We start from the raw sequence: 71943 nt of genomic DNA, 5'->3' as shown, positions 1-71943 counted from the left end.
ATGCCTGACTCCTCGTGAAACTTGATAGGAGTCCCAGGATTCCTGTGGCACGTGGAAAGGGACCCTTGGTCTCCCGCCTCAGCTGGAGAGGCGTCCCAATTGCCTTGCCAAGCCTCGAGGAGAATCCCGAGTTGTGTCTCGCAACTAGGCAGGAGTCCTGACGTGGCTGAACAAACACGTGTGTGGAAGGGCCATCCCCGTCGTAACTCGAGAATATACCCCAGGTTCCCGCCGCAACTCGAGAAAAACCATGAGACTTCCCCCTCGCCGCGAGATGAGGCCCGATTCCCCTGCACTGCGTGCAGAGCAATTCTGTGTTGCACATCACACATGAAAGGAGCCTTGATTTCCTTCATGGCACTCCAGAGAAACCCCAAGAACACTGTTTCAAGGCTAGAGGGATCCTGAGGTTACTGTAGCAACACGAAAGAACTCTGTGTACCAAAAATCAACTCGAGATGAGAGGTAAGTCCCTGGCTTCGACTCCAGAGGAATACCACCTTACCACAAGCACCTCAAGAGGAGGCTTCTCTCAGCTCTAGGTATGTGAGAGGGACCCTGAGTTTGCGGCCTCAAGTGGAATGGACACCGCGATGCTCTGACTCGAAATAAGGCCGGATATCCCTGCAGTGACTGGAATGCAGGCTCGTCTTGCATCTCCCAAGACGAAAGGGTGTCTGAATCCCCTGTGGAGACCACAGAGAAAGACCTAGTTCCCCACCTCATCGCGACAGGAGGCCTCAAATCCTTTGAAAACTCCAGAGGTATGCGGAGATCAGTGCCTCCAAAGGAGACGATGCCTGACTCCTCGTGAAACTTGATAGGAGACCCAGGATTCCTGTGGCACGTGGAAAGGGACCCTTGGTCTCCCGCCTCAGCTGGAGAGGCGTCCCAATTGCCCTGCAAAGCCTCGAGGAGAATCCCGAGTTGTCCCTCGCAACTAGGCAGGAGTCCTGATATGCCTGAACAAACACGTGTGTGGAAGGGCCATCCCCGTCGTAACTCGAGAATATACCCCAGGTTCCCGCCGCAACTCGAGAAAAACCATGAGACTTCCCCCTCGCCGCGAGATGTGGCCCGTTTCCCCTGCACTGCATGCAGAGCAATTCCGTGTTGCACATCACACATGAAAGGAGCCTTGATTTCCTTGATGGCACTCCAGAGAAACCCCAAGAACACTGTTTCAAGGCTAGAGGGATCCTGAGGTCACTGTAGAAACACGAAAGAGCTCCGTGGACCAAGAATCAACACGGGATGAGAGGTTAGTCCCTGGCTTCGACTCCTGAGGAATACCACCTTACCACAAGCACCTCAAGAGGAGGCTTCTCTCAGCTCTAGGTATGTGAGAGGGATCCTGAGTTTGCGGCCTCACGTGGAATGGACACCGCGATGCCCTGACTCGAAATAAGGCCGGATATCCCTGCAGTGACTTGAATGCAGGCTCGTCTTGCATCTCCCAAGAAGAAAGGATGTCTGAATCCCCTGTGGAGACCACAGAGAAACACCTAATTCCCCACCTCATCGCGACCGGAGGCCTCACATCCTTTGAAAACTCCACAGGTATGCGGAGATCAGTGCCTCCAAAGGAGACGATGCCTGACTCCTCGTGAAACTTGATAGGAGTCCCAGGATTCTTGTGGCACGTGGAAAGGGACCCTTGGTCTCCCGCCTCAGCTGGAGAGGCGTTCCAATTGCCCTGCCAAGCCTCGAGGAGAATCCCGAGTTGTCCCTCGCAACTAGGCAGGAGTCCTGACGTGGCTGAACAAACACGTGTGTGGAAGGGCCATCCCCATCGTAACTCGAGAATATACCCCAGGTTCCCGCTGCAACTCGAGAAAAACCATGAGACTTCCCCCTCGCCGCGAGATGAGGCCCGATTCCCCTGCACTGCGTGCAGAGCAATTCCGTGTTGCACATCACACATGAAAGGAGCCTTGATTTCCTTGATGGCACTCCAGAGAAACCCCAAGAACACTCTTTCAAGGCTAGAGGGATCCTGAGGTCACTGTAGCAACACGAAAGAGCTCCGTGGGCCAAAAATCAACTCGAGATGAGAGGTTAGACCCTGGCTTCGACTCCAGAGGAATACCACCTTACCACAAGCACCTCAAGAGGAGGCTTCCCTCAGCTCTAGGTATGTGAGAGGGACCCTGAGTTTGCGGCCTCAAGTGGAATGGACACCGCGATGCCCTGACGCGAAATAAGGCTGGATATCCCTGCAGTGACTTGAATGCAGGCTCGTCTTGCATCTCCCAAGATGAAAGGATGTCTGAATCCCCTGTGGAGACCACAGAGAAAGACCTAGTTCCCAACCTCATCGCGACCGGAGGCCTCACATCCTTTGAAAACTCCAGAGGTACGCGGAGATCAGTGCCTCCAAAGGAGACGATGCCTGACTCCTGGTGAAACTTGATAGGAGTCCCAGGATTCCTGTGGCACGTGGAAAGGGACACTTGGTCTCCCGCCTCAGCTGGAGAGGCGTCCGAATTGCCTTGCAAAGCCTCGAGGAGAATCCCGAGTTGTGTCTCGCAACTAGGCAGGAGTCCTGACGTGGCTGAACAAACACGTGTGTGGAAGGGAGATCCCCGTCGTAACTCGAGAATATACCCCAGGTTCCCGCCGCAACTCGAGAAAAACCATGAGACTTGCCCCTCGCCGCGAGATGAGGCCCGATTCAACTGCACTGCGTGCAGAGCAATTCTGTGTTGCACATCACACATGAAAGGAGCCTTGATTTCCTTCATGGCACTCCAGAGAAACCCCAAGAACACTGTTTCAAGGCTAGAGGGATCCTGAGGTCACTGTAGCAACACGAAAGAGCTCCGTGGACCAAAAATCAACTCGAGATGAGAGGTTAGTCCCTGGATTCGACTCCAGAGGAATACCACCTTACCACAAGCACCTCAAGAGGAGGCTTCTCTCAGCTCTAGGTATGTGAGAGGGACCCTGAGTTTGGGGCCTCAAGTGGAATGGACACCGCGATGCCCTGACTCGAAATAAGGCCGGATATCCCTGCAGTGACTGGAAGGCAGGCTCGTCTTGCATCTCCCAAGACAAAAGGGTGTCTGAATCCCCTGTGGAGACCACAGAGAAAGACCTAGTTCCCCACCTCATCGCGACAGGAGGCCTCAAATCCTTTGAAAACTCCAGAGGTATGCGGAAATCAGTGCCTCCAAAGGAGACGATGCCTGACTCCTCGTGAAACTTGATAGGAGACCCAGGATTCCTGTGGCACGTGGAAAGGGACCCTTGGTCTCCCGCCTCAGCTGGAGAGGCGTTCCAATTGCCCTGCTAAGCCTCGAGGAGAATCCCGAGTTGTCCCTCGCAACTAGGCAGAGGTCCTGACGTGGCTGAACAAACACGTGGGTGGAAGGGCCATCCCCGTCGTAACTCGAGAATATACCCCAGGTTCCCGCCACAACTCGAGAAAAACCATGAGACTTCCCCCTCGCCGCGAGATGAGGCCCGATTCCCCTGCACTGCGTGCAGAGCAATTCCGTGTTGCACATCACACATGAAAGGAGCCTTGATTTCCTTGATGGCACTCCAGAGAAACCCCAAGAACACTGTTTCAAGGCTAGAGGGATCCTGAGGTCACTGTAGCAACACGAAAGAACTCTGTGGACCAAAAATCAACTCGAGATGAGAGGTAAGTCCCTGGCTTCGACTCCAGAGGAATACCAACTTACCAGAAGCACCTCAAGAGGAGGCTTCTCTCAGCTCTAGGTATGTGGGAGGGGCCCTGAGTTTGCGGCCTCAAGTGGAATGGACACCGCGATGCTCTGACTCGAAATAAGGCCGGATATCCCTGCAGTGACTGGAATGCAGGCTCGTCTTGCATCTCCCAAGACGAAAGGGTGTCTGAGTCCCCTGTGGAGACCACAGAGAAAGACCTAGTTCCCCACCTCATCGCGACAGGAGGCCTCAAATCCTTTGAAAACTCCAGAGGTATGCGGAGATCAGTGCCTCCAAAGGAGACGATGCCTGACTCCTCGTGAAACTTGATAGGAGACCCAGGATTCCTGTGGCACGTTGAAAGGGACCCTTGGTCTCCCGCCTCAGCTGGAGAGGCGTCCCAATTGCCCTGCAAAGCCTCGAGGAGAATCCCGAGTTGTCCCTCGCAACTAGGCAGGAGTCCTGACATGCCTGAACAAACACGTGTGTGTAAGGGCCATCCCCGTCGTAACTCGAGAATATACCCCAGGTTCCCGCCGCAACTCGAGAAAAACCATGAGACTTCCCCCTCGCCGAGAGATGAGGCCCGATTCCCCTGCACTGCGTGCAGAGCAATTCCGTGTTGCACATCACACATGAAAGGAGCCTTGATTTCCTTGATGGCACTCCAGAGAAACCCCAAGAACACTGTTTCAAGGCTAGAGGGATGCTGAGGTCACTGTAGCAACACGAAAGAGCTCCGTGGACCAAGAATCAACTCGAGATGAGAGGTTAGTCGCTGGCTTTGACTCCTGAGGAATACCACCTTACCACAAGCACCTCAAGAGGAGGCTTCTCTCAGCTCTAGGTATGTGAGAGGGATCCTGAATTTGCGGCCTCAAGTGGAATGGACACCGCGATGCCCTGACTCGAAATAAGGCCGGATATCCCTGCAGTGACTTGAATGCAGGCTCGTCTTGCATCTCCCAAGACGAAAGGGTGTCTGAATCCCCTTTGGAGACCACAGAGAAAGACCTAGTTCCCCACCTCATTGCGACAGGAGGCCTCAAATCCTTTGAAAACTCCAGAGGTATGCGGAGATCAGTGCCTCCAAAGGAGACGATGCCTGACTCCTCGTGAAACTTGATAGGAGACCCAGGATTCCTGTGGCACGTGGAAAGGGACCCTTGGTCTCCCGCCTCAGCTGGAGAGGCGTCCCAATTGCCCTGCAAATCCTCGAGGAGAATCCCGAGTTGTCCCTCGCAACTAGGCAGGAGTCCTGACATGCCTGAACAAACACGTGTGTGGAAGGGCCATCCCCGTCGTAACTCGAGAATATACCCCAGGTTCCCGCCGCAACTCGAGAAAAACCATGAGACTTCCCCCTCGCCGCGAGATGTGGCCCGTTTCCCCTGCACTGCGTGCAGAGCAATTCCGTGTTGCACATCACACATGAAAGGAGCCTTGATTTCCTTGATGGCACTCCAGAGAAACCCCAAGAACACTGTTTCAAGGCTAGAGGGATCCTGAGGTCACTGTAGAAACACGAAAGAGCTCCGTGGACCAAGAATCCACACGAGATGAGAGGTTAGTCCCTGGCTTCGACTCCTGAGGAATACCACCTTACCACAAGCACCTCAAGAGGAGGCTTCTCTCAGCTCTAGGTATGTGAGAGGGATCCTGAGTAGGCGGCCTCAAGTGGAATGGACACCGCGATGCCCTGACTCGAAATAAGGCCGGATATCCCTGCAGTGACTTGAATGCAGGCTCGTCTTGCATCTCCCAAGAAGAAAGGATGTCTGAATCCCCTGTGGAGACCACAGAGAAACACTTAATTCCCCACCTCATCGCGACCGGAGGCCTCACATCCTTTGAAAACTCCAGAGGTACGCGGAGATCAGTGCCTCCAAAGGAGACGATGCCTGACTCCTCGTGAAACTTGATAGGAGTCCCAGGATTCTTGTGGCACGTGGAAAGGGACCCTTGGTCTCCCGCCTCAGCTGGAGAGGCGTTCCAATTGCCCTGCCAAGCCTCGAGGAGAATCCCGAGTTCTCCCTCGCAACTAGGCAGGAGTCCTGACGTGGCTGAACAAACACGTGGGTGGAAGGGCCATCCCCGTCGTAACTCGAGAATATACCCCAGGTTCCCGCTGCAACTCGAGAAAAACCATGAGACTTCCACCTCGCCGAGAGATGAGGCCCGATTCCCCTGCACTGCGTGCAGAGCAATTCCGTGTTGCACATCACACATGAAAGGAGCCTTGATTTCCTTGATGGCACTCCAGAGAAACCCCAAGAACACTCTTTCAAGGCTAGAGGGATCCTGAGGTCACTGTACCAAAACGAAAGAGCTCCGTGGGCCAAAAATCAACTCGAGATGAGAGGTTAGTCCCTGGCTTCGACTCCAGAGGAATACCACCTTACCACAAGCACCTCAAGAGGAGGCTTCTCTCAGCTCTAGGTATGTGAGAGGGACCCTGAGTTTGCGGCCTCAAGTGGAATGGACACCGCGATGCCCTGACGCGAAATAAGGCTGGATATCCCTGCAGTGACTTGAATGCAGGCTCGTCTTGCATCTCCCAAGATGAAAGGATGTCTGAATCCCCTGTGGAGACCACAGAGAAAGACCTAGTTCCACACCTCATCGCGACCGGAGGCCTCACATCCTTTGAAAACTCCAGAGGTACGCGGAGATCAGTGCCTCCAAAGGAGACGATGCCTGACTCCTCGTGAAACTTGATAGGAGTCCCAGGATTCCTGTGCCACGTGGAAAGGGACACTTGGTCTCCCGTCTCAGCTGGAGAGGCGTCCCAATTGCCCTGCAAAGCCTCGAGGAGAATCCAGAGTTGTCCCTCGCAACTAGGCAGGAGTCCTGGCGTCGCTGAAGAAACACGTGGGTGGAAGGGCCATCCCCGTCGTAACTCGAGAATATACCCCAGGTTCCCGCCGCAACTCGAGAAAAACCATGAGACTTCCCCCTCGCCGCGAGATGAGGCCCGATTCCCCTGCACTGCGTGCAGAGCAATTCCGTGTTGCACATCACACATGAAAGGAGCCTTGATTTCCTTGATGGCACTCCAGAGAAACCCCAAGAACACTGTTTCAAGGCTAGAGGGATCCTGAGGTCACTGTAGCAACACGAAAGAGTTCCGTGGACCAAGAATCAACTTGAGATGAGAGGTTAGTCGCTGGCTTTGACTCCTGAGGAATACCACCTTACCACAAGCACCTCAAGAGGAGGCTTCTCTCAGCTCTAGGTATGTGAGAGGGATCCTGAATTTGCGGCCTCAAGTGGAATGGACACCGCGATGCCCTGACTCGAAATAAGGCCGGATATCCCTGCAGTGACTTGAATGCAGGCTCGTCTTGCATCTCCCAAGATGAAAGGATGTCTGAATCCCCTGTGGAGACCACAGAGAAAGACCTAGTTCCCCACCTCATCGCGACCGGAGGCCTCACAACCTTTGAAAACTCCAGAGGTACGCGGAGATCAGTGCCTCCAAAGGAGGCGATGCCTGACTCCTCGTGAAACTTGATAGGAGTCCCAGGATTCCTGTGGCACGTGGAAAGGGACCCTTGGTCTCCCGCCTCAGCTGGAGAGGCGTCCCAATTGCCCTGCCAAGCCTCGAGGAGAATCCCGAGTTGTGTCTCGCAACTAGGCAAGAGTCCTGACGAGGCTGAACAAACACGTGTGTGGAAGGGCCATCCCCGTCGTAACTCGAGAATATACCCCAGGTTCCCGCCGCAACTCGAGAAAAACCATGAGACTTCCCCCTCGCCGCGAGATTAGGTCCGATTCCCCTGCACTGCATGCAGAGCAATTCTGTGTTGCACATCACACATGAAAGGAGCCTTGATTTCCTTCATGGCACTCCAGAGAAACCCCAAGAACACTGTTTCAAGGCTAGAGGGATCCTGAGGTCACTGTAGCAACACGAAAGAGCTCCGTGGTCCCAAAATCAACTCGAGATGAGAGGTTAGTCCCTGGCTTCGACTCCAGAGGAATACCACCTTACCACAAGCACCTCAAGAGGAGGCTTCTCTCAGCTCTAGGTATGTGAGAGGGACCCTGAGTTTGGGGCCTCAAGTGGAATGGACACCGCGATGCCCTGACTCGAAATAAGGCCGGATATCCCTGCAGTGACTGGAATGCAGGCTCGTCTTGCATCTCCCAAGACGAAAGGGTGTCTGAATCCCCTGTGGAGACCACAGAGAAAGACCTAGTTCCCCACCTCATCGCGACCGGGGGCCTCAAATCCTTTGAAAACTCCAGAGGTATGCGGAGATCAGTGCCTCCAAAGGAGACGATGCCTGACTCCTCGTGAAACTTGATAGGAGACCCAGGATTCCTGTGGCACGTGGAAAGGGACCCTTGGTCTCCCGTCTCAGCTGGAGAGGCGTCCCAATTGCCCTGCAAAGCCTCGAGGAGAATCCAGAGTTGTCCCTCGCAACTAGGCAGGAGTCCTGGCGTCGCTGAAGAAACACGTGGGTGGAAGGGCCATCCCCGTCGTAACTCGAGAATATACCCCAGGTTCCCGCCGCAACTCCAGAAAAACCATGAGACTTCCCCCTCGCCGCGAGATGAGGCCCGATTCCCCTGCACTGCGTGCAGAGCAATTCCGTGTTGCACATCACACATGAAAGGAGCCTTGATTTCCTTGATGGCACTCCAGAGAAAACCCAAGAACACTGTTTCAAGGCTAGAGGGATGCTGAGGTCACTGTAGCAACACGAAAGAGCTCCGTGGACCAAGAATCAACACGAGATGAGAGGTTAGTCGCTGGCTTCGACTCCTGAGGAATACCACCTTACCACAAGCACCTCAAGAGGAGGCTTCTCTCAGCTCTAGGTATGTGAGAGGGATCCTGAGTTTGCGGCCTCAAGTGGAATGGACACCGCGATGCCCTGACTCGAAATAAGGCCGGATATCCCTGCAGTGACTTGAATGCAGGCTCGTCTTGCATCTCCCAAGAAGAAAGGATGTCTGAATCCCCTGTGGAGACCACAGAGAAACACCTAGTTCCCCACCTCATCGCGACCGGAGGCCTCACATCCTTTGAAAACTCCAGAGGTATGCGGAGATCAGTGCCTCCAAAGGAGACGATGCCTGACTCCTCTTGAAACTTGACAGGAGTCCCAGGATTCCTGTGGCACTTGGAAAGGGACACTTGGTCTCCCGCCTCAGCTGGAGAGGCGTCCCAATTGCCCTGCCAAGCCTCGAGGAGAATCCAGAGTTGTCCCTCGCAACTAGGCAGGAGTCCTGACGTCGCTGAAGAAACACGTGGGTGGAAGGGCCATCCCCGTCGTAACTCGAGAATATACCCCAGGTTCCCGCCGCAACTCGAAAAAAACCATGAGACTTCCCCCTCGCCGCGAGATGAGGCCCGATTCCCCTGCACTGCGTGCAGAGCAGTTCCGTGTTGCACATCACACATGAAAGGAGCCTTGATTTCCTTGATGGCACTCCAGAGAAACCCCAAGAACACTGTTTCAAGGCTAGAGGGATCCTGAGGTCACTGTAGCAACACGAAAGAGCTCCGTGGGCCAAAAATCAACTCGAGATGAGAGGTTAGTCCCTGGCTTCGACTCCAGAGGAATACCACCTTACCACAAGCACCTCAAGAGGAGGCTTCTCTCAGCTCTAGGTATGTGAGAGGGACCCTGAGTTTGCGGCCTCAAGTGGAATGGACACCGCGATGCCCTGACGCGAAATAAGGCTGGATATCCCTGCAGTGACTTGAATGCAGGCTCGTCTTGCATCTCCCAAGATGAAAGGATGTCTGAATACCCTGTGGAGACCACAGAGAAAGACCTAGTTCCCCACCTCATCGCGACCGGAGGCCTCACATCCTTTGAAAACTCCAGAGGTACACGGAGATCAGGGCCTCCAAAGGAGACGATGCCTGACTCCTCGAGAAACTTGATAGGAGTCCCAGGATTCCTGTGGCACGTGGAATGGGACCCTTGGTCTCCCGCCTCAGCTGGAGAGCCGTCCCAATTGCCTTGCCAAGCCTCGAGGAGAATCCCGAGTTGTGTCTCGCAACTAGGCAAGAGTCCTGACGTGGCTGAACAAACACGTGTGTGGAAGGGCCATCCCCGTCGAAACTCGAGAATATACCCCAGGTTCCCGCCGCAACTCGAGAAAAACCATGAGACTTCCCCCTCGCCGCGAGATGAGGCCCGATTCCCCTGCACTGCGTGTAGAGCAATTCTGTGTTGCACATCACACATGAAAGGAGCCTTGATTTCCTTCATGGCACTCCAGAGAAACCCCAAGAACACTGTTTCAAGGCTAGAGGGATCCTGAGGTCACTGTAGCAACACGAAAGAGCTCCGTGGACCAAAAATCAAAACGAGATGAGAGGTTAGTCCCTGGCTTCGACTCCAGAGGAATACCACCTTACCACAAGCACCTCAAGAGGAGGCTTCTCTCAGCTCTAGGTATGTGAGAGGGACCCTGAGTTTGCGGCCTCAAGTGGAATGGACACCGCGATGCCCTGACTCGAAATAAGGCCGGATATCCCTGCAGTGACTGGAATGCAGGCTCGTCTTGCATCTCCCAAGACGAAAGGGTGTCTGAAGCCCCTGTGGAGACCGCAGAGAAAGACCTAGTTCCCCACCTCATCGCGACAGGAGGCCTCAAATCCTTTGAAAACTCCAGAGGTATGCGGAGATCAGTGCCTCCAAAGGAGACGATGCCTGACTCCTCGTGAAACTTGATAGGAGACCCAGGATTCCTGTGGCACGTGGAAAGGGACCCTTGGTCTCCCGTCTCAGCTGGAGAGGCGTCCCAATTGCCCTGCAAAGCCTCAAGGAGAATCCAGAGTTGTCCCTCGCAACTATTCAGGAGTCCTGACGTCGCTGAAGAAACACGTGGGTGGAAGGGCCATCCCCGTCGTAACTCGAGAATATACCCCAGGTTCCCGCCGCAACTCGAGAAAAACCATGAGACTTCCCCCTCGCCGCGAGATGAGGCCCGATTCCCCTGCACTGTGTGCAGAGCAATTCTGTGTTGCACATCACACATGAAAGGAGCCTTGATTTCCTTCATGGCACTCCAGAGAAACCCCAAGAACACTGTTTCAAGGCTAGAGGGATCCTGAGGTCACTGTAGCAACACGAAAGAGCTCCGTGGGCCAAAAATCAACTCGAGATGAGAGGTTAGTCCCTGGCTTCGACTCCTGAGGAATACCACCTTACCACAAGCAACTCAAGAGGAGGCTTCTCTCAGCTCTAGGTATGTGAGAGGGACCCTGAGTTTGCGGCCTCAAGTGGAATGGACACCGCGATGCCCTGACGCGAAATAAGGCTGGATATCCCTGCAGTGACTTGAATGCAGGCTCGTCTTGCATCTCCCAAGATGAAAGGATGTCTGAATCCCCTGTGGAGACCACAGAGAAAGACCTAGTTCCCCACCTCATCGCGACCGGAGGCCTCACATCCTTTGAAAACTCCAGAGGTACGCGGAGATCAGTGCCTCCAAAGGAGACGATGCCTGACTCCTCGTGAAACTTGATAGGAGTCCCAGGATTCCTGTGGCACGTGGAAAGGGACCCTTGGTCTCCCGCCTCAGCTGGAGAGGCGTCCCAATTGCCTTGCCAAGCCTCGAGGAGAATCCCGAGTTGTGTCTCGCAACTAGGCAAGAGTCCTGACGTGGCTGAACAAACACGTGTGTGGAAGGGCCATCCCCGTCGTAACTCGAGAATATACCCCAGGTTCCCGCCGCAACTCGAGAAAAACCATGAGACTTCCCCCTCGCCGCGAGATGAGGCCCGATTCCCCTGTACTGCGTGCAGAGCAATTCCGTCTTGCACATCACACATGAAAGGAGCCTTGATTTCCTTGATGCCACTCCAGAGAAACCCCAAGAACACTGTTTCAAGGATAGAGGGATCCTGAGGTCACTGTAGCAACACAAAAGAACTCTGTGGACCAAAAATCAACTCGAAAAGAGAGGTTAGTCCCTGGATTCGTCTCGAGAGGAATACCACCTTACCACAAGCACCTCAAGAGGAGGCTTCTCTCAGCTCTAGGTATGTGAGAGGGACCCTGAGTTTGCGGTCTCAAGTGGAATGGACACCGTGATGCCCTGACTCGAAATAAGGCCGGATATCCCTGCAGTGACTTCAATGCAGGCTCGTCTTGCATCTCCCAAGACGAAAGGATGTCTGAATCCCCTGTGGAAAGCACAGAGAAAGACTTAGTTCCCCACCTCATCGCGACCGGAGGCCTCACATCCTTTGAAAACTCCAGAGGTACGCGGAGATCAGTGCCTTCAAAGGAGACGATGCCTGACTTCTCGTGAAACTTGATAGGAGTCCCAGGATTCCTGTGGCACTTGGAAAGGGACACTTGGTCTCCCGCCTCAGCTGGAGAGGCGTCCCAATTTCCCTGCCAAGCCTCGAGGAGAATCCCTAGTTGTCCCTCGCAACTAGGCAGGAGTCCTGACTTCGCTGAAGGAACACGTGGGTGGAAGGGCCATCCCCGTCGTAACTCGAGAATATACCCCAGGTTCCCGCCACAACTCGAGAAAAACCATGAGACTTCCCCCTCGCCGCGAGATGAGGCCCGATTCCCCTGCACTGCGTGCAGAGCAATTCCGTGTTGCACATCACACATGAAAGGAGCCTTGATTTCCTTGATGGCACTCCAGAGAAACCCCAAGAACACTGTTTCAAGGCTAGAGGGAACCTGAGGTCACTGTAGCAACACGAAAGAGCTCCGTGGACCAAGAATCAACACGAGATGAGAGGTTAGTCCCTGGCTTCGACTCCTGAGGTATACCACCTTACCACAAGCACCTCAAGAGGAGGCTTCTCTCAGCTCTAGGTATGTGAGAGGGATCCTGAGTTTGCGGCCTCAAGTGGAATGGACACCGCGATGCCCTGACTCGAAATAAGGCCGGATATCCCTGCAGTGACTTCAATGCAGGCTCATCTTTCATCTCCCAAGAAGAAAGGATGTCTGAATCCCCTGTGGAGACCACAGAGAAAAACCTAGTTCCCCACCTCATCGCGACCGGAGGCCTCACATCCTTTGAAAACTCCAGAGGTACGCGGAGATCAGTGCCTCCAAAGGAGACGGTGCCTGACTCCTCGTGAAACTTGATAGGAGTCCCAGGATTCTTGTGGCACGTGGAAAGGGACACTTGGTCTCCCGCCTGAGCTGGAGAGGCGTTCCAATTGCCCTGCCAAGCCTCGAGGAGAATCCCGAGTTGTCCCTCGCAACTAGGCAGGAGTCCTGACGTGGCTGAACAAACACGTGGGTGGAAGGGCCATCCCCGTCGTAACTCGAGAATATACCCCAGGTTCCCGCCGCAACTCGAGAAAAACCATGAGACTTCCCTCTCGCCGCGAGATGAGGCCCGATTCCCCTGCACTGCGTGCAGAGCAATTCCGTGTTGCACATCACACATGAAAGGAGCCTTGATTTCCTTGATGGCACTCCAGAGAAACCCCAAGAACACTGTTTCAAGGCTAGAGGGATCCTGAGGTCACTGTAGCAACACGAAAGAGCTCCGTGGGCCAAAAATCAACTCGAGATGAGAGGTTAGTCCCTGGCTTCGACTCCAGAGGAATACCACCTTACCACAAGCACCTCAAGAGGAGGCTTCTCTCAGCTCTATGTATGTGAGAGGGACCCTGAGTTTGCGGCCTCAAGTGGAATGGACACCGCGATGCCCTGACGCGAAATAAGGCTGGATATCCCTGCAGTGACTTGAATGCAGGCTCGTCTTGCATCTCCCAAGATGAAAGGATGTCTGAATCCCCTGTGGAGACCACAGAGAAACACCTAGTTCCCCACCTCATCGCGACCGGAGGCCTCACATCCTTTGAAAACTCCAGAGGTACGCGGAGATCAGTGCTTACAAAGGAGACGATGCCTGACTCCTCGTGAAACTTGATAGGAGTCCCAGGATTCCTGTGGCACGTGGAAAGGGACCCTTGGTCTCCCGCCTCAGCTGGAGAGGCGTCCCAATTGCCTTGCCAAGCCTCGAGGAGAATCCCGAGTTGTGTCTCGCAACTAGCAAAAGTCCTGACGTGGCTGAACAAACACATGTGTGGAAGGACCATCCCCGTCGTAACTCGAGAATATACCCCAGGTTCCCGCCGCAACTCGACAAAAACCATGAGACTTCCCCGTCGCCGCGAGATGAGGCCCGATTCCCCTGCACTGCATGCAGAGCAATTCTGTGTTGCACATCACACATGAAAGGAGCCTTGATTTCCTTGATGGCACTCCAGAGAAACCCCAAGAACACTGTTTCAAGGCTAGAGGGATCCTGAGGTCACTGTAGCAACACGAAAGAGCTCCGTGGACCAAAAATCAACTCGAGATGAGAGGTTAGTCCCTGGCTTCGACTCCAGAGGAATACCACCTTACCTCAAGCACCTCAAGAGGAGGCTTCTCTCAGCTCTAGGTATGTGGGAGGGACCCTGAGTTTGCGGCCTCAAGTGGAATGGACACCGCGATGCCCTGACTCGAAATAAGGCCGGATATCCCTGCAGCGACTGGAATGCAGGCTCGTCGTGCATCTCCCAAGACGAAAGGGTGTCTGAATCCCCTGTGGAGACCACAGAGAAAGACCTAGTTCCCCACCTCATCGCGACAGGAGGCCTCAAATCCTTTGAAAACTCCAGAGGTCTGCGGAGATCAGTGCCTCCAAAGGAGACGATGCCTGACTCCTCGTGAAACTTGATAGGAGACCCAGGATTCCTGTGGCACGTGGAAAGGGACCCTTGGTCTCCCGTCTCAGCTGGAGAGGCGTCCCAATTGCCCTGCAAAGCCTCGAGGAGAATCCCGAGTTGTCCCTCGCAACTAGGCAGGAGTCCTGACATGGCTGAACACACACGTGTGTGGAAGGGCCATCCCCGTCGTAACTCGAGAATATACCCCAGGTTCCCGCCGCAACTCGAGAAAAACCATGAGACTTCCCCCTCGCCGCGAGATGAGGCCCGATTCCCCTGCACTGCGTGCAGAGCAATTCCGTGTTGCACATCACACATGAAAGGAGCCTTGATTTCCTTGATGGCACTCCAGAGAAACCCCAAGAACACTGTTTCAAGGCTAGAGGGATCCTGAGGTCACTGTAGCAACACGAAAGAGCTCCGTGGACCAAGAATCAACACGAGATGAGAGGTTAGTCCCTGGCTTCGACTCCTGAGGAATACCACCTTACCACAAGCACCTCAAGAGGAGGCTTCTCTCAGCTCTATGTATGTGAGAGGGATCCTGAGTTTGCGCCCTCAAGTGGAATTAACACCGCGATGCCCTGACTGGAAATAAGGCCGGATATTCCTGCAGTGATTGAATGCAGGCTCGTCTTGCATCTCCCAAGAAGAAAGGATGTCTGAATCCCCTGTGGAGACCACAGAGAAACACCTAGTTCCCCACCTCATCGCGACCGGAGTCCTCACATCCTTTGAAAACTCCAGAGGTACGCGGAGATCAGTGCCTCCAAAGGAGACGATGCCTGACTCCTCGGGAAACTTGATAGGAGTCCCAGGATTCTTGTGGCACGTGGAAAGGGACCCTTGGTCTCCCGCCTCAGCTGGAGAGGCGTTCCAATTGCCCTGCCAAGCCTCGAGGAGAATCCCGAGTTGTCCCTCGCAACTAGGCAGGAGTCCTGACGTGGCTGAACAAACACGTGGGTGGAAGGGCCATCCCCGTCGTAACTCGAGAATATACCCCAGGTTCCCGCCGCAACTCGAGAAAAACCATGAGACTTCCCCCTCGCCGCGAGATGAGGCCCGATTCCCCTGCACTGCGTGCAGAGCAATTCTGTGTTGCACATCACACATGAAAGGAGCCTTGATTTCCTTCATGGCACTCCAGAGAAAACCCAAGAACACTGTTTCAAGGCTAGAGGGATCCTGAGGTCACTGTAGCAACACGAAAGAGCTCCGTGGACCAAAAATCAACTCGAGATGAGAGGTTAGTCCCTGGCTTCGACTCCAGAGGAATACCACCTTACCACAAGCACCTCAAGAGGAGGCTTCTCTCAGCTCTAGGTATGTGAGAGGGACCCTGAGTTTGTGGCCTCAAGTGGAATGGACACCGCGATGCCCTGACTCGAAATAAGGCCGGATATCCCTGCAGTGACTGGAATGCAGGCTCGTCTTGCATCTCCCAAGACGAAAGGGTGTCTGAATCCCCTGTGGAGACCACAGAGAAAGACCTAGTTCCCCACCTCATCGCGACAGGAGGCCTCACATCCTTTGAAAACTCCAGAGGTATGCGGAGATCAGTGCCTCCAAAGGAGACGATGCCTGACTCCTCGTGAAACTTGATAGGAGACCCAGGATTCCTGTGGCACGTGGAAAGGGACTCTTGGTCTCCCGTCTCAGCTGGAGAGGCGTCCCAATTGCCCTGCAAAGCCTCGAGGAGAATCCCGAGTGTCCCTCGCAACTAGGCAGGAGTCCTGACATGGCTGAACACACACGTGTGTGGAAGGGCCATCCCCGTCGTAACTCGAGAATATACCCCAGGTTCCCGCCGCAACTCGACAAAAACCATGAGACTTCCCCCTCGCCGCGAGATGAGGCCCGATTCCCCTGCACTGCATGCAGAGCAATTCCGTGTTGCACATCACACATGAAAGGAGCCTTGATTTCCATGATGGCACTCCAGAGAAACCCCAAGAACACTGTTTCAAGGCTAGAGGGATCCTGAGGTCACTGTAGCAACACGAAAGAGCTCCGTTGACCAAGAATCAACACGAGATGAGAGGTTAGTCCCTGGCTTCGACTCCTGAAGAATACCACCTTACCACAAGCACCTCAAGAGGAGGGTTCTCTCATCTCTAGGTATGTGAGAGGGATCCTGAGTTTGCAGCCTCAAGTGGAATGGACACCGCGATGCCCTGACTCGAAATAAGGCCGGATATCCCTGCAGTGACTTCAATGCAGGCTCGTCTTGCATCTCCCAAGAAGAAAGGATGTCTGAATCCCCTGTGGAGACCACAGAGAAACACCTAGTTCCCCACCTCATCGCGACCGGAGGCCTCACATCCTTTAAAAACTCCAGAGGTACGCGGAGATCAGTGCCTCCAAAGGAGACGATGCCTGACTCCTCGTGAAACTTGATAGGAGTCCCAGGATTCTTGTGGCACGTGGAAAGGGACCCTTGGTCTCCCGCCTCAGCTGGAGAGGCGTTCCTATTGCCCTGCCAAGCCTGGAGGAGAATCCCGAGTTGTCCCTCGCAACTAGGCAGGAATCCTGACGTGGCTGAACAAACACGTGGGTGGAAGGGCCATCCCCGTCGTAACTCGAGAATATACCCCAGGTTCCCGCCGCAACTCGAGAAAAACCATGAGAATTCCCCCTCGATGCGAGATGAGGCCCGATTCCCCTGTACTGCGTGCAGAGCAATTCCGTCTTGCACATCACACATGAAAGGAGCCTTCATTTCCTTGATGGCACTCCAGAGAAACCCCAAGAACACTGTTTCAAGGATAGAGGGATCCTGAGGTCACTGTAGCAACACGAAAGAACTCTGTGGACCAAAAATCAACTCGAAAAGAGAAGTTAGTCCCTGGATTCGTCTCCAGAGGAATACCACCTTACCACAAGCACCTCAAGAGGAGGCTTCTCTCAGCTCTAGGTTTGTGAGAGGGACCCTGAGTTTGCGGCCTCAAGTGGAATGGACACCGCGATGCCCTGACTCGAAATAAGGCCGGATATCCCTGCAGTGACTTCAATGCAGGCTCGTCTTGCATCTCCCAGGACGAAAGAATGTCTGAATCCCCTGGGGAAAGCACAGAGAAAGACTTAGTTCCCCACCTCATCGCGACCGATAGCCTCACATCCTTTGAAAACTCCAGAGGTACGCGGAGATCAGTGCCTCCAAAGGAGACGATGCCTGACTCCTCGTGAAACTTGATAGGAGTCCCAGGATTCCTGTGGCACTTGGAAAGGGACACTTGGTCTCCCGCCTCAGCTGGAGAGGCGTCCCAATTGCCCTGCCAAGCCTCGAGGAGAATCCAGAGTTGTCCCTCGCAACTAGGCAGGAGTCCTGACGTCGCTGAAGAAACACGTGGGTGGAAGGGCCATCCCCGTCGTAACTCGAGAATATACCCCAGGTTCCCGCCACAACTCGAGAAAAACCATGAGACTTCCCCCTCGCCGCGAGATGAGGCCCGATTCCCCTGCACTGCGTGCAGAGCAATTCCGTGTTGCACATCACACATGAAAGGAGCCTTGATTTCCTTGATGGCACTCCAGAGAAACCCCAAGAACACTGTTTCAAGGATAGAGGGATCCTGAGGTCACTGTAGCAACACGAAAGAGGTCCGTGGGCCAAAAATCAACTCGAGATGAGAGGTTAGTCCCTGGCTTCGACTCCAGAGGAATACCACCTTACCACAAGCACCTCAAGAGGAGGCTTCTCTCAGCTCTAGGTATGTGAGAGGGACCCTGAGCTTGTGGCCTCAAGTGGAATGGACACCGCGATGCCCTGACGCGAAATAAGGCTGGATATCCCTGCAGTGACTTGAATGCAGGCTCGTCTTGCATCTCCCAAGATGAAAGGATGTCTGAATCCCCTGTGGAGACCACAGAGAAAGACCTAGTTCCCCACCTCATCGCGACCGGAGGCCTCACATCCTTTGAAAACTCCAGAGGTACGCGGAGATCAGTGCCTCCAAAGGAGACGATGCCTGACTCCTCGTGAAACTTGATAGGAGTCCCAGGATTCCTGTGGCACGTGGAAAGGGACCCTTGGTCTCCCGCCTCAGCAGGAGAGGCGTCCCAATTGCCTTGCCAAGCCTCGAGGAGAATCCCGAGTTGTGTCTCGCAACTAGCAAGAGTCCTGTCGTGGCTGAACAAACACATGTGTGGAAGGGCCATCCCCGTCGTAACTCGAGAATATACCCCAGGTTCCCGCCGCAACTCGAGAAAAACCATGAGACTTCCCCGTCGCCGCGAGATGAGGCCCGATTCCCCTGCACTGCGTGCAGAGCAATTCTGTGTTGCACATCACACATGAAAGGAGCCTTGATTTCCTTGATGGCACTCCAGAGAAACCCCAAGAACACTGTTTCAAGGCTAGAGGGATCCTGAGGTCACTGTAGCAACACGAAAGAGCTCCGTGGGCCAAAAATCAACTCGAGATGAGAGGTTAGTCCCTGGCTTCGACTCCAGAGGAATACCACCTTACCACAAGCACCTCAAGAGGAGGCTTCTCTCAGCTCTAGGTATGTGAGAGGGACCCTGAGTTTGCGGCCTCAAGTGGAATGGACACCGCGATGCCCTGACTCGAAATAAGGCCGGATATCCCTGCAGTGACTGGAATGCAGGCTCGTTTTGCATCTCCCAAGATGAAAGGGTGTCTGAATCCCCTGTGGAGACCACAGAGAAAGACCTAGTTCCCCACCTCATCGCGACAGGAGGCCTCAAATCCTTTGAAAACTCCAGAGGTATGCGGAGATCAGTGCCTCCAAAGGAGACGATGCCTGACTCCTCGTGAAACTTGATAGGAGACCCAGGATTCCTGTGGCACGTGGAAAGGGACCCTTGGTCTCCCGCCTCAGCTGGAGAGGCGTCCCAATTGCCCTGCAAAGCCTCGAGGAGAATCCCGAGGTGTCCCTCGCAACTAGGCAGGAGTCCTGACATGGCTGAACACACACGTGTGTGGAAGGGCCATCCCCGTCGTAACTCGAGAATATACCCCAGGTTTCCGCCGCAACTCGAGAAAAACCATGAGACTTCCCCCTCGCCGCGAGATGAGGCCCGATTCCCCTGCACTGCGTGCAGAGCAATTCCGTGTTGCACATCACACATGAAAGGAGCCTTGATTTCCTTGATGGCACTCCAGAGAAACCCCAAGAACACTGTTTCAAGGCTAGAGGGATCCTGAGGTCACTGTAGCAACACGAAAGAGCTCCGTGGACCAAGAATCAACACGAGATGAGAGGTTAGTCCCTGGCTTCGACTCCAGAGGAATACCACCTTACCACAAGCACCTCAAGAGGAGGCTTCTCTCAGCTCTAGGTATGTGAGAGGGACCCTCAGTTTGCGGCCTCAAGTGGAATGGACACCGCGATGCCCTGACGCGAAATAAGGCTGGATATCCCTGCAGTGACTTGAATGCAGGCTCGTCTTGCATCTCCCAAGACGAAAGGGTGTCTGAATCCCCTGTGGAGACCACAGAGAAAGACCTAGTTCCCCACCTCATCGCGACAGGAGGCCTCAAATCCTTTGAAAACTCCAGAGGTATGCGGAGATCAGTGCCTCCAAAGGAGGCGATGCCTGACTCCTCGTGAAACTTGATAGGAGACCCAGGATTCCTGTGGCACGTGGAAAGGGACCCTTGGTCTCCCGTCTCAGCTGGAGAGGCGTCCCAATTGCCCTGCAAAGCCTCGAGGAGAATCCCGAGTTGTCCCTCGCAACTAGGCAGGAGTCCTGACATGGCTGAACACACACGTGTGTGGAAGGGCCATCCCCGTCGTAACTCGAGAATATACCCCAGGTTCCCGCCGCAACTCGAGAAAAACCATGAGACTTCCCCCTCGATGCGAGATGAGGCCCGATTCCCCTGTACTGCGTGCAGAGCAATTCCGTCTTGCACATCACACATGAAAGGAGCCTTGATTTCCTTGATGGCACTCCAGAGAAACCCCAAGAACACTGTTTCAAGGATAGAGGGATCCTGAGGTCACTGTAGCAACACGAAAGAACTCTGTGGACCAAAAATCAACTCGAAAAGAGAGGTTAGTCCCTGGATTCGTCTCCAGAGGAATACCACCTTACCACAAGCACCTCAAGAGGAGGCTTCTCTCAGCTCTAGGTATGTGAGAGGGACCCTGAGTTTGCGGCCTCAAGTGGAATGAACACCACGATGCCCTGACTCGAAATAAGGCCGGATATCCCTACAGTGACTTCAATGCAGGCTCGTCTTGCATCTCCCAGGACGAAAGGATGTCTGAATCCCCTGTGGAAAGCACAGAGAAAGACTTAGTTCCCACCTCATCGCGACCGGAGGCCTCACATCCTTTGAAAACTCCAGAGGTACGCGGAGATCAGTGCCTCCAAAGGAGACGACGCCTGACTCCTCGTGAAACTTGATAGGAGTCCCAGGATTCCTGTGGCACTTGGAAAGGGACACTTGGTCTCCCGCCTCAGCTGGAGAGGCGTCCCAATTGCCCTGCCAAGCCTCGAGGAGAATCCAGAGTTGTCCCTCGCAACTAGGCAGGAGTCCTGACGTCGCTGAAGAAACACGTGGGTGGAAGGGCCATCCCCGTCGTAACTCGAGAATATACCCCAGGTTCCCGCCGCAACTCGAGAAAAACCATGAGACTTCCCCCTCGCCGCGAGATGAGGCCCGATTCCCCTGCACTGCGTGCAGAGCAATTCCGTGTTGCACATCACACATGAAAGGAGCCTTGAATTCCTTGATGGCACTCCAGAGAAACCCCAAGAACACTGTTTCAAGGCTAGAGGGATCCTGAGGTCACTGTAGCAACACGAAAGAGCTCCGTGGGCCAAAAATCAACTCGAGATGAGAGGTTAGTCCCTGGCTTCGACTCCAGAGGAATACCACCTTACCACAAGCACCTCAAGAGGAGGCTTCTCTCAGCTCTAGGTATGTGAGAGGGACCCTGAGTTTGCGGCCTCAAGTGTAATGGACACCGCGATGCCCTGACGCGAAATAAGGCTGGATATCCCTGCAGTGACTTGAATGCAGGCTCGTCTTGCATCTCCCAAGATGAAAGGATGTCTGAATCCCCTGTGGAGACCACAGAGAAAGACCTAGTTCCCCACCTCATCGCGACCGGAGGCCTCACATCCTTTGAAAACTCCAGAGGTACGCGGAGATCAGTGCCTCCAAAGGAGACGATGCCTGACACCTCATGAAACTTGATAGGAGTACCAGGATTCCTGTGGCACGTGGAAAGGGACCCTTGGTCTCCCGCCTCAGCTGGAGAGGCGTCCCAATTGCCTTGCCAAGCGTCGAGGAGAATCCCGAGTTGTGTCTCACAACTAGGCAAGAGTCCTGACGTGGCTGAACAAACACGTGTGTGGAAGGGCCATCCCCGTCGTAACTCGAGAATATACCCCAGGTTCCCGCCGCAACTCGAGAAAAACCATGAGACTTCCCCCTCGCCGCGAGATGAGGCCCGATTCCCCTGCACTGCGTGCAGAGCACTTCCGTGTTGTACATCACACATGAAAGGAGCCTTGATTTCCTTGATGGCACTCCAGAGAAACCCCAAGAACACTGTTTCAAGGCTAGAGGGATCCTGAGGTCACTGTAGCAACACGAAAGAGCTCCGTGGACCAAAAATCAACTCGAGATGAGAGGTTAGTCCCTGGCTTCGACTCCAGAGGAATACCACCTTACCACAAGCACCTCAAGAGGAGGCTTCTCTCAGCTCTAGGTATGTGAGAGGGATGCTGAGTTTGCGGCCTCAAGTGGAATGGACACCGCGATGCCCTGACTCGAAATAAGGCCGGATATCCCTGCAGTGACTGGAATACAGGCTCGTCTTGCATCTCCCAAGACGAAAGGGTGTCTGAATCCCCTGTGGAGACCACAGAGAAAGACCTAGTTCCCCACCTCATCGCGACCGGTGCCTCACATCCTTTGAAAACTCCAGAGGTATGCGGAGATCAGTGCCTCCAAAGGAGACGATGCCTGACTCCTCGTGAAACTTGATAGGAGACCCAGGATTCCTGTGGCACGTGGAAAGGGACCCTTGGTCTCCCGTCTCAGCTGGAGAGGCGTCCCAATTGCCCTGCAAAGCCTCGAGGAGAATCCCGAGTTGTCCCTCGCAACTAGGCAGGAGTCCTGACATGGCTGAACACACACGTGTGTGGAAGGGCCATCCCCGTTGTAACTCGAGAATAAACCCCAAGTTCCCGCCGCAACTCGAGAAAAACCATGAGACTTCCCCCTCGCCGCGAGATGAGGCCCGATTCCCCTGCACTGCGTGCAGAGCAATTCCGTCTTGCACATCACACATGATAGGAGCCTTGATTTCCTTGATGGCACTCCAGAGAAACCCCAAGAACACTGTTTCAAGGCTAGAGGGATCCTGAAGTCACTGTAGCAACACGAAAGAGCTCCGTGGACCAAGAATCAACATGAGATGAGAGGTTAGTCCCTGGCTTCGACTCCTGAGGAATACCACCTTACCACAAGCACCTCAAGAGGAGGCTTCTCTCAGCTCTAGGTATGTGAGAGGGTCCCTGAGATTGCGGCCTCAAGTGGAATGGACACCGCGATGCCCTGACTCGAAATAAGGCTGGATATCCCTGCAGTGACTTGAATGCAGGCTCGTCTTGCATCTCCCAAGAAGAAAGAATGTCTGAATCCCCTGTGGAGACCACAGAGAAACACCTAGTTCCCCACCTCATCGCGACCGGAGGCCTCACATCCTTTGAAAACTCCAGAGTTACGCGGAGATCAGTGCCTCCAAAGGAGGCGATGCCTGACTCCTCGTGAAACTTGATAGGAGACCCAGGATTCCTGTGGCACGTGGAAAGGGACCCTTGGTCTCCCGTCTCAGCTGAAGAGGCGTACCAATTGCCCTGCAAAACCTCGAGAACAATCCCGAGTTGTCCCTCGCAACTAGGCAGGAGTCCTGACATGGCTGAACACACAGGTGTGTGGAAGGGCCATCCCCGTCGTAACTCGAGAATATACCCCAGGTTCCCGCCGCAACTCGAGAAAAACCATGAGACTTCCCCCTCGATGCGAGATGAGGCCCGATTCCCCTGTACTGCGTGCAGAGCAATTCCGTGTTGCACACCACACATGAAAGGAGCCTTGACTTCCTTGATGGCACTCCAGAGAAACCCCAAGAACACTGTTTCAAGGATAGAGGGATCCTGAGGTCACTGTAGCAACACGAAAGAACTCTGTGGACCAAAAATCAACTCGAAAAGAGAGGTTAGTCCCTGGATTCGTCTACAGAGGAATACCACCTTACCACAAGCACCTCAAGAGGAGGCTTCTCTCAGGTCTAGGTATGTGAGAGGGACCCTGAGTTTGCGGCCTCAAGTGGAATGGACACCGCAATGCCCTGACTCGAAATAAGGCCGGATATCCCTGCAGTGACTTCAATGCAGGCTCGTCTTGCATCTCCCAGGACGAAAGGATGTCTGAATCCCCTGTGGAAAGCACAGAGAAAGACTTAGTTCCCACCTCATCGCGACCGATAGCCTCACATCCTTTGAAAACTCCAGAGGTACGCGGAGATCAGTGCCTCCAAAGGAGACGACGCCTGACTCCTCGTGAAACTTGATAGGAGTCCCAGGATTCCTGTGGCACCTGGAAAGGGACACTTGGTCTCCCGCCTCAGCTGGAGAGGCGTCCCAATTGCCCTGCCAAACCTCGAGGAGAATCCAGAGTTGTCCCTCGCAACTAGGCAGGAGTCCTGACGTCGCTGAAGAAACACGTGGGTGGAAGGGCCATCCCCGTCGTAACTCGAGAATATACCCCAGGTTCCCGCCGCAACTCGAGAAAAACCATGAGACTTCCCCCTCGCCGCGAGATGAGGCCCGATTCCCCTGCACTGCGTGCAGAGCAATTCCGTGTTGCACATCACACATGAAAGGAGCCTTGATTTCCTTGATGGCACTCCAGAGAAACCCCAAGAACACTGTTTCAAGGCTAGAGGGATCCTGAGGTCACTGTAGCAACACGAAAGAGCTCCGTGGACCAAAAATCAACTCGAGATGAGAGGTTAGTCCCTGGCTTCGACTCCAGAGGAATACCACCTTACCACAAGCACCTCAAGAGGAGGCTTCTCTCAGCTCTAGGTATGTGAGAGGGACCCTCAGTTTGCGGCCTCAAGTGTAATGGACACCGCGATGCCCTAACGCGAAATAAGGCTGGATATCCCTGCAGTGACTTGAATGCAGGCTCGTCTTGCATCTCCCAAGATGAAAGGATGTCTGAATCCCCTGTGGAGACCACAGAGAAAGACGTAGTTCCCCACCTCATCGCGACAGGAGGCCTCACATCCTTTGAAAACTCCAGAGGTACGCGGAGATCAGTGCCTCCAAAGGAGACGATGCCTGACTCCTCGTGAAACTTGATAGGAGTCCCAGGATTCTTGTGGCACGTGGAAAGGGACCCTTGGTCTCCCGCCTCAGCTGGAGAGGCGTTCCAATTGCCCTGCCAAGCCTCGAGGAGAATCCCGAGTTGTCCCTCGCAACTAGGCAGCAGTCCTGACGTGGCTGAACAACCACGTGGGTGGAAGGGCCATCCCCGTCGAAACTCGAGAATATACCCCAGGTTCCCACCACAACTCGAGAAAAACCATGAGACTTCCCCCTCGCCGCGAGATGAGGCCCGATTCCCCTGCACTGTGTGCAGAGCAATTCCGTGTTGCACATCACACATGAAAGGAGCCTTGATTTCCTTGATGGCACTCCAGAGAAACCCCAAGAACACTGTTTCAAGGCTAGAGGGATCCTGAGGTCACTGTAGCAACACGAAAGAGCTCCGTGGACCAAGAATCAACACGAGATGAGAGGTTAGTCCCTGGCTTCAACTCCTGAGGAATACCACCTTACCACAAGCACCTCAAGAGGAGGCTTCTCTCAGCTCTAGGTATGTGAGAGGGACCCTGAGTTTGCGGCCTCAAGTGGAATGGACACCGCGATGCCCTGACGCGAAATAAGGCTGGATATCCCTGCAGTGACTTGAATGCAGGCTCGTCTTGCATCTCCCAAGATGAAAGGATGTCTGAATCCCCTGTGGAGACCACAGAGAAAGACCTAGTTCCCCACCTCATCGCGACCGGAGGCCTCACATCCTTTGAAAACTCCAGAGGTACGCGGAGATCAGTGCCTCCAAAGGAGACGATGCCTGACTCCTCGTGAAACTTGATAGGAGTCCCAGGATTCCTGTGGCACGTGGAAAGGGACCCTTGGTCTCCCGCCTCAGCTGGAGAGGCGTCCCAATTGCCTTGCCAAGCCTCGAGGAGAATCCCGAGTTGTGTCTCGCAACTAGGCAAGAGTCCTGACGTGGCTGAACAAACACGTGTGTGGAAGGGCCATCCCCGTCGTAACTCGAGAATATACCCCAGGTTCCCGCCGCAACTCGAGAAAAACCATGAGACTTCCCCCTCGCCACGAGATGAGGCCCGATTCCCCTGCACTGCGTGCACAGCAATTCTGTGTTGCACATCACACATGAAAGGAGCCTTGATTTCCTTCATGGCACTCCAGAGAAACCCCAAGAACACTGTTTCAAGGCTAGAGGGATCCTGAGGTCACTGTAGCAACACGATAGAACTCTGTGGACCAAAAATCAACTCGAGATGAGAGGTAAGTCCCTGGCTTCGACTCCAGAGGAATACCACCTTACCAGAAGCACCTCAAGAGGAGGCTTCTCTCAGCTCTAGGTATGTGAGAGGGACCCTGAGTTTGCGGCCTCAAGTGGAATGGACACCGCGATGCTCTGACTCGAAATAAGGCCGGATATCCCTGCAGTGACTTGAATGCAGGTTCGTCTTGCATCTCCCAAGAAGAAAGGATGTCTGAATCCCCTGTGGAGACCACAGAGAAACACCTAGTTCCCCACCTCATCGCGACCGGAGGCCTCACATCCTTTGAAAACTCCAGAGGTACGCGGAGATCAGTGCCTCCAAAGGAGACGATGCCTGACTCCTCGTGAAACTTGATAGGAGTCCCAGGATTCTTGTGGCACGTGGAAAGGGACCCTTGGTCTCCCGCCTCAGCTGGAGAGGCGTCCCAATTGCCCTGCCACGCCTCGAGGAGAATCCCGAGTTGTCCCTCGCAACTAGGCAGGAGTCCTGACGTGGCTGAACAAACACATGGGTGGAAGGGCCATCCCCGTCGAAACTCGAGAATATACCCCAGGTTCCCGCTGCAACTCGAGAAAAACCATGAGACTTCCCCCTCGCCGCGAGATGAGGCCCGATTCCCCTGCACTGCGTGCAGAGCAATTCCGTGTTGCACATCACACATGAAAGGAGCCTTGATTTCCTTGATGGCACTCCAGAGAAACCCCAAGAACACTGTTTCAAGGCTAGAGGGATCCTGAGGTCACTGTAGCAAAACGAAAGAGCTCCGTGGGCCAAAAATCAACTCGAGATGAGAGGTTAGTCCCTGGCTTCGACTCCAGAGGAATACCACCTTACCACAAGCACCTCAAGAGGAGGCTTCTCTCAGCTCTAGGTATGTGAGAGGGACCCTGAGTTTGCGGCCTCAAGTGGAATGGACACCGCGATGCCCTGACACGAAATAAGGCTGGATATCCCTGCAGTGACTTGAATGCAGGCTCGTCTTGCATCTCACAAGATGAAAGGATGTCTGAATCCCCTGTGGAGACCACAGAGAAAGACCTAGTTCCCCACCTCATCGCGACCGGAGGCCTCACATCCTTTGAAAACTCCAGAAGTACGCGGAGATCAGTGCCTCCAAAGGAGACGATGCCTTACTCCTCGTGAAACTTGATAGGAGTCCCAGGATTCCTGTGGCACGTGGAAAGGGACCCTTGGTCTCCCGCCTCAGCTGGAGAGGCGTTCCAATTGCCCTGCCAAGCCTCGAGGAGAATACCGAGTTGTCCCTCGCAACTAGGCAGAGGTCCTGACGTGGCTGAACAAACACGTGGGTGGAAGGGCCATCCCCGTCGTAACTCGAGAATATACCCCAGGTTCCCGCCGCAACTCGAGAAAAACCATGAGACTTCCCCCTCGCCGCGAGATGAGGCCCGATTCCCCTGCACTGCGTGCAGAGCAATTCCGTGTTGCACATCACACATGAAAGGAGCCTTCATTTCCTTGATGGCACTCCAGAGAAACCCCAAGAACACTGTTTCAAGGCTAGAGGGATCCTGAGGTCACTGTAGCAACACGAAAGAGCTCCGTGGGCCAAAAATCAACTCGAGATGAGAGGTTAGTCCCTGGCTTCGACTCCAGAGGAATACCACCTTACCACAAGCACCTCAAGAGGAGGCTTCTCTCAGCTCTAGGTATGTGAGAGGGACCCTGAGTTTGCGGCCTCAAGTGGAATGGACACCGCGATGCCCTGACGCGAAATAAGGCTGGATATCCCTGCAGTGACTTGAATGCAGGCTCGTCTTGCCTCTCCCAAGATGAAAGGATGTCTGAATCCCCTGTGGAGCCCACAGAGAAAGACCTAGTTCCCCACCTCATCGCGACCGGAGGCCTCACATCCTTTGAAAACTCCAGAGGTACGCGGAGATCAGTGCCTCCAAAGGAGACGATGCCTGACTCCTCGTGAAACTTGATAGGAGTCCCAGGATTCCTGTGGCACGTGGAAAGGGACCCTTGGTCTCCCGCCTCAGCTGGAGAGGCGTCCCAATTGCCTTGCCAAGCCTCGAGGAGAATCCCGAGTTGTGTCTCGCAACTAGGCAAGAGTCCTGACGTGGCTGAACAAACACGTGTGTGGAAGGGCCATCCCCGTCGTAACTCGAGAATATACCCCAGGTTCCCGCCGCAACTCGAGAAAAACCATGAGACTTCCCCCTCGCCACGAGATGAGGCCCGATTCCCCTGCACTGCGTGCACAGCAATTCTGTGTTGCACATCACACATGAAAGGAGCCTTGATTTCCTTCATGGCACTCCAGAGAAACCCCAAGAACACTGTTTCAAGGCTAGAGGGATCCTGAGGTCACTGTAGCAACACGATAGAACTCTGTGGACCAAAAATCAACTCGAGATGAGAGGTAAGTCCCTGGCTTCGACTCCAGAGGAATACCACCTTACCAGAAGCACCTCAAGAGGAGGCTTCTCTCAGCTCTAGGTATGTGAGAGGGACCCTGAGTTTGCGGCCTCAAGTGGAATGGACACCGCGATGCTCTGACTCGAAATAAGGCCGGATATCCCTGCAGTGACTGGAATGCAGGCTCGTCTTGCATCTCCCAAGACGAAAGGGTGTCTGAATCCCCTGTGGAGACCACAGAGAAACACCTAGTTCCCCACCTCATCGCGACCGGAGGCCTCAAATCCTTTGAAAACTCCAGAGGTATGCGGAGATCAGTGCCTCCAAAGGAGACGATGCCTGACTACTCGTGAAACTTGATAGGAGACCCAGGATTCCTGTGGCACGTGGAAAGGGACCCTTGGTCTCCCGCCTCAGCTGGAGAGGCGTTCCAATTGCCCTGCCAAGCCTCGAGGAGAATCCCGAGTTGTCCCTCGCAACTAGGCAGAGGTCCTGACGTGGCTGAACAAACACGTGGGTGGAAGGGCCATCCCCGTCGTAACTCGAGAATATGCCCCAGGTCCCGCCACAACTCGAGAAAAACCATGAGACTTCCCCCTCGCCGCGAGATGAGGCCCGATTCCCCTGCACTGCGTGCAGAGCAATTCCGTGTTGCACATCACACATGAAAGGAGCCTTGATTTCCTTGATGGCACTCCAGAGAAACCCCAAGAACACTGTTTCAAGGCTAGAGGGATCCTGAGGTCACTGTAGCAACACGAAAGAACTCTGTGGACCAAAAATCAACTCGAGATGAGAGGTAAGTCCCTGGCTTCGACTCCAGAGGAATACCACCTTACCAGAAGCACCTCAAGAGGAGGCTTCTCTCAGCTCTAGGTATGTGAGAGGGACCCTGAGTTTGCGGCCTCAAGTGGAATGGACACCGCGATGCTCTGACTCGAAATAAGGCCGGATATCCTTGCAGTGACTGGAATGCAGGCTCGTCTTGCATCTCCCAAGACGAAAGGGTGTCTGAATCCCCTGTGGAGACCACAGAGAAAGACCTAGTTCCCCACCTCATCGCGACCGGAGGCCTCAAATCCCTTGAAAACTCCAGAGGTATGCGAAGATCAGTGCCTCCAAAGGAGATGATGCCTGACTCCTCGTGAAACTTGATAGGAGACCCAGGATTCCTGTGGCACGTGGAAAGGGACCCTTGGTCTCCCGCCTCAGCTGGAGAGGCGTCCCAATTGCCCTGCAAAGCCTCGAGGAGAATCCCGAGTTGTCCCTCGCAACTAGGCAGGAGTCCTGACATGCCTGAACAAACACGTGTGTGGAAGGGCCATCCCCGTCGTAACTCGAGAATATACCCCAGGTTCCCGCCGCAACTCGAGAAAAACCATGAGACTTCCCCCTCGTTGCGAGATGAGGCCCGATTCCCCTGTATTGCGTGCAGAGCAATTCCGTCTTGCACATCACACATGAAAGGAGCCTTGATTTCCTTGATGGCACTCCAGAGAAACCCCAAGAACATTGTTTCAAGGATAGAGGGATCCTGAGGTCACTGTAGCAACACGAAAGAACACTGTGGACCAAAAATCAACTCGAAAAGAGAGGTTAGTCCCTGGATTCGTCTCCAGAGGAATACCACCTTACCACAAGCACCTCAAGAGGAGGCTTCTCTCAGCTCTAGGTATGTGAGAGGGACCCTGAGTTTGCGGCCTCAAGTGGAATGGACACCGCGATGCCCTGACTCGAAATAAGGCCGGATATCCCTGCAGTGACTTCAATGCAGGCTCGTCTTGCATCTCCCACGACGAAAGGATGTCTGAATCCCCTGTGGAAAGCACAGAGAAAGACTTAGTTCCCCACCTCATCGCGACCGATAGCCTCACATCCTTTGAAAACTCCAGAGGTATGCGGAGATCAGTGCCTACAAAGGAGACGATGCCTGACTCCTCGTGAAACTTGATAGGAGACCCAGGATTCCTGTGGCACTTGGAAAGGGACACGTGGTCTCCCGCCTCAGCTGGAGAGGCGTCCCAATTGCCCTGCCAAGCCTCGAGGAGAATCCAGAGTTGTCCCTCGCAACTAGGCAGGAGTCCTGACGTGGCTGAACAAACACGTGGGTGGAAGGGCCATCCCCGTCGTAACTCGAGAATATACCCCAGGTTCCCGCCGCAACTCGAGAAAAACCATGAGACTTCCCCCTCGCTGCGAGATGAGGCTCGATTCCCCTGCACTGCGTGCAGAGCAATTCCGTGTTGCACATCACACATGAAAGGAGCCTTGATTTCCTTGATGGCACTCCAGAGATACCCCAAGAACACTGTTTCAAGGCTAGAGGGATCCTGAGGTCACTGTAGCAACACGAAAGAGCTCCGTGGGCCAAAAATCAACTCGAGATGAGAGGTTAGTCCCTGGCTTCGACTCCAGAGGAATACCACCTTACCACAAGCACCTCAAGAGGAGGCTTCTCTCAGCTCTAGGTATGTGAGAGGGACCCTCAGTTTGCGGCCTCAAGTGGAATGGACACCGCGATGCCCTGACGCGAAATAAGGCCGGATATCCCTGCAGTGACTTGAATGCAGGCTCGTCTTGCATCTCCCAAGACGAAAGGATGTCTGAATCCCCTGTGGAGAACACAGAGAAAGACCTAGTTCCCCACCTCATCGCGACCGGAGGCCTCACATCCTTTGAAAACTCCAGAGGTACGCGGAGATCAGTGCCTCCAAAGGAGACGATGCCTGACTCCTCGTGAAACTTGATAGGAGTCCCAGGATTCCTGTGGCACGTGGAAAGGGACCCTTGGTCTCCCGCCTCAGCTGGAGAGGCGTCCCAATTGCCTTGCCAAGCCTCGAGGAGAATCCCGAGTTGTGTCTCGCAACTATGCAAGAGTCCTGACGTCGCTGAAGAAACACGTGGGTGGAAGGGCCATCCCCGTCGTAACTCGAGAATATACCCCAGGTTCCCGCCGCAACTCGACAAAAACCATGAGACTTCCCCCTCGCCGCGAGATGAGGCCCGATTCCCCTGCACTGCGTGCAGAGCAATTCCGTCTTGCACATCACACATGAAAGGAGCCTTGATTTCCTTCATGGCACTCCAGAGAAACCCCAAGAACACTGTTTCAAGGCTAGAGGGATCCTGAGGTCACTGTAGCAACACGAAAGAGCTCCGTGGACCAAGAATCAACACGAGATGAGAGGTTAGTCCCTGGCTTCGACTCCTGAGGAATACCACCTTACCACAAGCACCTCAAGAGGAGGCTTCTCTCAGCACTAGGTATGTGAGAGGGATCCTGAGTTTGCGGCCTCAAGTGGAATGGAAACCGCGATGCCCTGACTCGAAATAAGGCCGGATATCCCTGCAGTGACTTGAATGCAGGCTCGTCTTGCATCTCCCAAGAAGAAAGGATGTCTGAATCCCCTGTGGAGATCACAGAGAAACACCGAGTTCCCCACCTCATCGCGACCGGAGGCCTCACATCCTTTGAAAACCACAGAGGTACGCGGAGATCAGTGCCTCCAAAGGAGACGATGCCTGACTCCTCGTGAAACTTGATAGGAGTCCCAGGATTCCTGTGGCACGTGGAAAGGGACACTTGGTCTCCCGCCTCAGCTGAGAGGCGTCCCAATTGCCTTGCCAAGCCTCGAGGAGAATCCCGAGTTGTGTCTCGCAACTAGGCAAGAGTCCTGACGTGGCTGAACAAACACGTGTGTGGAAGGGCCATCCCCGTCGTAACTCGAGAATATACCCCAGGTTCCCGCCGCAACTCGAGAAAAACCATGAGACTTCCCCCTCGATGCGAGATGAGGCCCGATTCCCCTGCACTGCGTGCAGAGCAATTCCGTGTTGCACATCACACATGAAAGGAGCCTTGATTTCCTTGATGGCACTCCAAAGAAACCCCAAGAACACTGTTTCAAGGCTAGAGGGATGCTGAGGTCACTGTAGCAACACGAAAGAGCTCCGTGGACCAAGAATCAACACGAGATGAGAGGGTAGTCCCTGGCTTCGACTCCTGAGGAATACCACCTTACCACAAGCACCTCAAGAGGAGGCTTCTCTCAGCTCTAGGTATGTGAGAGGGACCCTGAGTTTGAGGCCTCAAGTGGAATGGACACCGCGATGCCCTGACTCGAAATAAGGCCGGATATCCCTGCAGTGACTTGAATGCAGGCTCGTCTTGCATCTCCCAAGAAGAAAGGATGATGAATCCCCTGTGAAGACCACAGAGAAACACCTAGTTCCCCACCTCATCGCGACCGGAGGCCTCACATCCTTTGAAAATTCCAGAGGTATGCGGAGATCAGTGCCTCCAAAGGAGACGATGCCTGACTCCTCGTGAAACTTGATAGGAGTCCCAGGATTCTTGTGGCACGTGGAAAGGGACCCTTGGTCTCCCGCCTCAGCTGGAGAGGCATTCCAATTGCCCTGCCAAGCCTCGAGGAGAATCCCGAGTTGTCCCTCGCAACTAGGCAGGAGTCCTGACGTGGCTGAAGAAACACGTGGGTGGAAGGGCCATCCCCGTCGTAACTCGAGAATATACCCCAGGTTCCCGCCGCAACTCGAGAAAAACCATGAGACTTCCCCCTCGATGCGAGATGAGGCCCGATTCCCCTGTATTGCGTGCAGAGCAATTCCGTCTTGCACATCACACATGAAAGGAGCCTTGATTTCCTTGATGGCACTCCAGAGAAACCCCAAGAACACTGTTTCAAGGATAGAGGGATCCTGAGGTCACTGTAGCAACACGAAAGAACTCTGTGGACCAAAAATCAACTCGAAAAGAGAGGTTAGTCCCTGGATTCGTCTCCAGAGGAATACCACCTTACCACAAGCACCTCAAGAGGAGGCTTCTCTCAGCTCTAGGTATGTGAGAGGGACCCTGAGTTTGCGGCCTCAAGTGGAATGGACACCGCGATGCCCTGACTCGAAATAAGGCCGGATATCCCTGCAGTGACTTCAATGCAGGCTCGTCTTGCATCTCCCACGACGAAAGGATGTCTGAATCCCCTGTGGAGATCACAGAGAAACACCGAGTTCCCCACCTCATCGCGACCGGAGGCCTCACATCCTTTGAAAACCACAGAGGTACGCGGAGATCAGTGCCTCCAAAGGAGACGATGCCTGACTCCTCGTGAAACTTGATAGGAGTCCCAGGATTCCTGTGGCACGTGGAAAGGGACACTTGGTCTCCCGCCTCAGCTGAGAGGCGTCCCAATTGCCTTGCCAAGCGTCGAGGAGAATCCCGAGTTGTGTCTCGCAACTAGGCAAGAGTCCTGACGTGGCTGAACAAACACGTGTGTGGAAGGGCCATCCCCGTCGTAACTCGAGAATATACCCCAGGTTCCCGCCGCAACTCGAGAAAAACCATGAGACTTCCCCCTCGATGCGAGATGAGGCCCGATTCCCCTGCACTGCGTGCAGAGCAATTCCGTGTTGCACATCACACATGAAAGGAGCCTTGATTTCCTTGATGGCACTCCAAAGAAACCCCAAGAACACTGTTTCAAGGCTAGAGGGATGCTGAGGTCACTGTAGCAACACGAAAGAGCTCCGTGGACCAAGAATCAACACGAGATGAGAGGGTAGTCCCTGGCTTCGACTCCTGAGGAATACCACCTTACCACAAGCACCTCAAGAGGAGGCTTCTCTCAGCTCTAGGTATGTGAGAGGGACCCTGAGTTTGAGGCCTCAAGTGGAATGGACACCGCGATGCCCTGACTCGAAATAAGGCCGGATATCCCTGCAGTGACTTGAATGCAGGCTCGTCTTGCATCTCCCAAGAAGAAAGGATGTCTGAATCCCCTGTGAAGACCACAGAGAAACACCTAGTTCCCCACCTCATCGCGACCGGAGGCCTCACATCCTTTGAAAACTCCAGAGGTATGCGGAGATCAGTGCCTCCAAAGGAGACGATGCCTGACTCCTCGTGAAACTTGATAGGAGTCCCAGGATTCTTGTGGCACGTGGAAAGGGACGCTTGGTCTCCCGCCTCAGCTGGAGAGGCATTCCAATTGCCCTGCCAAGCCTCGAGGAGAATCCCGAGTTGTCCCTCGCAACTAGGCAGGAGTCCTGACGTGGCTGAACAAACACGTGGGTGGAAGGGCCATCCCCGTCGTAACTCGAGAATATACCCCAGGTTCCCGCCGCAACTCGAGAAAAACCATGAGACTTCCCCCTCGATGCGAGATGAGGCCCGATTCCCCTGTATTGCGTGCAGAGCAATTCCGTCTTGCACATCACACATGAAAGGAGCCTTGATTTCCTTGATGGCACTCCAGAGAAACCCCAAGAACACTGTTTCAAGGCTAGAGGGATCCTGAGGTCACTGTAGCAACACGAAAGAACTCTGTGGACCAAAAATCAACTCGAAAAGAGAGGTTAGTCCCTGGATTCGTCTCCAGAGGAATACCACCTTACCACAAGCACCTCAAGAGGAGGCTTCTCTCAGCTCTAGGTATGTGAGAGGGACCCTGAGTTTGCGGCCTCAAGTGGAATGGACACCGCGATGCCCTGACTCGAAATAAGGCCGGATATCCCTGCAGTGACTTCAATGCAGGCTCGTCTTGCATCTCCCAAGACGAAAGGATGTCTGAATCCCCTGTGGAAAGCACAGAGAAAGACTTAGTTCCCCACCTCATCGCGACCGATAGCCTCACATCCTTTGAAAACTCCAGAGGTACGCGGAGATCAGTGCCTACAAAGGAGACGATGCCTGACTCCTCGTGAAACTTGATAGGAGACCCAGGATTCCTGTGGCACTTGGAAAGGGACACGTGGTCTCCCGCCTCAGCTGGAGAGGCGTCCCAATTGCCCTGCCAAGCCTCGAGGAGAATCCAGAGTTGTCCCTCGCAACTAGGCAGGAGTCCTGACGTGGCTGAACAAACACGTGGGTGGAAGGGCCATCCCCGTCGTAACTCGAGAATATACCCCAGGTTCCCGCCGCAACTCGAGAAAAACCATGAGACTTCCCCCTCGCTGCGAGATGAGGCTCGATTCCCCTGCACTGCGTGCAGAGCAATTCCGTGTTGCACATCACACATGAAAGGAGCCTTGATTTCCTTGATGGCACTCCAGAGATACCCCAAGAACACTGTTTCAAGGCTAGAGGGATCCTGAGGTCACTGTAGCAACACGAAAGAGTTCCGTGGGCCAAAAATCAACTCGAGATGAGAGGTTAGTCCCTGGCTTCGACTCCAGAGGAATACCACCTTACCACAAGCACCTCAAGAGGAGGCTTCTCTCAGCTCTAGGTATGTGAGAGGGACACTCAGTTTGCGGCCTCAAGTGGAATGGACACCGCGATGCCCTGACGCGAAATAAGGCCGGATATCCCTGCAGTGACTTGAATGCAGGCTCGTCTTGCATCTCCCAAGACGAAAGGATGTCTGAATCCCCTGTGGAGAACACAGAGAAAGACCTAGTTCCCCACCTCATCGCGACCGGAGGCCTCACATCCTTTGAAAACCACAGAGGTACGCGGAGATCAGTGCCTCCAAAGGAGACGATGCCTGACTCCTCGTGAAACTTGATAGGAGTCCCAGGATTCCTGTGGCACGTGGAAAGGGACACTTGGTCTCCCGCCTCAGCTGAGAGGCGTCCCAATTGCCTTGCCAAGCCTCGAGGAGAATCCCGAGTTGTGTCTCGCAACTAGGCAAGAGTCCTGACGTGGCTGAACAAACACGTGTGTGGAAGGGCCATCCCCGTCGTAACTCGAGAATATACCCCAGGTTCCCGCCGCAACTCGAGAAAAACCATGAGACTTCCCCCTCGATGCGAGATGAGGCCCGATTCCCCTGCACTGCGTGCAGAGCAATTCCGTGTTGCACATCACACATGAAAGGAGCCTTGATTTCCTTGATGGCACTCCAAAGAAACCCCAAGAACACTGTTTCAAGGCTAGAGGGATGCTGAGGTCACTGTAGCAACACGAAAGAGCTCCGTGGACCAAGAATCAACACGAGATGAGAGGGTAGTCCCTGGCTTCGACTCCTGAGGAATACCACCTTACCACAAGCACCTCAAGAGGAGGCTTCTCTCAGCTCTAGGTATGTGAGAGGGACCCTGAGTTTGAGGCCTCAAGTGGAATGGACACCGCGATGCCCTGACTCGAAATAAGGCCGGATATCCCTGCAGTGACTTGAATGCAGGCTCGTCTTGCATCTCCCAAGAAGAAAGGATGATGAATCCCCTGTGAAGACCACAGAGAAACACCTAGTTCCCCACCTCATCGCGACCGGAGGCCTCACATCCTTTGAAAATTCCAGAGGTATGCGGAGATCAGTGCCTCCAAAGGAGACGATGCCTGACTCCTCGTGAAACTTGATAGGAGTCCCAGGATTCTTGTGGCACGTGGAAAGGGACCCTTGGTCTCCCGCCTCAGCTGGAGAGGCATTCCAATTGCCCTGCCAAGCCTCGAGGAGAATCCCGAGTTGTCCCTCGCAACTAGGCAGGAGTCCTGACGTGGCTGAAGAAACACGTGGGTGGAAGGGCCATCCCCGTCGTAACTCGAGAATATACCCCAGGTTCCCGCCGCAACTCGAGAAAAACCATGAGACTTCCCCCTCGATGCGAGATGAGGCCCGATTCCCCTGTATTGCGTGCAGAGCAATTCCGTCTTGCACATCACACATGAAAGGAGCCTTGATTTCCTTGATGGCACTCCAGAGAAACCCCAAGAACACTGTTTCAAGGATAGAGGGATCCTGAGGTCACTGTAGCAACACGAAAGAACTCTGTGGACCAAAAATCAACTCGAAAAGAGAGGTTAGTCCCTGGATTCGTCTCCAGAGGAATACCACCTTACCACAAGCACCTCAAGAGGAGGCTTCTCTCAGCTCTAGGTATGTGAGAGGGACCCTGAGTTTGCGGCCTCAAGTGGAATGGACACCGCGATGCCCTGACTCGAAATAAGGCCGGATATCCCTGCAGTGACTTCAATGCAGGCTCGTCTTGCATCTCCCACGACGAAAGGATGTCTGAATCCCCTGTGGAGATCACAGAGAAACACCGAGTTCCCCACCTCATCGCGACCGGAGGCCTCACATCCTTTGAAAACCACAGAGGTACGCGGAGATCAGTGCCTCCAAAGGAGACGATGCCTGACTCCTCGTGAAACTTGATAGGAGTCCCAGGATTCCTGTGGCACGTGGAAAGGGACACTTGGTCTCCCGCCTCAGCTGAGAGGCGTCCCAATTGCCTTGCCAAGCGTCGAGGAGAATCCCGAGTTGTGTCTCGCAACTAGGCAAGAGTCCTGACGTGGCTGAACAAACACGTGTGTGGAAGGGCCATCCCCGTCGTAACTCGAGAATATACCCCAGGTTCCCGCCGCAACTCGAGAAAAACCATGAGACTTCCCCCTCGATGCGAGATGAGGCCCGATTCCCCTGCACTGCGTGCAGAGCAATTCCGTGTTGCACATCACACATGAAAGGAGCCTTGATTTCCTTGATGGCACTCCAAAGAAACCCCAAGAACACTGTTTCAAGGCTAGAGGGATGCTGAGGTCACTGTAGCAACACGAAAGAGCTCCGTGGACCAAGAATCAACACGAGATGAGAGGGTAGTCCCTGGCTTCGACTCCTGAGGAATACCACCTTACCACAAGCACCTCAAGAGGAGGCTTCTCTCAGCTCTAGGTATGTGAGAGGGACCCTGAGTTTGAGGCCTCAAGTGGAATGGACACCGCGATGCCCTGACTCGAAATAAGGCCGGATATCCCTGCAGTGACTTGAATGCAGGCTCGTCTTGCATCTCCCAAGAAGAAAGGATGTCTGAATCCCCTGTGAAGACCACAGAGAAACACCTAGTTCCCCACCTCATCGCGACCGGAGGCCTCACATCCTTTGAAAACTCCAGAGGTATGCGGAGATCAGTGCCTCCAAAGGAGACGATGCCTGACTCCTCGTGAAACTTGATAGGAGTCCCAGGATTCTTGTGGCACGTGGAAAGGGACGCTTGGTCTCCCGCCTCAGCTGGAGAGGCATTCCAATTGCCCTGCCAAGCCTCGAGGAGAATCCCGAGTTGTCCCTCGCAACTAGGCAGGAGTCCTGACGTGGCTGAACAAACACGTGGGTGGAAGGGCCATCCCCGTCGTAACTCGAGAATATACCCCAGGTTCCCGCCGCAACTCGAGAAAAACCATGAGACTTCCCCCTCGATGCGAGATGAGGCCCGATTCCCCTGTATTGCGTGCAGAGCAATTCCGTCTTGCACATCACACATGAAAGGAGCCTTGATTTCCTTGATGGCACTCCAGAGAAACCCCAAGAACACTGTTTCAAGGCTAGAGGGATCCTGAGGTCACTGTAGCAACACGAAAGAACTCTGTGGACCAAAAATCAACTCGAAAAGAGAGGTTAGTCCCTGGATTCGTCTCCAGAGGAATACCACCTTACCACAAGCACCTCAAGAGGAGGCTTCTCTCAGCTCTAGGTATGTGAGAGGGACCCTGAGTTTGCGGCCTCAAGTGGAATGGACACCGCGATGCCCTGACTCGAAATAAGGCCGGATATCCCTGCAGTGACTTCAATGCAGGCTCGTCTTGCATCTCCCAAGACGAAAGGATGTCTGAATCCCCTGTGGAAAGCACAGAGAAAGACTTAGTTCCCCACCTCATCGCGACCGATAGCCTCACATCCTTTGAAAACTCCAGAGGTACGCGGAGATCAGTGCCTACAAAGGAGACGATGCCTGACTCCTCGTGAAACTTGATAGGAGACCCAGGATTCCTGTGGCACTTGGAAAGGGACAAGTGGTCTCCCGCCTCAGCTGGAGAGGCGTCCCAATTGCCCTGCCAAGCCTCGAGGAGAATCCAGAGTTGTCCCTCGCAACTAGGCAGGAGTCCTGACGTGGCTGAACAAACACGTGGGTGGAAGGGCCATCCCCGTCGTAACTCGAGAATATACCCCAGGTTCCCGCCGCAACTCGAGAAAAACCATGAGACTTCCCCCTCGCTGCGAGATGAGGCTCGATTCCCCTGCACTGCGTGCAGAGCAATTCCGTGTTGCACATCACACATGAAAGGAGCCTTGATTTCCTTGATGGCACTCCAGAGATACCCCAAGAACACTGTTTCAAGGCTAGAGGGATCCTGAGGTCACTGTAGCAACACGAAAGAGTTCCGTGGGCCAAAAATCAACTCGAGATGAGAGGTTAGTCCCTGGCTTCGACTCCAGAGGAATACCACCTTACCACAAGCACCTCAAGAGGAGGCTTCTCTCAGCTCTAGGTATGTGAGAGGGACACTCAGTTTGCGGCCTCAAGTGGAATGGACACCGCGATGCCCTGACGCGAAATAAGGCCGGATATCCCTGCAGTGACTTGAATGCAGGCTCGTCTTGCATCTCCCAAGACGAAAGGATGTCTGAATCCCCTGTGGAGAACACAGAGAAAGACCTAGTTCCCCACCTCATCGCGACCGGAGGCCTCACATCCTTTGAAAACCACAGAGGTACGCGGAGATCAGTGCCTCCAAAGGAGACGATGCCTGACTCCTCGTGAAACTTGATAGGAGTCCCAGGATTCCTGTGGCACGTGGAAAGGGACCATTGGGCTCCCGCCTCAGCTGGAGAGGCGTCCCAATTGCCCTGCCAAGCCTCGAGGAGAATCCCGAGTTGTGTCTCGCAACTAGGCAAGAGTCCTGACGTGGCTGAACAAACTCGTGTGTGGAAGGGCCATCCCCGTCGTAACTCGAGAATATACCCCAGGTTCCCGCCGCAACTCGAGATAAACCATGAGACTTCCCCCTCGCCGCGAGATGAGGCCCGATTCCCCTGCACTGCGTGCAGAGCATTTCTGTTTTGCACATCACACATGAAAGGAGCCTTGATTTCCTTCATGGCATTCCAGAGAAACCCCAAGAACACTGTTTCAAGGCTAGAGGGATCCTGAGTTCACTGTAGCAACACGAAAGAGCTCCGTGGACCAAAAATCAACTCGAGATGAGAGGTTAGTCCCGGGCTTCGACTCCAGAGGAATACCACCTTACCACAAGCCCCTCAAGAGGAGGCTTCTCTCAGCTCTAGGTATGTGAGAAGGACCCTGAGTTTGTGGCCTCAAGTGGAATGGACACGGCGATGCACTGATTCGAAATAAGGCCGGATATCCCTGCAGTGACTTGAATGCAGGCTCGTCTTGCATCTCCCAAGACGAAAGGGTGTCTGAATCCCCTGTGGAGACGACAGAGAAAGACCTAGTTCCCCACCTCATCGCGACAGGAGGCCTCAAATTCTTTGAAAACTCCAGACGTATGCGGAGATCAGTGCCTCCAAAGGAGACGATGCCTGACTCCTCGTGAAACTTGATAGGAGACCCAGGATTCCTGTGGCACGTGGAAAGGGACACTTGGTCTCCCGTCTCAGCTGGAGAGGCGTCCCAATTGCCCTGCAAAGCCTCGAGGAGAATCCCGAGTTGTCCCTCGCAACTAGGCAGGAGTCCTGACGTGGCTGAAGAAACACGTGGGTGGAAGGGCCATCCCCGTCGTAACTCGAGAATATACCCCAGGTTCCCGCCGCAACTCGAGAAAAACCATGAGACTTCCCCCTCGCCGCGAGATGAGGCCCGATTTCCCTGCACTGCGTGCAGAGCAATTCCGTGTTGCACATCACACATGAAAGGAGCCTTGATTTCCTTCATGGCACTCCAGAGAAACCCCAAGAACACTGTTTCAAGGCTAGAGGGATCCTGAGGTCACTGTAGCAACACGAAAGAGCTCCGTGGACCAAGAATCAACACGAGATGAGAGGTTAGTCCCTGGCTTCGACTTCTGACGAATACCACCTTACCACAAGCACCTCAAGAGGAGGCTTCTCTCAGCTCTAGGTATGTGAGAGGGATCCTGAGTTTGCGGCCTCAAGTGGAATGGACACCGCGATGCCCTGACTCGAAATAAGGCCGGATATCCCTGCAGTGACTTGAATGCAGGCTCGTCTTGCATCTCCCAAGAAGAAAGGATGTCTGAATCCCCTGTGGAGACCACAGAGAATCACCTAGTTCCCCACCTCATCGCGACCGGAGGCCTCACATCCTTTGAAAACTCCAGAGGTACGCGGAGATCAGTGCCTCCAAAGGAGACGATGCCTGACTCCTCGTGAAACTTGATAGGAGTCCCAGGATTCTTGTGGCACGTGGAAAGGGACCCTTGGTCTCCCGCCTCAGCTGGAGAGGCGTTCCAATTGCCCTGCCAAGCCTCGAGGAGAATCCCGAGTTGTCCCTCGCAACTAGGCAGGAGTCCTGACGTGGCTGAACAAACACGTGGGTGGAAGGGCCATCCCCGTCGTAACTCGAGAATATACCCCAGGTTCCCGCCGCAACTCGAGAAAAACCATGAGACTTCCCCCTCGCCGCGAGATGAGGCCCGATTCCCCTGTACTGCGTGCAGAGCAATTCCGTCTTGCACATCACACATGAAAGGAGCCTTGATTTCCTTGATGGCACTCCAGAGAAACCCCAAGAACACTGTTTCAAGGATAGAGGGATCCTGAGGTCACTGTAGCAACACAAAAGAACTCTGTGGACTAAAAATCAACTCGAAAAGAGAGGTTAGTCCCTGGATTCGTCTCCAGAGGAATACGACCTTACCACAAGCACCTCAAGAGGAGGCTTCTCTCAGCTCTAGGTATGTGAGAGGGACCCTCAGTTTGCGGCCTCAAGTGGAATGGACACCGCGATGCCCTGACTCGAAATAAGGCCAGATATCCCTGCAGTGACTTCAATGCAGGCTCGTCTTGCATCTCCCAGGACGAAAGGATGTCTGAATCCCCTGTGGAAAGCACAGAGAAAGACTTAGTTCCCCACCTCATCGCGACCGATAGCCTCACATCCTTTGAAAACTCCAGAGGTACGCGGAGATCAGTGCCTGCAAAGGAGACGATGCCTGACTCCTCGTGAAACTTGACAGGAGTCCCAGGATTCCTGTGGCACATGGAAAGGGACACTTGGTCTCCCGCCTCAGCTGGAGAGGCGTCCCAATTGCCCTGCCAAGCCTCGAGGAGAATCCAGAGTTGTCCCTCGCAACTAGGCAGGAGTCCTGACGTCGCTGAAGAAACACGTGGGTGGAAGGGCCATCCCCGTCGTAACTCGAGAATATACCCCAGGTTCCCGCCGCAACTCGAGAAAAACCATGAGACTTCCCACTCGCTGCGAGATGAGGCTCGATTCCCCTGCACTGCGTGCAGAGCAATTCCGTGTTGCACATCACACATGAAAGGAGCCTTGATTTCCTTGATGGCACTCCAGAGATACCCCAAGAACACTGTTTCAAGGCTAGAGGGATCCTGAGGTCACTGTAGCAACACGAAAGAGTTCCGTGGGCCAAAAATCAACTCGAGATGAGAGGTTAGTCCCTGGCTTCGACTCCAGAGGAATACCACCTTACCACAAGCACCTCAAGAGGAGGCTTCTCTCAGCTCTAGGTATGTGAGAGGGACCCTCAGTTTGCGGCCTCAAGTGGAATGGACACCGCGATGCCCTGACGCGAAATAAGGCCGGATATCCCTGCAGTGACTTGAATGCAGGCTCGTCTTGCATCTCCCAAGACGAAAGGATGTCTGAATCCCCTGTGGAGAACACAGAGAAAGACCTAGTTCCCCACCTCATCGCGACCGGAGGCCTCACATTCTTTGAAAACTCCAGAGGTACGCGGAGATCAGTGCCTCCAAAGGAGACGATGCCTGACTCCTCGTGAAACTTGATAGGAGTCCCAGGATTCCTGTGGCACGTGGAAAGGGACCCTTGGTCTCCCGCCTCAGCTGGAGAGGCGTACCAATTGCCTTGCCAAGCCTCGAGGAGAATCCCGAGTTGTGTCTCGCAACTATGCAAGAGTCCTGATGTCAATGAAGAAACACGTGGGTGGAAGGGCCATCCCCGTCGTAACTCGACAATATACCCCAGGTTCCCGCCGCAACTCGAGAAAAACCATGAGACTTCCCCCTCGCCGCGAGATGAGGCCCGATTCCCCTGCACTGCGTGCAGAGCAATTCTGTGTTGCACATCACACATGAAAGGATCCTTGATTTCCTTGATGGCACTCCAGAGAAACCCCAAGAACACTGTTTCAAGGCTAGAGGGATCCTGAGGTCACTGTAGCAACACGAAAGAGCTCCGTGGACCAAGAATCAACACGAGATGAGAGGTTAGTCCCTGGCTTCGACTCCTGAGGAATACCACCTTACCACAAGCACCTCAAGAGGAGGCTTCTCTCAGCTCTAGGTATGTGAGAGGGATCCTGAGTTTGCGGCCTCAAGTGGAATGGACACCGCGATGCCCTGACTCGAAATAAGGCCGGATATCCCTGCAGTGACTTGAATGCAGGCTCGTCTTGCATCTCCCAAGAAGAAAGGATGTCTGAATCCCCTGTGGAGATCACAGAGAAACACCGAGTTCCCCACCTCATCGCGACCGGAGGCCTCACATCCTTTGAAAACCACAGAGGTACGCGGAGATCAGTGCCTCCAAAGGAGACGATGCCTGACTCCTCGTGATACTTGATAGGAGTCCCAGGATTCCTGTGGCACGTGGAAAGGGACACTTGGTCTCCCGCCTCAGCTGAGAGGCGTCCCAATTGCCTTGCCAAGCCTCGAGGAGAATCCCGAGTTGTGTCTCGCAACTAGGCAAGAGTCCTGACGTGGCTGAACAAACACGTGTGTGGAAGGGCCATCCCCGTCGTAACTCGAGAATATACCCCAGGTTCCCGCCGCAACTCGAGAAAAACCATGAGACTTCCCCCTCGATGCGAGATGAGGCCCGATTCCCCTGCACTGCGTGCAGAGCAATTCCGTGTTGCACATCACACATGAAAGGAGCCTTGATTTCCTTGATGGCACTCCAGAGAAACCCCAAGAACACTGTTTCAAGGCTAGAGGGATGCTGAGGTCACTGTAGCAACACGAAAGAGCTCCGTGGACCAAAAATCAACACGAGATGAGAGGTTAGTCCCTGACTTCGACTCCTGAGGAATACCACCTTACCACAAGCACCTCAAGAGGAGGCTTCTCTCAGCTCTAGGTATGTGAGAAGGACCCTGAGTGTGTGGCCTCAAGTGGAATGGACACCGCGATGCCCTGACTCGAAATAAGGCCGGATATCCCTGCAGTGACTTGAATGCAGGCTCGTCTTGCATCTCCCAAGATGAAAGGATGTCTGAATCCTCTGTGGAGACCACAGAGAAAGACCTAGTTCCCCACCTCATCGCGACCGGAGGCCTCACATCCTTTGAAAACTCCAGAGGTACGCGGAGATCAGTGCCTCCAAAGGAGACGATGCCTGACTCCTCGTGAAACTTGATAGGAGTCCCAGGATTCCTGTGGCACGTGGAAAGGACCCTTGGTCTCCCGCCTCAGCTGGAGAGGCGTCCCAATTGCCCTGCCAAGCCTCGAGGAGAATCCCGAGTTGTGTCTCGCAACTAGGCAAGAGTCCTGACGTGGCTGAACAAACTCGTGTGTGGAAGGGCCATCCCCGTCGTAACTCGAGAATATACCCCAGGTTCCCGCCGCAACTCGAGAAAAACCATGAGACTTCCCCCTCGCCGTGAGATGAGGCCCGATTCCCCTGCACTGCGTGCAGAGCAATTCTGTGTTGCACATCACACATGAAAGGAGCCTTGATTTCCTTCATGGCATTCCAGAGAAACCCCAAGAACACTGTTTCAAGGCTAGAGGGATCCTGAGGTCACTGCAGCAACACGAAAGAGCTCCGTGGACCAAAAATCAACTCGAGATGAGAGGTTAGTCCCGGGCTTCGACTCCAGAGGAATACCACCTTACCATAAGCCCCTCAAGAGGAGGCTTCTCTCAGCTCTAGGTATGTGAGAAGGACCCTGAGTGTGTGGCCTCAAGTGGAATGGACACCGCGATGCCCTGATTCGAAATAAGGCCGGATATCCCTGCAGTGACTTGAATGCAGGCTCGTCTTGCATCTCCCAAGACGAAAGGTTGTCTGAATCCCCTGTGGAGACGACAGAGAAACACCTAGTTCCCCACCTCATCGCGACCGGAGGCCTCACATACTTTGAAAACTCCAGAGGTACGCGGAGATCAGTGCCTCCAAAGGAGACGATGCCTGACTCCTCGTGAAACTTGATAGGAGTCCCAGGATTCTTGTGGCACGTGGAAAGGGACCCTTGGTCTCCCGCCTCAGCTGGAGAGGCGTTCCAATTGCCCTGCCAAGCCTCGAGGAGAATCCCGAGTTGTCCCTCGCAACTAGGCAGGAGTCCTGACGTGGCTGAACAAACACGTGGGTGGAAGGGCCATCCCCGTCGTAACTCGAGAATATACCCCAGGTTCCCGCCGCAACTCGAGAAAAACCATGAGACTTCCCCCTCGATGCGAGATGAGGCCCGATTCCCCTGTACTGCGTGCAGAGCAATTCCGTCTTGCACATCACACATGAAAGGAGCCTTGATTTCCTTGATGGCACTCCAGAAAAACCCCAAGAACACTGTTTCAAGGATAGAGGGATCCTGAGGTCACTGTAGCAACACAAAAGAACTCTGTGGACTAAAAATCAACTCGAAAAGAGAGGTTAGTCCCTGGATTCGTCTCCAGAGGAATACGACCTTACCACAAGCACCTCAAGAGGAGGCTTCTCTCAGCTCTAGGTATGTGAGAGGGACCCTCAGTTTGCGGCCTCAAGTGGAATGGACACCGCGATGCCCTGACTCGAAATAAGGCCGGATATCCCTGCAGTGACTTCAATGCAGGCTCGTCTTGCATCTCCCAGGACGAAAGGATGTCTGAATCCCCTGTGGAAAGCACAGAGAAAGACTTAGTTCCCCACCTCATCGCGACCGATAGCCTCACATCCTTTGAAAACTCCAGAGGTACGCGGAGATCAGTGCCTCCAAAGGAGACGATGCCTGACTCCTCGTGAAACTTGACAGGAGTCCCAGGATTCCTGTGGCACTTGGAAAGGGACACTTGGTCTCCCGCCTCAGCTGGAGAGGCGTCCCAATTGCCCTGCCAAGCCTCGAGGAGAATCCAGAGTTGTCCCTCGCAACTAGGCAGGAGTCCTGACGTCGCTGAAGAAACACGTGGGTGGAAGGGCCATCCCCGTCGTAACTCGAGAATATACCCCAGGTTCCCGCCGCAACTCGAGAAAAACCATGAGACTTCCCCCTCGATGCGAGATGAGGCCCGATTCCCCTGTACTGCGTGCAGAGCAATTCCATCTTGCACATCACACATGAAAGGAGCCTTGATTTCCTTGATGGCACTCCAGAGAAACCCTAAGAACACTGTTTCAAGGATAGAGGGATCCTGAGGTCACTGTAGCAACACGAAAGAACTCTGTGGACCAAAAATCAACTCGAAAAGAGAGGTTAGTTCCTGGATTCGTCTCCAGAGGAATACCACCTTACCACAAGCACCTCAAGAGGAGGCTTCTCTCAGCTCTAGGTATGTGAGAGGGACCCTGAGTTTGCGGCCTCAAGTGGAATGGACACCGCGATGCCCTGACTCGAAATAAGGCCGGATATCCCTGCAGTGACTTCAATGCAGGCTCGTCTTGCATCTCCCAGGACGAAAGGATGTCTGAATCCCCTGTGGAAAGCACAGAGAAAGACTTAGTTCCCCACCTCATCGCGACCGATAGCCTCACATCCTTTGAAAGCTCCAGAGGTACGCGGAGATCAGTGCCTCCAAAGGAGACGATGCCTGACTCCTCGTGAAACTTGATAGGATCCCAGGATTCTTGTGGCACTTGGAAAGGGACACTTGGTCTCCCGCCTCAGCTGGAGAGGCGTCCCAATTGCCCTGCCAAGCCTCGAGGAGAATCCAGAGTTGTCCCTCGCAACTAGGCAGGAGTCCTGACGTCGCTGAACAAACACGTGGGTGGAAGGGCCATCCCCGTCGTAACTCGAGAATATACCCCAGGTTCCCGCCGCAACTCGAGAAAAACCATGAGACTTCCCCCTCGCCGCGAGATGAGGCCCGATTCACCTGCACTGCGTGAAGAGCAATTCCGTGTTGCATAGCACACATGAAAGGAGCCTTGATTTCCTTGATGGCACTCCAGAGAAAACCCAAGAACACTGTTTCAAGGCTAGAGGGATCCTGAGGTCACTGTAGCAGCACGAAAGAGCTCCGTGGACCAAAAATCAACACGCGATGAGAGGTTAGTCCCTGGCTTCGACTCCAGAGGAATACCACCTTACCACAAGCACCTCAAGAGGAGGCTTCTCTCAGCTCTAGGTATGTGAGAGGGACCCTGAGTTTGCGGCCTCAAGTGGAATGGACACCGCGATGCCCTGACTCGAAATAAGGCCGGATATCCCTGCAGTGACTGGAATGCAGGCTCGTCTTGCATCTCCCAAGACGAAAGGGTGTCTGAATCCCCTGTGGAGACCGCAGAGAAAGACCTAGTTCTCCACCTCATCGCGACAGGAGTCCTCAAATCCTTTGAAAACTCCAGAGGTATGCAGAGATCAGTGCCTCCAAAGGAGACGATGCCTGACTCCTCGTGAAACTTGATAGGAGACCCAGGATTCCTGTGGCACGTGGAAAGGGACTCTTGGTCTCACGTCTCAGCTGGAGAGGCGTCCCAATTGCCCTGCAAAGCCTCGAGGAGAATCCAGAGTTGTCCCTCGCAACTAGGCAGGAGTCCTGACGTCGCTGAAGAAACACGTGGGTGGAAGGGCCATCCTCGTCGTAACTCGAGAATATACCCCAGGTTCCCTCCGCAACTCGAGAAAAACCATGAGACTTCCCCCTCCCCGCGAGATGAGGCCCGATTCCCCTGCACTGCATGCAGAGCAATTCCGTGTTGCACATCACACATGAAAGGAGCCTTGATTTCCTTGATGGCACTCCAGAGAAACCCCAAGAACACTGTTTCAAGGCTAGAGGGATCCTGAGGTCACTGTAGCAACACGAAAGAGCTCCGTGGACCAAGAATCAACACGAGATGAGAGGTTAGTCCCTGGCTTCGACTCCTGAGGAATACCACCTTACCACAAGCACCTCAAGAGGAGGCTTCTCTCAGCTCTAGGTATGTGAGAGGGATCCTGAATTTGCGGCCTCAAGTGGAATGGACACCGCGATGCCCTGACTCGAAATAAGGCCGGATATCCCTGCAGTGACTTGAATGCAGGCTCGTCTTGCATCTCCCAAGAAGAAAGGATGTCTGAATCCCCTGTGGAGAGCACAGAGAAAGACCTAGTTCCCCACCTCATCGCGACCGGAGGCCTCACATCCTTTGAAAACTCCAGAGGTACGCGGAGATCAGTGCCTCCAAAGGAGATGATGCCTGACTCCTCGTGAAACTTGATAGGAGTCCCAGGATTCTTGTGGCACGTGGAAAGGGACCCTTGGTCTCCCGCCTCAGCTGGAGAGGCGTTTCAATTGCCCTGCCAAGCCTCGAGGAGAATCCCGAGCTGTCCCTCGCAACTAGGCAGGAGTCCTGACGTCGCTGAAGAAACACGTGGGTGGAAGGGCCATCCCCGTCGTAACTCGAGAATATACCCCAGGTTCCCGCCGCAACTCGAGAAAAACCATGAGACTTCCCCCTCGATGCGAGATGAGGCCCGATTCCCCTGTACTGCGTGCAGAGCAATTCCGTCTTGCACATCACACATGAAAGGAGCCTTGATTTCCTTGATGGCACTCCAGAGAAACCCCAAGAACACTGTTTCAAGGCTAGAGGGATCCTGAGGTCACTGTAGCAACACGAAAGAACTCTGTGGACCAAAAATCAACTCGAAAAGAGAGGTTAGTCCCTGGATTCGTCTCCAGAGGAATACCACCTTACCACAAGCACCTCAAGAGGAGGCTTCTCTCAGCTCTAGGTATGTGAGAGGGACCCTGAGTTAGCGGCCTCAAGTGGAATGGACACCGCGATGCCCTGACTCGAAATAAGGCCGGATATCCCTGCAGTGACTTCAATGCAGGCTTGTCTTGCACCTCCCAGGACTAAAGGATGTCTGAATCCCCTGTGGAAAGCACAGAGAAAGACTTAGTTCCCCACCTCATCGCGACCGATAGCCTCACATCCTTTGAAAGCTCCAGAGGTACACGGAGATCAGTGCCTCCAAAGGAGACGATGCCTGACTCCTCGTGAAACTTGATAGGAGTCCCAGGATTCCTGTGGCACGTGGAAAGGGACCCTTGGTCTCCCGCCTCAGCTGGAGAGGCGTCCCAATTGCCTTGCCAAGCCTCGAGGAGAATCCCGAGTTGTGTCTCGCAACTAGGCAGGAGTCCTGACGTGGCTGAACAAACACGTGTGTGGAAGGGCCATCCCCGTCGTAACTCGAGAATATACCCCAGGTTCCCGCCGCAACTCGAGAAAAACCATGAGACTTCCCCCTCGCCGCGAGATGAGGCCCGATTCCCCTGCACTGCGTGCAGAGCAATTCTGTGTTGCACATCACACATGAAAGGAGCCTTGATTTCCTTCATGGCACTCCAGAGAAACCCCAAGAACACTGTTTCAAGGCTCGAGGGATCCTGAGGTCACTGTAGTAACACGAAAGAGCTCCGTAGACCAAAAATCAACACGAGATGAGAGGTTAGTCCCTGGCTTCGACTCCAGAGGAATACCATCTTACCACAAGCACCTCAAGAGGAGGCTTCTCTCAGCTCTAGGTATGTGAGAGGGACCCTGAGTTTGCGGCCTCAAGTGGAATGGACACCGCGATGCCCTGACTCGAAATAAGGCCGGATATCCCTGCAGTGACTTGAATGCAGGCTCGTCTTGCATCTCCCAAGAAGAAAGGATGTCTGAATCCCCTGTGGAGACCACAGAGAAACACCTAGTTCCCCACCTCATCGCGACCGGAGGCCTCACATCCTTTGAAAACTCCAGAGGTACGCGGAGATCAGTGCCTCCAAAGGAGACGATGCCTGACTCCTCGTGAAACTTGACAGGAGTCCCAGGATTCCTGTGGCACTTGGAAAGGGACCCTTGGTCTCCCGCCTCAGCTGGAGAGGCGTCCCAATTGCCCTGCCAAGCCTCGAGGAGAATCCAGAGTTGTCCCTCGCAACTAGGCAGGAGTCCTGACGTGGCTGAAGAAACACGTGGGTGGAAGGGCCATCCCCGTCGTAACTCGAGAATATACCCCAGGTTCCCGCCGCAACTCGAGAAAAACCATGAGACTTCCCCCTCGCTGCGAGATGAGGCCCGATTCCCCTGCACTGCGTGCAGAGCAATTCCGTGTTGCACATCACACAGGAAAGGAGCCTTGATTTCCTTGATGGCACTCCAGAGAAACCCCAAGAACACTGTTTCAAGGCTAGAGGGATCCTGAGGTCACTGTAGCAACACGAAAGAGCTCCGTGGACCAAGAATCAACACGAGATGAGAGGTTAGTCCCTGGCTTCGACTCCTGAGGAATACCACCTAACCACAAGCACCTCAAGAGGAGGCGTCTCTCAGCTCTAGGTATGTGAGAGGCACCCTGAGTTTGCGCCCTCAAGTGGAATGGACACCGCGATGCCCTGACTCGAAATAAGGCCGGATATCCCTGCAGTGACTTGAATGCAGGCTCGTCTTGCATCTCCCAAGACAAAAGGATGTCTGAATCCCCTGTGGAGACCACAGTGAAACACCTAGTTCCCCACCTCATCACGACCGGAGGCCTCACATCCTTTGAAAACTCCAGAGGTACGCGGAGATCAGTGCCTGCAAAGGAGACGATGCCTGACTCCTCGTGAAACTTGATAGGAGTCCCAGGATTCTTGTGGCACGTGGAAAGGGACCCTTGGTCTCCCGCCTCAGCTGGAGAGGCGTTCCAAATGCCCTGCCAAGCCTCGAGGAGAATCCCGAGTTGTCCCTCGCAACTAGGCAGGAGTCCTGACGTGGCTGAACAAACAGGTGGGTGGAAGGGCCATCCCTGTCGTAACTCGAGAATATATCCCAGGCTCCCGCCGCAACTCGAGAAAAACCATGAGACTTCCCCCTCGATGCGAGATGAGGCCCGATTCCCCTGTACTGCGTGCAGAGCAATTCCGTCTTGCACATCACACATGAAAGGAGCCTTGATTTCCTTGATGGCACTCCAGAGAAACCCCAAGAACACTGTTTCAAGGCTAGAGGGATCCTGAGGTCACTGTAGCAACACGAAAGAGCTCCGTGGGTCAAAAATCAACTCGAGATGTGAGGTTAGTCCCTGGCTTCGACTCCTGAGGAATACCACCTTACCACAAGCACCTCAAGAGGAGGCTTCTCTCAGCTCTAGGTATGTGAGAGGGACCCTGAGTTTGCGGCCTCAAGTGGAATGGACACCGCGATGCCCTTACGCGAAATAAGGCTGGATATCCCTGCAGTGACTTGAATGCAGGCTCGTCTTGCATCTCCCAAGATGAAAGGATGTCTGAATCCCCTGTGGAGACCACAGAGAAAGACCTAGTTCCCCACCTCATCGCGACCGGAGGCCTCACATCCTTTGAAAACTCCAGAGGTACGCGGAGATCAGTGCCTCCAAAGGAGACGATGCCTGACTCCTCGTGAAACTTGATAGGAGTCCCAGGATTCCTGTGGCACGTGGAAAGGGACCCTTGGTCTCCCGCCTCAGCTGGAGAGGCGTCCCAATTGCCTTGCCAAGCCTCGAGGAGAATCCCGAGTTGTGTCTCGCAACTAGGCAAGAGTCCTGACGTGGCTGAACAAACACGTGTGTGGAAGGGCCATCCCCGTCGTAACTCGAGAATATACCCCAGGTTCCCGCCGCAACTCGAGAAAAACCATGAGACTTCCCCCTCGCCGGGAGATGAGGCCCGATTCCCCTGCACTGCGTGCAGAGCAATTCTGTGTTGCACATCACACATGAAAGGAGCCTTGATTTCCTTCATGGCACTCCAGAGAAACCCCAAGAACACTGTTTCAAGGCTAGAGGGATCCTGAGGTCACTGTAGCAACACGAAAGAGCTCCGTGGACCAATAATCAACTCGAGATGAGAGGTTAGTCCCTGGTTTCGACTCCAGAGGAATACCACCTTACCACAAGCACCTCAAGAGGAGGCTTCTCTCAGCTCTAGGTATGTGAGAGGGACCCTGAGTTTGTGGCCTCAAGTGGAATGGACACCGTGATGCCCTGACTCGAAATAAGGCCGGATATCCCTGCAGTGACTTGAATGCAGGCTCGTCTTGCATCTCCCAAGAAAAGGGTGTCTGAATCCCCTGTGGAGACCACAGAGAAAGACCTAGTTCCCCACCTCATCACGACAGGAGGCCTCAAATCCTTTGAAAACTCCAGAGGTATGCGGAGATCAGTGCCTCCAAAGGAGACGATGCCTGACTCCTCGTGAAACTTGATAGGAGACCCAGGATTCCTGTGGCACGTGGAAAGGGACACTTGGTCTCCCGTCTCAGCTGGAGAGGCGTCCCAATTGCCCTGTTAAGCCTCGAGGAGAATCCCGAGTTGTCCCTCGCAACTAGGCAGGAGTCCTGACGTCGCTGAAGAAACACGTGGGTGGAAGGGCCATTCCCGTCGTAACTCGAAAATATACCCTAGGTTCCCGCCGCAACTCGAGAAAAACCATGAGACTTCCCCCTCGCCGCTAGATGAGGCCCGATTCCCCTGCACTGCGTGCAGAGCAATTCCATGTTGCACATCACACATGAAAGGAGCCTTGATTTCCTTGATGGCACTCCAGAGAAACCCCAAGAACACTGTTTCAAGGCTAGAGGGATCCTGAGGTCACTGTAGCAACACGAAAGAGCTCCGTGGGCCAAAAATCAACTCGAGATGAGAGGATAGTCCCTGGCTTCGACTCCAGAGGAATACCACCTTACCACAAGCACCTCAAGAGGAGGCTTCTCTCAGCTCTAGGTATGTGAGAGGGACCCTGAGTTTGCGGCCTCAAGTGGAATGGACACCGCGATGCCCTGACGTGAAATAAGGCTGGATATCCCTGCAGTGACTTGAATGCAGGCTCGTCTTGCATCTCCCAAGATGAAAGGATGTCTGAATCCCCTGTAGAGACCACAGAGAAAGACCTAGTTCCCCACCTCATCGCGACCGGAGGCCTCACATCCTTTGAAAACTCCAGAGGTACGCGGAGATCAGTGCCTCCAAAGGAGACGATGCCTGACTCCTCGTGAAACTTGATAGGAGTCCCAGGATTCCTGTGGCACGTGGAAAGGGACCCTTGGTCTCCCTCCTCAGCTGGAGAGGCGTCCCAATTGCCTTGTCAAGCCTCGAGGAGAATCCCGAGTTGTGTCTCGCAACTAGGCATGAGTCCTGACGTGGCTGAACAAACACGTGTGTGGAAGGGCCATCCCCGTCGTAACTCGAGAATATACCCCAGGTTCCCGCCGCAACTCGAGAAAAACCATGAGACTTCCCCCTCGCCGCGAGATGAGGCCCGATTCCCCTGCACTGCGCGCAGAGCAATTCCGTGTTGCACATCACACATGAAAGGAGCCTTGATTTCCTTGATGGCACTCCAGAGAAACCCCAAGAACACTGTTTCAAGGCTAGAGGGATCCTGAGGTCACTGTAGCAACACGAAAGAACTCTGTGGACCAAAAATCAACTCGAAAAGAGAGGTTAGTCCCTGGATTCGTCTCCAGAGGAATACCACCTTACCACAAGCACCTCAAGAGGAGGCTTCTCTCAGCTCTAGGTATGTGAGAGGGACCCTGAGTTTGCGGCCTCAAGTGGAATGGACACCGCGATGCCCTGACTCGAAATAAGGCCGGATATCCCTGCAGTGACTTCAATGCAGGCTCGTCTTGCATCTCCCAGGACGAAAGTATGTCTGAATCCCCTGTGGAAAGCACAAAGAAAGACTTAGTTCCCCACCTCATCGCGACCGATAGCCTCACATCCTTTGAAAACTCCAGAGGTACGCGGAGATCAGTGCCTCCAAAGGAGACGATGCCTGACTCCTCGTGAAACTTGATAGGAGTCCCAGGATTCCTGTGGCACGTGGAAAGGGACCCTTGGTCTCCCGCCTCAGCTGGAGAGGCGTCCCAATTGCCTTGCCAAGCCTCGAGGAGAATCCCGAGTTGTGTCTCGCAACTAGGCAAGAGTCCTGACGTGGCTGAACAAACACGTGTGTGGAAGGGCCATCCCCGTCGTAACTCGAGAATATACCCCAGGTTCCCGCCGCAACTCGAGAAAAACCATGAGACTTCCCCCTCGCCGCGAGATGAGGCCCGATTCCCCTGCACTGCGTGCACAGCAATTCTGTGTTGCACATCACACATGAAAGGAGCCTTGATTTCCTTCATGGCACTCCAGAGAAACCCCAAGAACACTGTTTCAAGGCTAGAGGGATCCTGAGGTCACTGTAGCAACACGAAAGAGCTCCGTGGACCAAAAATCAACTCGAGATGAGAGGTTAGTCCCTGGCTTCGACTCCAGAGGAATACCACCTTACCACAAGCACCTCAAGAGGAGGCTTCTCTCAGCTCTAGGTATGTGAGAGGGACCCTGAGTTTGCGGCCTCAAGTGGAATGGACACCACGATGCCCTGACTCGAAATAAGGCCGGATATCCCTGCAGTGACTGGAATGCAGGCTCGTCTTGCATCTCCCAAGACGAAAGGGTGTCTGAATCCCCTGTGGAGACCACAGAGAAAGACCTAGTTCCCCACCTCATCGCGACAGGAGGCCTCAAATCCTTTGAAAACTCCAGAGGTATGCGGAGATCAGTGCCTCCAAAGGAGACGATGCCTGACTCCTCGTGAAACTTGATAGGAGACCCAGGATTCCTGTGGCACGTGGAAAGGGACCCTTGGTCTCCTGTCTCAGCTGGAGAGGCGTCCCAATTGCCCTGCAAAGCCTCGAGGAGAATCCAGAGTTGTCCCTCGCAACTAGGCAGGAGTCCTGACGTCGCTGAACAAACACGTGGGTGGAAGGGCCATCCCCGTCGTAACTCGAGAATATACCCCAGGTTCCCGCCGCAACTCGAGAAAAACCATGAGACTTCCCCCTCGCCGCGAGATGAGGCCCGATTCCCCTGCACTGCATGCAGAGCAATTCCGTGTTGCACATCACACATGAAAGGAGCCTTGATTTCCTTGATGGCACTCCAGAGAAACCCCAAGAACACTGTTTCAAGGCTAGAGGGATCCTGAGGTCACTGTAGCAACACGAAAGAGCTCCGTGGGCCAAAAATCAACTCGAGATGAGAGGTTAGTCCCTGGCTTCGACTCCAGAGGAATACCACCTTACCACAAGCACCTCAAGAGGAGGCTTCTCTCAGCTCTAGGTATGTGAGAGGGACCCTGAGTTTGCGGCATCAAGTGGAATGGACACCGCGATGCCCTGACGCGAAATAAGGCTGGATATCCCTGCAGTGACTTGAATGCAGGCTCGTCTTGCATCTCCCAAGATGAAAGGATGTCTGAATCCCCTGTGGAGACCACAGAGAAAGACCTAGTTCCCCACCTCATCGCGACCGGAGGCCTCACATCCTTTGAAAACTCCAGAGGTACGCGGAGATCAGTGCCTCCAAAGGAGACGATGCCTGACTCCTCGTGAAACTTGATAGGAGTCCCAGGATTCCTGTGGCACGTGGAAAGGGACCCTTGGTCTCCCGCCTCAGCTGGAGAGGCGTCCCAATTGCCTTGCCAAGCCTCGAGGAGAATCCCGAGTTGTGTCTCGCAACTAGGCAAGAGTCCTGACGTGGCTGAACAAACACGTGTGTGGAAGGGCCATCCCCGTCGTAACTCGAGAATATACCCCAGGTTCCCGCCGCAACTCGAGAAAAACCATGAGACTTCCCCCTCGCCGCGAGATGAGGCCCGATTCCCCTGCACTGCATGCAGAGCAATTCTGTGTTGCACATCACACATGAAAGGAGCCTTGATTTCCTTCATGGCACTCCAGAGAAACCCCAAGAACACTGTTTCAAGGCTAGAGGGATCCTGAGGTCACTGTAGCAACACGAAAGAGCTCCGTGGACCAAAAATCAACTCGAGATGAGAGGTTAGTCCCTGGCTTCGACTCCAGAGGAATACCACCTTACCACAAGCACCTCAAGAGGAGGCTTCTCTCAGCTCTAGGTATGTGAGAGGGACCCTGAGTTTGCGGCCTCAAGTGGAATGGACAACACGATGCCCTGACTCGAAATAAGGCCGGATATCCCTGCAGTGACTGGAATGCAGGCTCGTCTTGCATCTCCCAAGACGAAAGGGTGTCTGAATCCCCTGTGGAGACCACAGAGAAAGACCTAGTTCCCCACCTCATTGCGACAGGAGGCCTCAAATCCTTTGAAAACTACAGAGGTATGCGGAGATCAGTGCCTCCAAAGGAGACGATGCCTGACTCCTCGTGAAACTTGATAGGAGACCCAGGATTCCTGTGGCACGTGGAAAGGGACCCTTGGTCTCCCGTCTCAGCTGGAGAGGCGTCCCAATTGCCCTGCAAAGCCTCGAGGAGAATCCAGAGTTGTCCCTCGCAACTAGGCAGGAGTCCTGACGTCGCTGAAGAAACACGTGGGTGGAAGGGCCATCCCCGTCGTAACTCGAGAATATACCCCAGGTTCCCGCCGCAACTCGAGAAAAACCATGAGACTTCCCCCTCGCCGCGAGATGAGGCCCGATTCCCCTGCACTGCGTGCAGAGCAATTCCGTGTTGCACATCACACATGAAAGGAGCCTTGATTTCCTTGATGGCACTCCAGAGAAACCCCAAGAACACTGTTTCAAGGCTAGAGGGATCCTGAGGTCACTGTAGCAACACGAAAGAGCTCCGTGGGCCAAAAATCAACTCGAGATGAGAGGTTAGTCCCTGGCTTCGACTCCAGAGGAATACCACCTTACCACAAGCACCTCAAGAGGAGGCTTCTCTCAGCTCTAGGTATGTGAGAGGGACCCTGAGTTTGCGGCCTCAAGTGGAATGGACACCGCGATGCCCTGACGGGAAATAAGGCTGGATATCCCTGCAGTGACTTGAATGCAGGCTCGTCTTGCATCTCCCAAGATGAAAGGATGTCTGAATCCCCTGTGGAGACCACAGAGAAAGACCTAGTTCCCCACCTCATCGCGACCGGAGGCCTCACATCCTTTGAAAACTCCAGAGGTACGCGGAGATCAGTGCCTCCAAAGGAGACGATGCCTGACTCCTCGTGAAACTTGATAGGAGTCCCAGGATTCCTGTGGCACGTGGAAAGGGACCCTTGGTCTCCCGCCTCAGCTGGAGAGGCGTCCCAATTGCCTTGCCAAGCCTCGAGGAGAATCCCGAGTTGTGTCTCGCAACTAGGCAAGAGTCCTGACGTGGCTGAACAAACACGTGTGTGGAAGGGCCATCCCCGTCGTAACTCGAGAATATACCCCAGGTTCCCGCCGCAACTCGAGAAAAACCATGAGACTTCCCCCTCGCCGCGAGATGAGGCCCGATTCCCCTGCACTGCATGCAGAGCAATTCTGTGTTGCACATCACAAATGAAAGGAGCCTTGATTTCCTTCATGGCACTCCAGAGAAACCCCAAGAACACTGTTTCAAGGCTAGAGGGATCCTGAGGTCACTGTAGCAACACGAAAGAGCTCCGTGGACCAAAAATCAACTCGAGATGAGAGGTTAGTCCCTGGCTTCGACTCCAGAGGAATACCACCTTACCACAAGCACCTCAAGAGGAGGCTTCTCTCAGCTCTAGGTATGTGAGAGGGACCCTGAGTTTGCGGCCTCAAGTGGAATGGACAACACGATGCCCTGACTCGAAATAAGGCCGGATATCCCTGCAGTGACTGGAATGCAGGCTCGTCTTGCATCTCCCAAGACGAAAGGGTGTCTGAATCCCCTGTGGAGACCACAGAGAAAGACCTAGTTCCCCACCTCATTGCGACAGGAGGCCTCAAATCCTTTGAAAACTCCAGAGGTATGCGGAGATCAGTGCCTCCAAAGGAGACGATGCCTGACTCCTCGTGAAACTTGATAGGAGACCCAGGATTCCTGTGGCACGTGGAAAGGGACCCTTGGTCTCCCGTCTCAGCTGGAGAGGCGTCCCAATTGCCCTGCAAAGCCTCGAGGAGAATCCAGAGTTGTCCCTCGCAACTAGGCAGGAGTCCTGACGTCGCTGAAGAAACACGTGGGTGGAAGGGCCATCCCCGTCGTAACTCGAGAATATACCCCAGGTTCCCGCCGCAACTCGAGAAAAACCATGAGACTTCCCCCTCGCCGCGAGATGAGGCCCGATTCCCCTGCACTGCGTGCAGAGCAATTCCGTGTTGCACATCACACATGAAAGGAGCCTTGATTTCCTTGATGGCACTCCAGAGAAACCCCAAGAACACTATTTCAATGCTAGAGGGATCCTGAGGTCACTGTAGCAACAAGAAAGAGCTCCGTGGACCAAAAATCAACTCGAGATGAGAGGTTAGTCCCTGGCTTCGACTCCAGAGGAATACCACCTTACCACAAGCACCTCAAGAGGAGGCTTCTCTCAGCTCTAGGTATGTGAGAGGGACCCTGAGTTTGCGGCCTCAAGTGGAATGGACACCGCGATGCCCTGACGGGAAATAAGGCTGGATATCCCTGCAGTGACTTGAATGCAGGCTCGTCTTGCATCTCCCAAGATGAAAGGATGTCTGAATCCCCTGTGGAGACCACAGAGAAAGACCTAGTTCCCCACCTCATCGCGACCGGAGGCCTCACATCCTTTGAAAACTCCAGAGGTACGCGGAGATCAGTGCCTCCAAAGGAGACGATGCCTGACTCCTCGTGAAACTGATAGGAGTCCCAGGATTCCTGTGGCACGTGGAAAGGGACCCTTGGTCTCCCGCCTCAGCTGGAGAGGCGTCCCAATTGCCTTGCCAAGCCTCGAGGAGAATCCCGAGTTGTGTCTCGCAACTATGCAAGAGTCCTGACGTGGCTGAACAAACACGTGTGTGGAAGGGCCATCCCCGTCGTAACTCGAGAATATACCCCAGGTTCCCGCCGCAACTCGAGAAAAACCATGAGACTTCCCCCTCGCCGCGAGATGAGGCCCGATTCCCCTGCACTGCGTGCACAGCAATTCTGTGTTGCACATCACACATGAAAGGAGCCTTGATTTCCTTCATGGCACTCCAGAGAAACCCCAAGAACACTGTTTCAAGTCTAGAGGGATCCTGAGGTCACTGTAGCAACACGAAAGAGCTCCGTGGACCAAAAATCAACTCGAGATGAAAGGTTAGTCCCTGGCTTCGACTCCAGAGGAATACCACCTTACCACAAGCACCTCAAGAGGAGGCTTCTCTCAGCTCTAGGTATGTGAGAGGGACCCTGAGTTTGCGGTCTCAAGTGGAATGGACACCGCGATGCCCTGACGTGAAATAAGGCTGGATATCCCTGCAGTGACTTGAATGCAGGCTTGTCTTGCATCTCCCAAGATGAAAGGATGTCTGAATCCCCTGTAGAGACCACAGAGAAAGACCTAGTTCCCCACCTCATCGCGACCGGAGGCCTCACATCCTTTGAAAACTCCAGAGGTACGCGGAGATCAGTGCCTCCAAAGGAGACGATGCCTGACTCCTCGTGAAACTTGATAGGAGTCCCAGGATTCCTGTGGCACGTGGAAAGGGACCCTTGGTCTCCCTCCTCAGCTGGAGAGGCGTCCCAATTGCCTTGTCAAGCCTCGAGGAGAATCCCGAGTTGTGTCTCGCAACTAGGCAGGAGTCCTGACGTGGCTGAACAAACACGTGTGTGGAAGGGCCATCCCCGTCGTAACTCGAGAATATACCCCATGTTCCCGCCGCAACTCGAGAAAAACCATGAGACTTCCCCCTCGCCGCGAGATGAGGCCCGATTCCCCTGCACTGCGCACAGAGCAATTCTGTGTTGCACATCACACATGAAAGGAGCCTTGATTTCCTTGATGGCACTCCAGAGAAACCCCAAGAACACTGTTTCAAGGCTAGAGGGATCCTGAGGTCACTGTAGCAACACGAAAGAACTCTGTGGACCAAAAATCAACTCGAAAAGAGAGGTTAGTCCCTGGATTCGTCTCCAGAGGAATACCACCTTACCACAAGCACCTCAAGAGGAGGCTTCTCTCAGCTCTAGGTATGTGAGAGGGACCCTGAGTTTGCGGCCTCAAGTGGAATGGACACCGCGATGCCCTGACTCGAAATAAGGCCGGATATCCCTGCAGTGACTTCAATGCAGGCTCGTCTTGCATCTCCCAGGACGAAAGTATGTCTGAATCCCCTGTGGAAAGCACAAAGAAAGATTTAGTTCCCCACCTCATCGCGACCGATAGCCTCACATCCTTTGAAAATTCCAGAGGTACGCGGAGATCAGTGCCTCCAAAGGAGACGATGCCTGACTCCTCGTGAAACTTGATAGGAGTCCCAGGATTCCTGTGGCACGTGGAAAGGGACCCTTGGTCTCCCGCCTCAGCTGGAGAGGCGTCCCAATTGCCTTGCCAAGCCTCGAGGAGAATCCCGAGTTGTGTCTCGCAACTAGGCAAGAGTCCTGACGTGGCTGAACAAACACGTGGGTGGAAGGGCCATCCCCGTCGTAAGTCGAGAATATACCCCAGGTTCCCGCCGCAACTCGAGAAAAACCATGAGACTTCCCCCTCGCCGCGAGATGAGGCCCGATTCCCCTGCACTGCGGGCACAACAATTCTGTGTTGCACATCACACATGAAAGGAGCCTTGATTTCCTTCATGGCACTCCAGAGAAACCCCAAGAACACTGTTTCAAGGCTAGAGGGATCCTGAGGTCACTGTAGCAACACGAAAGAGCTCCGTGGACCAAAAATCAACTCGAGATGAGAGGTTAGTCCCTGGCTTCGACTCCAGAGGAATACCACCTTACCACAAGCACCTCAAGAGGAGGCTTCTCTCAGCTCTAGGTATGTGAGAGGGACCCTGAGTTTGCGGCCTCAAGTGGAATGGACACCACGATGCCCTGACTCGAAATAAGGCCGGATATCCGTGCAGTGACTGGAATGCAGGCTCGTCTTGCATCTCCCAAGACGAAAGGGTGTCTGAATCCCCTGTGGAGACCACAGAGAAAGACTTAGTTCCCCACCTCATCGCGACAGGAGGCCTCAAATCCTTTGAAAACTCCAGAGGTATGCGGAGATCAGTGCCTCCAAAGGAGACGATGCCTGACTCCTCGTGAAACTTGATAGGAGACCCAGGATTCCTGTGGCACGTGGAAAGGGACCCTTGGTCTCCCGTCTCAGCTGGAGAGGCGTCCCAATTGCCCTGCAAAGCCTCGAGGAGAATCCAGAGTTGTCCCTCGCAACTAGGCAGGAGTCCTGACGTCGCTGAACAAACACGTGGGTGGAAGGGCCATCCCCGTCGTAACTCGAGAATATACCCCAGGTTCCCGCCGCAACTCGAGAAAAACCATGAGACTTCCCCCTCGCCGCGAGATGAGGCCCGATTCCCCTGCACTGCATGCAGAGCAATTCCGTGTTGCACATCACACATGAAAGGAGCCTTGATTTCCTTGATGGCACTCCAGAGAAACCCCAAGAACACTGTTTCAAGGCTAGAGGGATCCTGAGGTCACTGTAGCAACACGAAAGAGCTCCGTGGGCCAAAAATCAACTCGAGATGAGAGGTTAGTCCCTGGCTTCGACTCCAGAGGAATACCACCTTACCACAAGCACCTCAAGAGGAGGCTTCTCTCAGCTCTAGGTATGTGAGAGGGACCCTGAGTTTGCGGCATCAAGTGGAATGGACACCGCGATGCCCTGACGCGAAATAAGGCTGGATATCCCTGCAGTGACTTGAATGCAGGCTCGTCTTGCATCTCCCAAGATGAAAGGATGTCTGAATCCCCTGTGGAGACCACAGAGAAAGACCTAGTTCCCCACCTCATCGCGACCGGAGGCCTCACATCCTTTGAAAACTCCAGAGGTACGCGGAGATCAGTGCCTCCAAAGGAGACGATGCCTGACTCCTCGTGAAACTTGATAGGAGACCCAGGATTCCTGTGGCACGTGGAAAGGGACCCTTGGTCTCCCGCCTCAGCTGGAGAGGCGTCCCAATTGCCTTGCCAAGCCTCGAGGAGAATCCCGAGTTGTGTCTCGCAACTAGGCAAGAGTCCTGACGTGGCTGAACAAACACGTGTGTGGAAGGCCATCCCCGTCGTAACTCGAGAATATACCCCAGGTTCTCGCCGCAACTCGAGAAAAACCATGAGACTTCCCCCTCGCCGCGAGATGAGGCCCGATTCCCCTGCACTGCGTGCACAGCAATTCTGTGTTGCACATCACACATGAAAGGAGCCTTGATTTCCTTCATGGCACTCCAGAGAAACCCCAAGAACACTGTTTCAAGTCTAGAGGGATCCTGAGGTCACTGTAGCAACACGAAAGAGCTCCGTGGACCAAAAATCAACTCGAGATGAGAGGTTAGTCCCTGGCTTCGACTCCAGAGGAATACCACCTTACCACAAGCACCTCAAGAGGAGGCTTCTCTCAGCTCTAGGTATGTGAGAGGGACCCTGAGTTTGCGGCCTCAAGTGGAATGGACAACACGATGCCCTGACTCGAAATAAGGCCGGATATCCCTGCAGTGACTGGAATGCAGGCTCGTCTTGCATCTCCCAAGACGAAAGGGTGTCTGAATCCCCTGTGGAGACCACAGAGAAAGACCTAGTTCCCCACCTCATCGCGACAGGAGGCCTCAAATCCTTTGAAAACTCCAGAGGTATGCGGAGATCAGTGCCTCCAAAGGAGACGATGCCTGACTCCTCGTGAAACTTGATAGGAGACCCAGGATTCCTGTGGCACGTGGAAAGGGACACTTGGTCTCCCGTCTCAGCTGGAGAGGCGTCCCAATTGCCCTGCAAAGCCTCGAGGAGAATCCCGAGTTGTCCCTCGCAACTAGGCAGGAGTCCTGACGTGGCTGAACAAACACGTGGGTGGAAGGGCCATCCCCGTCGTAACTCGAGAATATACCCCAGGTTCCCGCCGCAACTCGAGAAAAACCATGAGACTTCCCCCTCGCCGCGAGATGAGGCCCGATTCCCCTGCACTGCATGCAGAGCAATTCCGTGTTGCACATCACACATGAAAGGAGCCTTGATTTCCTTGATGGCACTCCAGAGAAACCCCAAGAACACTGTTTCAAGGCTAGAGGGATCCTGAGGTCACTGTAGCAACACGAAAGAGCTCCGTGGGCCAAAAATCAACTCGAGATGAGAGGTTAGTCCCTGGCTTCGACTCCAGAGGAATACCACCTTACCACAAGCACCTCAAGAGGAGGCTTCTCTCAGCTCTAGGTATGTGAGAGGGACCCTGAGTTTGCGGCCTCAAGTGGAATGGACACCGCGATGCCCTGACGCGAAATAAGGCTGGATATCCCTGCAGTGACTTGAATGCAGGCTCGTCTTGCATCTCCCAAGATGAAAGGATGTCTGAATCCCCTGTGGAGACCACAGAGAAAGACCTAGTTCCCCACCTCATCGCGACCGGAGGCCTCACATCCTTTGAAAACTCCAGAGGTACGCGGAGATCAGTGCCTCCAAAGGAGACGATGCCTGACTCCTCGTGAAACTTGATAGGAGTCCCAGGATTCCTGTGGCACGTGGAAAGGGACCCTTGGTCTCCCGCCTCAGCTGGAGAGGCGTCCCAATTGCCTTGCCAAGCCTCGAGGAGAATCCCGAGTTGTGTCTCGCAACTAGGCAAGAGTCCTGACGTGGCTGAACAAACACGTGTGTGGAAGGGCCATCCCCGTCGTAACTCGAGAATATACCCCAGGTTCCCGCCGCAACTCGAGAAAAACCATGAGACTTCCCCCTCGCCGCGAGATGAGGCCCGATTCCCCTGCACTGCGTGCACAGCAATTCTGTGTTGCACATCACACATGAAAGGAGCCTTGATTTCCTTCATGGCACTCCAGAGAAACCCCAAGAACACTGTTTCAAGGCTAGAGGGATCCTGAGGTCACTGTAGCAACACGAAAGAGCTCCGTGGACCAAAAATCAACTCGAGATGAGAGGTTAGTCCCTGGCTTCGACTCCAGAGGAATACCACCTTACCACAAGCACCTCAAGAGGAGGCTTCTCTCAGCTCTAGGTATGTGAGAGGGACCCTGAGTTTGCGGCCTCAAGTGGAATGGACAACACGATGCCCTGACTCGAAATAAGGCCGGATATCCCTGCAGTGACTGGAATGCAGGCTCGTCTTGCATCTCCCAAGAAGAAAGGATGTCTGAATCCCCTGTGGAGACCACAGAGAAAGACCTAGTTCCCCACCTCATCGCGACAGGAGGCCTCAAATCCTTTGAAAAATCCAGAGGTATGCGGAGATCAGTGCCTCCAAAGGAGACGATGCCTGACTCCTCATGAAACTTGATAGGAGACCCAGGATTCCTGTGGCACGTGGAAAGGGACCCTTGGTCTCCCGTCTCAGCTGGAGAGGCGTCCCAATTGCCCTGCAAAGCCTCAAGGAGAATCCCGAGTTGTCCCTCGCAACTAGGCAGGAGTCCTGACATGGCTGAACACACACGTGTGTGGAAGGGCCATCCCCGTCGTAACTCGAGAATATACCCCAGGTTCCCGCCGCAACTCGAGAAAAACCATGAGACTTCCCCCTCGCCGCGAGATGAGGCCCGATTCCCCTGCACTGCGTGCAGAGCAATTCCGTGTTGCACATCACACATGAAAGGAGCCTTGATTTCCTTGATGGCACTCCAGAGAAACCCCAAGAACACTGTTTCAAGGCTAGAGGGATCCTGAGGTCACTGTAGCAACACGAAAGAGCTCCGTGGACCAAGATTCAACACGAGATGAGAGATTAGTCCCTGGCTTCGACTCCTGAGGAATACCACCTTACCACAAGCACCTAAAGAGGAGGCTTCTCTCAGCTCTAGGTATGTGAGAGGGATCCTGAGTTTGCGGCCTCAAGTGGAATGGACACCGCGATGCCCTGACTCGAAATAAGGCCGGATATCCCTGCAGTGACTTGAATGCAGGCTCGTCTTGCATCTCCCAAGAAGAAAGGATGTCTGAATCCCCTGTGGAGACTACAGAGAAACACCTAGTTCCCCACCTCATCGCGACCGGAGGCCTCACATCCTTTGAAAACTCCAGAGGTATGCGGAGATCAGTGCCTCCAAAGGAGACGATGCCTGACTCCTCGTGAAACTGATAGGAGTCCCAGGATTCTTGTGGCACGTGGAAAGGGACACTTGGTCTCCCGCCTCAGCTGGAGAGGCGTTCCAATTGCCCTGCCAAGCCTCGAGGAGAATCCCGAGTTGTCCCTCGCAACTAGGCAGGAGACCTGATGTGGCTGAACAAACACGTGGGTGGAAGGGCCATCCCCGTCGTAACTCGAGAATATACCCCAGGTTCCCGCCGCAACTCGAGAAAAACCATGAGACTTCCCCCTCGCCGCGAGATGTGGCCCGTTTCCCCTGCACTGCGTGCAGAGCAATTCCGTGTTGCACATCACACATGAAAGGAGCCTTGATTTCCTTGATGGCACTCCAGAGAAACCCCAAGAACACTGTTTCAAGGCTAGAGGGATCCTGAGGTCACTGTAGCAACACGAAAGAACTCTGTGGACCAAAAATCAACTCGAAAAGAGAGGTTAGTCCCTGGATTCGTCTCCAGAGGAATACCACCTTACCACAAAAACCTCAAGAGGAGGCTTCTCTCAGCTCTAGGTATGTGAGAGGGACCCTGAGTTTGCGGCCTCAAGTGGAATGGACACCGCGATGCCCTGACGCGAAATAAGGCTGGATATCCCTGCAGTGACTTGAATGCAGGCTCGTCTTGCATCTCCCAAGATGAAAGGATGTCTGAATCCCCTGTGGAGACCACAGAGAAAGACCTAGTTCCCCACCTCATCGCGACCGGAGGCCTCACATCCTTTGAAAACTCCAGAGGTACGCAGAGATCAGTGCCTCCAAAGGAGACGATGCCTGACTCCTCGTGAAACTTGATAGGAGTCCCAGGATTCCTGTGGCACGTGGAGTGGGACACTTGGTCTCCCGCCTCAGCTGGAGAGGCGTCTCAATTGCCTTGCCAAGCCTCGAGGAGAATCCCGAGTTGTGTCTCGCAACTAGGCAAGAGTCCTGACGTGGCTGAACAACCACGTGTGTGGAAGGGCCATCCCCGTCGTAACTCGAGAATATACCCCAGGTTCCCGCCGCAACTCGAGAAAAACCATGAGACTTCCCCCTCGCCGCGAGATGAGGCCCGATTCCCCTGCACTGCGTGCAGAGCAATTCCGTGTTGCACATCACACATGAAAGGAGCCTTGATTTCCTTGATGGCACTCCAGAGAAACCCCAAGAACACTGTTTCAAGGATAGAGGGATCCTGAGGTCACTGTAGCAACACGAAAGAGCTCCGTGGGCCAAAAATCAACTCGAGATGAGAGGTTAGTCCCTGGCTTCGACTCCAGAGGAATACCACCTTACCACAAGCACCTCAAGAGGAGGCTTCTCTCAGCTCTAGGTATGTGAGAGGGACCCTGAGTTTGCGGCCTCAAGTGGAATGGACACCGCGATGCCCTGACGTGAAATAAGGCTGGATATCCCTGCAGTGACTTGAATGCAGGCTCGTCTTGCATCTCCCAAGATGAAAAGATTTCTGAATCCCCTGGGGAGACCACAGAGAAAGACCTAGTTCCCCACCTCATCGCGACCAGAGGCCTCACATCCTTTGAAAACTCCAGAGGTACGCGGAGATCAGTGCCTCCAAAGGAGACGATGCCTGACTCCTCGTGAAACTTGATAGGAGTCCCAGGATTCCTGTGGCACGTGGAATGGGACCCTTGGTCTCCTGCCTCAGCTGGAGAGGCGTCCCAATTGCCTTGTCAAGCCTCGAGGAGAATCCCGAGTTGTGTCTCGCAACTAGGCAGGAGTCCTGACGTGGCTGAACAAACACGTGTGTGGAAGGGCCATCCCCGTCGTAACTCGAGAATATACCCCAGGTTCCCGCCGCAACTCGAGAAAAACCATGAGACTTCCCCCTCGCCGCGAGATGAGGCCCGATTCCCCTGCACTGCGCGCAGAGCAATTCTGTGTTGCACATCACACATGAAAGGAGCCTTGATTTCCTTGATGGCACTCCAGAGAAACCCCAAGAACACTGTTTCAAGGATAGAGGGATCCTGAGGTCACTGTAGCAACACGAAAGAACTCTGTGGACCAAAAATCAACTCGAAAAGAGAGGTTAGTCCCTGGATTCGTCTCCAGAGGAATACCACCTTACCACAAGCATCTCAAGAGGAGGCTTCTCTCAGCTCTAGGTATGTGAGAGGGACCCTGAGTTTGCGGCCTCAAGTGGAATGGACACCGCGATGCCCTGACTCGAAATAAGGCCGGATATCCCTGCAGTGACTTCAATGCAGGCTCGTCTTGCATCTCCCAGGACGAAAGGATGTCTGAATCCCCTGTGGAAAGCACAGAGAAAGACTTAGTTCCCCACCTCATCGCGACCGATAGCCTCACATCCTTTAAAAACTCCAGAGGTACGCGGAGATCAGTGCCTCCAAAGGAGACGATGCCTGACTCCTCGTGAAACTTGATAGGAGTCCCAGGATTCCTGTGGCACGTGGAAAGGGACCCTTGGTCTCCCGCCTCAGCTGGAGAGGCGTCCCAATTGCCCTGCCAAGCCTCGAGGAGAATCCAGAGTTGTCCCTCGCAACTAGGCAGTAGTCCTGACGTCGCTGAAGAAACACGTGGGTGGAAGGGCCATCCCCGTCGTAACTCGAGAATATACCCCAGGTTCCCGCCGCAACTCGAGAAAAACCATGAGACTTCCCCCTCGCCGCGAGATGAGGCCCGATTCCCCTGCACTGCGTGCAGAGCAATTCCGTGTTGCACATCACACATGAAAGGAGCCTTGATTTCCTTGATGGCACTCCAGAGAAACCACAAGAACACTGTTTCAAGGCTAGAGGGATCCTGAGGTCACTGTAGCAACACGAAAGAGCTCCGTGGGCCAAAAATCAACTCGAGATGAGAGGTTAGTCCCTGGCTTCGACTCCAGAGGAATACCACCTTACCACAAGCACCTCAAGAGGAGGCTTCTCTCAGCTCTAGGTATGTGAGAGGGACCCTGAATTTGCGGCCTCAAGTGGAATGGACACCGCGATGCCCTGACGTGAAATAAGGCTGGATATCCCTGCAGTGACTTGAATGCAGGCTCGTCTTGCATCTCCCAAGATGAAAAGATTTCTGAATCCCCTGGGGAGACCACAGAGAAAGACCTAGTTCCCCACCTCATCGCGACCGGAGGCCTCACATCCTTTAAAAACTCCAGAGGTACGCGGAGATCAGTGCCTCCAAAGGAGACGATGCCTGACTCCTCGTGAAACTTGATAGGAGTCCCAGGATTCCTGTGGCACGTGGAAAGGGACCCTTGGTCTCCCTTCTCAGCTGGAGAGGCGTCCCAATTGCCCTGCCAAGCCTCGAGGAGAATCCAGAGTTGTCCCTCGCAACTAGGCAGGAGTCCTGACGTCGCTGAAGAAACACGTGGGTGGAAGGGCCATCCCCGTCGTAACTCGAGAATATACCCCAGGTTCCCGCCGCAACTCGAGAAAAACCATGAGACTTCCCCCTCGCCGCGAGATGAGGCCCGATTCCCCTGCACTGCATGCAGAGCAATTCCGTGTTGCACATCACACATGAAAGGAGCCTTGATTTCCTTGATGGCACTCCAGAGAAACCCCAAGAACACTGTTTCAAGGCTAGAGGGATCCTGAGGTCACTGTAGCAACACGAAAGAGCTCCGTGGGCCAAAAATCAACTCGAGATGAGAGGTTAGTCCCTGGCTTCGACTCCAGAGGAATACCACCTTACCACAAGCACCTCAAGAGGAGGCTTCTCTCAGCTCTAGGTATGTGAGAGGGACCCTGAGTTTGCGGCCTCAAGTGGAATGGACACCGCGATGCCCTGACGTGAAATAAGGCTGGATATCCCTGCAGTGACTTGAATGCAGGCTCGTCTTGCATCTCCCAAGATGAAAAGATTTCTGAATCCCCTGGGGAGACCACAGAGAAAGACCTAGTTCCCCACCTCATCGCGACCGGAGGCCTCACATCCTTTGAAAACTCCAGAGGTACGCGGAGATCAGTGCCTCCAAAGGAGACGATGCCTGACTCCTCGTGAAACTTGATAGGAGTCGCAGGATTCCTGTGGCACGTGGAATGGGACCCTTGGTCTCCTGCCTCAGCTGGAGAGGCGTCCCAATTGCCTTGTCAAGCCTCGAGGAGAATCCCGAGTTGTGTCTCGCAACTAGGCAGGAGTCCTGACGTGGCTGAACAAACACGTGGGTGGAAGGGCCATCCCCGTCGAAACTCGAGAATATACCCCAGGTTCCCGCCGCAACTCGAGAAAAACCATGAGACTTCCCCCTCGCCGCGAGATGAGGCCCGATTCCCCTGCACTGCGCGCAGAGCAATTCTGTGTTGCACATCACACATGAAAGGAGCCTTGATTTCCTTGATGGCACTCCAGAGAAACCCCAAGAACACTGTTTCAAGGATAGAGGGATCCTGAGGTCACTGTAGCAACACGAAAGAACTCTGTGGACCAAAAATCAACTCGAAAAGAGAGGTTAGTCCCTGGATTCGTCTCCAGAGGAATACCACCTTACCACAAGCATCTCAAGAGGAGGCTTCTCTCAGCTCTAGGTATGTGAGAGGGACCCTGAGTTTGCGGCCTCAAGTGGAATGGACACCGCGATGCCCTGACTCGAAATAAGGCCGGATATCCCTGCAGTGACTTCAATGCAGGCTCGTCTTGCATCTCCCAGGACGAAAGGATGTCTGAATCCCCTGTGGAAAGCACAGAGAAAGACTTAGTTCCCCACCTCATCGCGACCGGAGGCCTCACATCCTTTGAAAACTCCAGAGGTACGCGGAGATCAGTGCCTCCAAAGGAGACGATGCCTGACTCCTCGTGAAACTTGATAGGAGTCCCAGGATTCCTGTGGCACGTGGAAAGGGACCCTTGGTCTCCCGCTTCAGCTGGAGAGGCGTCCCAATTGCCCTGCCAAGCCTCGAGGAGAATCCACAGTTGTCCCTCGCAACTAGGCAGGAGTCCTGACGTCGCTGAAGAAACACGTGGGTGGAAGGGCCATCCCCGTCGTAACTCGAGAATATACCCCAGGTTCCCGCCGCAACTCGAGAAAAACCATGAGACTTCCCCCTCGCCGCGAGATGAGGCCCGATTCCCCTGCACTGCGTGCAGAGCAATTCCGTGTTGCACATCACACATGAAAGGAGCCTTGATTTCCTTGATGACACTCCAGAGAAACCCCAAGAACACTGTTTCAAGGCTAGAGGGATCCTGAGGTCACTGTAGCAACACGAAAGAGCTCCGTGGGCCAAAAATCAACTCGAGATGAGAGGTTAGTCCCTGGCTTCGACTCCAGAGGAATACCACCTTACCACAAGCACCTCAAGAGGAGGCTTCTCTCAGCTCTAGGTATGTGAGAGGGACCCTGAGTTTGCGGCCTCAAGTGGAATGGACACCGCGATGCCCTGACGTGAAATAAGGCTGGATATCCCTGCAGTGACTTGAATGCAGGCTCGTCTTGCATCTCCCAAGATGAAAAGATTTCTGAATCCCCTGTGGAGACCACAGAGAAAGACCTAGTTCCCCACCTCATCGCGACCGGAGGCCTCACATCCTTTGAAAACTCCAGAGGTACGCAGAGATCAGTGCCTCCAAAGGAGACGATGCCTGACTCCTCGTGAAACTTGATAGGAGTCCCAGGATTCCTGTGGCACGTGGAAAGGGACCCTTGGTCTCCTGCCTCAGCTGGAGAGGCGTCCCAATTGCCTTGTCAAGCCTCGAGGAGAATCCCGAGTTGTGTCTCGCAACTAGGCAGGAGTCCTGACGTGGCTGAACAAACACGTGTGTGGAAGGGCCATCCCCGTCGTAACTCGAGAATATACCCCAGGTTCCCGCCGCAACTCGAAAAAAACCATGAGACTTCCCCCTCGCCGCGAGATGAGGCCCGATTCCCCTGCACTGCGCGCAGAGCAATTCTGTGTTGCACATCACACATGAAAGGAGCCTTGATTTCCTTCATGGCACTCCAGAGAAACCCCAAGAACACTGTTTCAAGGCTAGAGGGATCCTGAGGTCACTGTAGCAAGACGAAAGAACTCTGTGGACCAAAAATCAACTCGAAAAGAGAGGTTAGTCCCTGGATTCGTCTCCAGAGGAATACCACCTTACCACAAGCACCTCAAGAGGAGGCTTCTCTCAGCTCTAGGTATGTGAGAGGGACCCTGAGTTTGCGGCCTCAAGTGGAATGGACACCGCGATGCCCTGACTCGAAATAAGGCCGGATATCCCTGCAGTGACTTCAATGCAGGCTCGTCTTGCATCTCCCAGGACGAATGGATGTCTGAATCCCCTGTGGAAAGCACAGAGAAAGACCTAGTTCCCCACCTCATCGCCACAGGAGGCCTCAAATCCTTTGAAAATTCCAGAGGTATGCAGAGATCAGTGCCTACTAAGGAGACGATGCCTGACTCCTCGTGAAACTTGATAGGAGACCCAGTATTCCTGTGGCACGTGGAAAGGGACCCTTGGTCTCCCGTCTCAGCTGGAGAGGCGTCCCAATTGCCCTGCAAAGCCTCGAGGAGAATCCAGAGTTGTCCCTCGCTACTAGGCAGGAGTCCTGGCGTCGCTGAAGAAACACGTGGGTGGAAGGGCCATCCCCGTCGTAACTCGAGAATATACCATAGGTTCCCGCCGCAACTCGAGAAAAACCATGAGACTTCCCCCTCGCTGCGAGATGAGGCCCGATTCCCCTGCACTGCGTGCAGAGCAATACCGTGTTGCACAT

This window comes from Cervus elaphus, chromosome 20, assembly GCF_910594005.1.
Source record: "Cervus elaphus chromosome 20, mCerEla1.1, whole genome shotgun sequence".
Classification (NCBI taxonomy): domain Eukaryota; kingdom Metazoa; phylum Chordata; class Mammalia; order Artiodactyla; family Cervidae; genus Cervus; species Cervus elaphus.
This window is presented reverse-complemented; position numbering follows the sequence as displayed.